Raw genomic sequence first — 72,089 nt, forward strand, 5'->3', positions numbered from 1 at the left:
TGTGGCACTACAATATGGCAGCTATCCATGGGTAGATAGTTGTCCATGGAAACATATCTCATAACGTGGGGAAAAAAAAAAAAAAAAAAAAAAACAGTGCTTCAACTCCCACAGAAGGTTAAAGCCTTGGTAGAATGCAACACTATTACATCTTGGAGTCACATGCAACTTTCAGGGTCACAGCCAGAAACATATTGAAAGTGGAGTACAGAAAATACTAAGCAGAAACTTGTATAGAGTACTTAAAGCACAACACTTGTGTTGTACAGTTCAAGCCAGTAATTAATCATGATGGATTTCTAACATGAAATTACAGCAGGATCTTATTTTTTGTGTGAAAAATAAACACTTGTTTATGTATCTGGTGTTTGTGCTTTTCTATGAGTTCCTATCTAGCTGAGTTTCCAAAGTTTCGAGAAACACACCTATTAACTGCCTAGCCTAGATGTTCCCAAAAAAAAAAAAAAAAAAAAAAAAAAAAAAACCAAGAAGCATACTAAGTAATTGTAAAATTTGGTGTGCTCTGCATAGTTCTCTTGCTAAATTGGGGGGAGAGTTCATGCATGGTTCAGTGTCTGCTGTCTTACCCAGGATGTGGTCTTGACTCGGGGTCTCTTGTGTCTGAATAGTTACCGTTCTGGGGTTGCAGGGTGCGTGGTGGGGGGGAACAATAACTGAATAATACAACTTTAAAAGAATTCAGATTATCCAAAGAGGCTATGGAGGCTATGATTAAAGTTTTTACAAGATGATCTTGCCATCTTCACTGTGTTGCAGATATTTTTTTTTTCATAGTGAGATATAGCACTGATATCTGAAAGGAGATTTGGGTGAAAACCACTCTCCAACAGTATATTTTATTTATTATATCAAGAAACACAGTGCTTATTTATTTCATCAGAAGCAAAATTGAGTCTATGATATAAAACTGATTAGCAGAATTATAGAGAACTAAATAGTACCCCATACATATTTTAGGATTTGTACAGTTGTACTAATTCATTTACTCCCTGAAAGCATAATGCTTGACATTTATGTTCACAATAAGCAACACCACAAGAAAGAAAATTACTTTGTCTCTCTAAATATATTCCTTTCTTACCTTTATTTTTTTATGAAATGTACACTTGTACACTTGATGTCAACCCATATAACTTATCACTAAATATTACCTTTGATTTACTGTTATTCTGGATTTGCTGTTTTCTGTTCTTTAGGTATTTTTAATTTCTTGGCAAACCATAGAAAATCTCAGAATTGAGTGGCCTGTTTGGTATTCCAGAAGTGATTAATTAATATGATGGTGACATTCGTAGGTCAGGCAGTGAGCCCTATGCATGATCACATTAGGGAGCATTTACTCCCATAAGCAGCGCTATTGATTCCTACTCAGAACTATGACTGAGTGGGTAACAGTCTGACCTTGTATGATATTATTACATACAAAAAGTAGCTTTAACTTTTCAAGTGTTCTGAGTTCTCTGTGTGAGGATAAATGCAAAATATTATTGATCATTAGAATATTGGTAAAAATACTACCTCTGGGTATTCATATATTAGGTGATAAGAAAATTCCAATATTCTATTATTAGAAGCTGCATATTTTGGAATCCTAGGGTGAACAATTTAGAATGTTGTAAAATAATTCACTCATAATGCTATTTTTGGTTATAGCATTTTGAATCCCAGCTCTGCATATATGAATTTTATTCTTTGCTACTTAACAGAGTAGCTCTGAAATTAGATACTGAAAAGTTGGAATCAGCTTGGGAGAAATTCTGTGGTTAACTCTTCCTTGTGAAAATCTGAAGAACACGACTGAAGAAATACAGTTTTAAGCAGGAAAAGTTGTATATGTTAATGGTCGCCTAGCAATGCCATGTAGTGTCATTGTAAGAGTTAACAGCACCTGGATGTGAGAGCAGCAGCATAATTATATTATTGCATAGATACTCACAGATGGAGAATTCGTTTAAAAAAAAAAAAAAAAAAAGGGATCTTGACATAGGGTCATTATTTCACCAAGAATTAAATTTCTCAGAGTATGGTTGGCCACTGTCCACCTAGAGAAGGAAGTCACTGAAGTCACCATTGTGTGGGTCCTTAGAAGAGTGACTTCAGCTGGATCAGGTGAGATCTGCTCTCAGCTGTTGTTCTCTTGGTGTCTACCTGACTCATAAGCACAACAGCATGTGCACAAGCTGTTCCTTCTGATTATCTCCAAAGAGAAGAAGTCTGCAGAAAGATCATAGGACAAACTTGAACCCTTGCAACAGTCTGTCACTTTGGAGAGAATGGGAGAGAAATACTAGCTATTCCTGTCTGCAATTGTGGAAAAACATGTTTATCTTGAACATACTATGCATAAACTGTTGTGTTCTGTTATCACTGAGGCCTGGACACTGAGTAGTATTTGAGTGTTTGTCCATTTCTTCCTTTATGCACCCACAGTTCAAAGTGAGAGAAAAGTAATAGAGAAAAGCAGTTAACAGAATAGTTTCCATAAAAATTACTCTCAGAAGAGAGTTGCCTAAAATAAAAAATAGCAAGGTTAAAGCTAAATTTTAAATTCAGACTATTCAATATAAGTATAGAGCACACCTTTAAATTCATAGCTTTGACTTTCCTCTAAAGGTGGAACCTGAGTTTTTTATCAGAATTTGACTGATTTAAAGACTTATTTAAAGACTTTAAGACTTATTAAAAAAAAAAAAAAAAAAAAAGTAGTAGTAGCATGAGAAGCTGGTGGTTAGGTTTGGGAGATGGACATGAGATTTGGATTCAGTTTTGGTGCCTGCTGCTCTCTAAGTGATTACCAGTCTACACAGTGCTGAGCAATCTCTGTGTCTACACAGCAATATGCAGGGCTGCTAATTCCCTAATTCCCAGGAAAAATATTACTGTGCTGCCGCACAGTTTTATTCCTTATTTCTCAGTATTTCTCAGCTCAGAAAAGCATCATTATGCTTTTTATTTCAGAACTATCTCAATCAGGAAAAATCTAAACCACTTTTGATTCTAGATATAGCCTACTCAGAGCTAGCTACTGAATCTCTGCTTAGTGTACCTCTACATTATGTATACATCCTCATGCAAATCATTTGCAGACTATGTAATTGTTCTGCACTTCAGTTCTCTCCCTGTAAATCGGAGATAGCAGCACTCCTTTTGTCTTTCTCATTTAGACATAGGAATCAGGGACCCTTATTGTTCAGTGGGTAATTCAGTATTATAATTTTATTAAAGCAAATAATTGTTAAAAATGGATGGAAGTATTTAACTAGCTAAAGACAGACAGAGAATTTATGTCTACAATTGAAACTACAGGAAAGTTACAGGACATAACCTGTGAGATACAAATTTAGCCCCTGAGGATCATTTTTCTCCTTTATATTGCAATATGTGAAGAAGTCCAATTTTTCTTAGCAAATACTTCACTTTAGCCAGACTGTTAGTTAGGGAAAAATATGCCCCAAGTGTTTTGGTCTAGGGAGATGTACGACTAACTGATAAGGATTACGCTGACATCATGAGAGCTGCATCCTTCCAAAACCTCAGGCTATTGCTCCCATCGTGGCTCTTGACAACAGCAGCCAGCTTTCTAAATTTTTGTTAACAATTATCAGGGAAACAAATGCTAACTCCAACTAAAATGATACATTCTTCTGTATTCTGAAATATATCAACTTAAAGCATTTTCTTTTAAGAAGTTTGGTTTTAATAACAAAATGCAGATTTCTGTGCTGCCCTTGGTCATATTTTTAAAACAATATTTTCTTTATATTTTAACTCCCTTGCTTGTAAAAAAAAAAAAAAAAAAAAAAAAAAAAAAAGCAGGGTTTTATCAGTGTGCTGACCATGCATCGTCTGTGCTGTATTTTCAGCTCAAGGGGAAAAATATTCACTTGCAAAACTGGAACTTGATTTCACGCTTCTTGGAGAAATTCCACATACTACAATTTACAGCTAACACATATTAAAGTTTAAAGTGAGACAGATAGTGCTGTGGGTGTAATAAAGACTGAGAGGGATCCAAATGTCTTCCTGCCTTGAATACACGTTTTCTCTTTAGATCAGAAGAGATCATTTTATGACTTGCAGATTTTTGCAAAGGATAGTGTGGCAGTATGAAATATATACTAACCTGGGCTACTAAATGGTATTTATTCATTAGCAATACATGAATGTTTTGTAAAGATTATATAACTTCCATTAAAAATGTATTTTTCAGTTATTTGTTATAGTTTCTATGCTAGGAAAATATTATGACATATCAGAAACATTTTGAATCCTATTGAATAACCTTATTCTCCTTACATCTGCAGTATATTTGAAAAATATCCATATGTTCTGATGTTGTTATTTTGAATTGAAAAGTGAGGCTTTCAGGAGCTTGTGTAAATAGTTTTCATTTCTAATCAAACGAAGAAAAACAATAGTGGGCAACAATACTTAAGCATATAGAACAAAACTGATTTGAAACAAGCCCTTTTGCTATTTCTTTGCTTTTCTGTGATGCTGGAAGGAAGACAGGTTAGACACCTGCACTGGAAGATCAGTAGTTTAAAGGGATAGCTTAAAGAAATCCTCTCAAAAGTGCAATTAAAATATATCTTTTATAAAGAATAGAATACATTTATACTGAGACTTAATAAGCATGAAATAACATCAGCAAACAAGACCACTAAATGGAGTTCTATGCTCCATTTTGACCTGTTTTGTTCTGCTGTTTTCTTTAGGGGAAAGTGAGATAATTGTCTGAGATAATTTGGCTGGACACAGAGGGATGTTGGTTTAATTATAACTGAATTCAGTTGTATACTATAAATCATTCTCTTTTTTTCCCCCTTAGGCGGGAAAGAAGTTCCCAGATCGCAGCTTATGAAAAACTTAACTAGTAGAGCTAAGATCACCTTAATAGTATTTCTACATAGCTGACTGATGAAGCACAAAGATGAAGCACAAAGAGGAAAGGCATAGATGTGGATTTGCTGCTCTGTTATGTTTCTAGAACTGTAAATCTACATCATGTATCTATAGGCAATGAAATCAGAGCCATCTGGCTCATCCTAGATGTACCCGTAGATGTGTCTGTACGTGATACAAAGAAGTTCATCATATTAGCCCGGATTACTTTGCTGTCCCTTACAGCATTGCACGCATGCATAGGGAGAAAACTTATGGAGTGTCTTCTGGATGCACTGCAAGAAGACATGTTCAATGGCATCCCAGCAAGTTGCTTCAGCTTTCATTCCACCAGGAAAGATGTGTGTAGTAGACTGCAAGACTCCTACTATAAAAATGACTCAAATTCTGTCAAATTCACAATTTAAAAAAAAGGAAATAAACCACACTGAACTATTAATGTAGGCATTCATATAATCTTGATGAAGCTAACTGCTAGATTTTCCTTGATTATTGTATGGATAAGTCATGCCAAGGAAAATACTGAATAGAATGCATAGGAATAACAATACATCAAATGGAGGCTTTCTATTCCAGACTGATACAAACACCATAGCCATTACTACAGCATCTATTATCTTCTGTTAATGAGACACTGTTATAACTGCTTCAATACTTAATAAGTGTTCTTCCTTTAACTAATAGACTTCTGTTCCCAGATGAAAGCAATTTTACATCATACTCACTGTGATTAAACTATGTTATCATAGATACAATAGCAATGAGCACAATCAGAATAGAGGAAATGATTTGCTCCAATCAAGCTGCTAAGCATGTAAAGGGCTGAACAACTGACCACTGCATATAAAATTTATCTGGGCAGCTGACGTCCATAATTGTGTATCAATCTCTTGAACTTATACACTGAATTTATGCATTTTTATTAATTCTCCTATGACTTAATCATGATTACAGTCCCCTTTTCCTTTGGATATCAACACTAGCCAAGAAAAAAGATCTTAAGCCATGTAAATGAAGGCATCACACAAACATGTATACTAACTTGCACTAGGAAGATCATACCAAGCAAGTCAAAGAAAATGATTACTCCCCTCTACTTGGCAGCTTTGAAATTTAATATGGACTACGTATTTTGTCCAGTTCAAGAAAGACACTGACATAAACTTATCAGAGAGCCACCAACTTCATTACAAGGCTGAAGCACAAGACGTACAAGGAGAAACTGAGAGAACTGGGTTTATTCAGTAAAAAGAGAAGACCAAGGAGCGATCTTCAGCTTTTTCATGGAAGCTTATAAATAGGATAAAGATATAACTGCATACACTTCTCAGAGGGGCACAGTGACAGAATGATAAATAACGGACACAAATTGCAGCAGAGCAAATTCAGACTAGACTGAGAATAAGAAAGAACTCTTCAAGCTGAAGATGGTCAAATCCATAGAAGGTTGCTCAGTGAGGCTGTGGAATATTAGTCCCTACAGTTATTTCAAACTTGACTGGAAGAGGCTCTGAAAAAACAGAAGTAAAGTCAAAGATAGCACTGCCTTGAGCAGGAATTTGGGATAGATAACCTCCAAGGGTCACTAAAAAACGAAATGATTCAGTTTTTATGATAACATGAGAGCAGCTGCAGTACGAACAGGTTAACAGGAGAAATGTGTGGATTTAGGATTCAGGATGGTTTAGAACATCCATTAGCCTGATAAAATTTTAATAGCAGCCCAAAATTCAGGGAGAGAAGAGCTGGAAATTGTTATAGCTTTCACTGTATAACAATTGGTGTATATTTACCAAATACTGACTCCTCTGTAAATAATAACAATTTGAAAATTTGATGATAGACCATATACAATTAAAGTCCAGATTCTTTCCACCTAAACAAATTTTTATAAGAAACCTCAGAATTTAGGTTTTCCCAGATAGTGAATAGTATAGCCAAAGTAAAAGTCGGTGACATCCACAAATGTACCTATCATAATATTATTAGCTTTCCTTGAACTTGAATATAAGGACACTAAAACAGTATGGCTAACAATAGTGTAAAAGTATTTTATAACACCACGATAGCATAGCCAAACGCAGTTTTAGATAACTGGGTAAGCAATGTGATTGCCAAAGGGGCAAAGAAAAATTTGTGTAGCTGAATATAGGAGACACCCAAGTAATAAACATTGCCAGACAGAGGACAAGATAAGCACATGGGACTAAAAATTGGCAGAATATCCTATTGAATACTGTGAAAGAATTGCTTGATAAGGGGGAATTTAGAGAAACACTAGGGTCTAACAGAAGTTTTGGCATTTCAGAGGCTTGTTTACAATACACATACACAGTGTCCACTTCCTGGATGATTGGATACGCACGGACTCTGCTCCTCCATGGTTCCCTCAGCACTACAATCTGCCCTCTTTGCAGCTGCAGAGAGGAGTAATGGAGGGTGGGGCGGAGTGAAGACACCGCGGCCAAACTCTGTTGTACTTCCTGTGCTGGGCTGCTGAGAAGCTGCACAGGAGCTGCCCAATGGGAGATATATGATGAGATGTCCGGTGCTGAGCCAGCAAGGGTGGCAAATCACTCCTTCTGGATGAACTTTACTAGACCTTTGCTCATTATAAACGCATTATAATGCCAAAACACATCTCCATACCTGAAGTTACCTGCCTTCAAAGTAGGACCACTCCTCACTGAGCAAGCTTTCCTGATTGTTGATTGACTGTACCTTTAAATGAAAGCGAGAAATTATTTCACCAATCAATAACAAGTATGGCTACAGTCATTCAAGCTCCACCTAAATGTAAGTGAAAAGGATAAACGGTGGACTAAAGAGGAAAGACAGAGATGGATGATTTCATCGTACCTTCTGGGTCAGTCAATGGGCTGATCCGCCTTTCTTTTCCTTGGGTTGGAATGCTGCCTGAGGAAACTCAGAAGTTGGAGGAGACTCCATTGTAACTTCCAGGATCAGTTGACTGGCTGAACCCCCTTTCCTTCCCTCAGGTCGAGATGTTGTATGAGGAGACTCCTCGAGATTGAGAGCCCTCTTCCTTCTTGTGGGATGAGTGATGATTGCACATTTGTACATCAATCAGCCAGCTAAAAATCCCAGACTGTAGTAGAGTATTTCCTGTACTGACACCCAAAACGTGCTTTGTAAATATTGTATTTGAATAAATCTTGCTATTTGTGAACTCAACTGTTTGTTTGGAAGGCAATCAGGCCTGCAGTTGATAGACTGTTTGTGAATCTGATACTGCCAGAGTCATGTGTATAGCCAGCACAGTATTTGGTATTTCCTCCCCACCCCCTATAGCTTTCAAACTGCAACAAATACACAAGAAGAAGACTGATAGGATAAATAAGCTAAAAATACAGAAAACAGGAGTAGTACCATAAAATTATTAGGCAAGAAAAATCAGAGAAGAGAGAACTCCAGCCCTCTTTGGTTCCCATTTCCCTGGTCAGGAGCTCTCAGTCAGATCACTTGAACCTCAGCGGCTAAGGACCAACAGGTGCCCTTAAACGTAAGCACCCCAGCATCAACTCCATGGTATTGTTTTAATGACTAACGTTTTTAATATGTCATGATGATACTTAATATTGTATAAGAAATGATCATCAGCAAAAAATGTGGCATAAACAAATAACTTTAGTGAAGTTTAATTTTAAATTTAAAACTTGACTTCTGAAGGTTCCATCACAGTGATCTGTAGTTGCTCAAATGATGTACCTGTATATGTATAAATGTGAATGTGTATTCAGTTGCAACAATAGACAGGCAAAAGAAATTTTGATTGTGACATATACCAAGGTATTATTTTTTCCCTCTGCCAGGCATGCTGTTTAAGATTTTTTTTTTTTTTTTTTTTTGTATCATATGTACAAACTGTATCTTGTCAAACTGAATTTTTCAAGATCTCTTCCTCCTACTGCAGACTGTGTAAAACAGTCTGAGGTCAACATCAACACTTCAGAATACGTATTCTCACTGGTGCATGCATATGAAAAGGAGAATAGATTATCGATGATTATGACATTGACAACTTAACCAAAACACTTTGCAAAAGGAACTAGGTGAGTAACATCTTCCTAGGATAGCTCATTTACCCCTGAAAGGCAGCTATTTCCCTCTTGGAAAGTAACAGCTTTGTTAAAAGTACAGTGGATACAAGACAGAATGTACAGTGGATACAAGAAAATAAAAGATCCATTCAATTCAGATTGTATTGTCCCTTTGTGAGGCAAACAAATGAAAACAACCAAGAAAAAATGTGCAGTGTCTCTTCCGTCCTAGATCTTCTGGAATTAAGCTGAACTTGCAAGAAGATGTACAAGAGGGAAGTCACATCATTAAAATCAGAGGGCTATCAGGTGTTGGTAGATGCTAGACTCTCCCTGAGATTATCTAAAGTATCATATTCAAAACATACAATATAACACTAGAAAAAAAAACTAATACAAAAGATTTATAAAAGATTTCTGAAATTCTGAAAAAGTATAAAAGATAGGAAACAATTTGTATATAGCTACCATGACTTAAAATATATATATATATATATATATATATACACACATTATTCCTTTGGGGGATATATATATATATACACACACACATATATATATACACACATATATATTTATATCCCCCAAAGGAATAATGTCATTTTTTCTACTGGAAGTCTTGAGTTGAAGGTCAAAGCTAATTTTTCCATTATTGTGCTTTCGTGTTCATTTTTTTTTTCTGCATTGTCCATGGAATTAGAAAGTCGACAATGTGTCTGTTTAATTAGGTGGTAGAATACTATCTGCAGAGCTGTTTAACATCCATGGGAGTTAGGCCTTCCTGATGTAGCAATGGCATAAGTTCATTTCCCTCATGATTTTTGAAACAAAGATTGCTTATGACTTCAAAAGCTCTTTAAAACATTTTTTTTTCTTATAATAAGACTATAAAGTGTTCTAAACACTTGTACAAGTCATATCACATGGGAATCTAAATAAAATGTACTTTGCAATGCAGAACAGCTTCTGATTCAGCCAGATGGAGTGCAAAACTGGTACCAGATAGCTTTAGCAGCAGCCTATATGGAATTCATACACTAACATAATAAATCTTACAAGATAAACCAACAAACCACATATTTTCTTGATCCTTGAAATATATTTTAATTTTACAAGCTTATACTTAAATGAGATATAGAGTGCCAGAATTATCTAATGAATCCTAATAGGATTGATTACATTTAGCAAAGAGTGAACACAGTATATACCTCTAAAATATCCATATGCATTTAAATGTGTTAAAATATGCACAAGGTAAGTGTATTTGTTTTTAAGAAAGGTCACAAGAAAAAATGGTTTCTTAGTATATATAATTGAATAAAGTTTTGAGAATAATTGCACATAATACAACTTAGAGAAATAATGAAGCAAGATGGATGTTTTACTTGAAATTAAATTTTACATCTCATGTTTTTATTTTAAGTCTCTGCTGCTAGTCTGTGGCCTGGTTAGTTGTCTACTATTTCACTAACAAATTTATTTTCCTGTGGGATAAGGACCAATATGTGGGATAAACAAAGATGATGAACACTAAAAAAAGTCACTTTCAGAGTGCAAAAAAAAAGAGCTTAGCTGTAAAAACACATGATTAAAATAATATGTCAGTAAGCATTGCATCTGAAGAAATCCAGGAAATTACTTTATTGAACATTAATAAGAAGAGGTTAAATCTGTAAGCAGACACTCAAATTTGAGTTTTTAAATCCTTTGTGAAATGGAAATCTGTAACAGAAATGATAACAGACAATAGTCTTTAAACAGTTGTGATGAAAGCACTGAATTATCAAAGAGATGCAGTCAAAACTCATTTAAGAAAGGGCAGATATGAGGGCTTGGAGATGATAAACAAGATAGGACTGTTAAAATCATCTACTCTGATCTCTTGAACTAAATATAATCTAAAATTTTTGTTAACTGTAATAATACATTGTAAGCTTGGATTTCAAATTTGATTAGCTTGCTTAAGGACAAGGCGATCAGAGACCCCTAACTTCTGTTTATTTAAATGGTTTATTTGTTTAAAAGGTTAAAGCTTACAATTTTAAATAGTATTTTGACATGCTTTTACAACTTTTTCTTCATTGTTTGTTAAATCCCATCACATCTAATTTTAGCATGTAAGTGCTTTTTACATGTGATTAATATCATTGTGGTGAGTTATTTATAGGTGTAGGGTCTGCAGTGCCAGCCCATGTCCCATGTTATTAGAATCCGAGTCCTGTGCTCATCTGCGCTGCATCCTCGTCCCATTTCTCAATGGCCCTGCTGTCATAAGCAAGTCTGTGTTTCTCTGTGCTGCATAATCATGTTAGAGCTGCAAATGTCCCATTCTGCACAGACTACTTTGATATGGAAGCATGACTTTCCCATACAAAGATAAGCAAAATTCAGACAAATTAACCATAGCCACCTGATGACTGCACAATTTACTATCACAGCTCAGCTAAGCTCCAGGTAGGTCAAGGAAGGCTGTCAAGCAGTTGTCCTGCGGCTTTGCAATCTCTGTACAAAGGATGTGGCCTTTACAAGGAATGACAATATTATATTACTGGGCTACAGAGTTATATTGTATATAGACAAATAAACATATTTTGATATAGATGTTAGGTAGACTTGTCTTACATAAATTTAAATTCAAGAGGAATTCCTTCTCTATTGCATTTAATTGTGTATATGCTTTCAAAACTTTCCACTGATATGCTTGACCAAAGGGATGAAGCTGAACTAGGAGAAAATCAGGGAACAGGAGAAAATCAAATCAAGAGCTATCAACATTTCATCACACAAAGAAGCCAATATTATTAGTCCTCTTTGTTAGGGCCCCTGTGTGGCACTCACTAACAAGCAGCTGAGGTTTATCCAGTTAAGTAAATTTTAAATTTTAGATGAAGTTTAAATATGCAGTTAAACAACTGGTAAAGCCCAGAGGTCTTAGCACTCTGCAAGATGGATCTTTAAAATATTTGTAAGAGTTTTTCTAAACACTAAAGTCCTCAAACAGCTTCATGAAGTTCAATCAAGTATTAATAGCTGGCAAAATTTCTACTGCACTTAGTCCATTCTGTCTCCTAATGTTACCATCAAACACTTGACACAGGTGATAAGATGAGGATAGCACATAGCATGAGGAAGCCTCAACCTGACTCAGCAGATACTGAAAAAAAAAAAAAGTTGATTGTAAACTGACATTCACTATAAAATTTTAATAGTAAACATGTAACAATTGTAGAAGAATTGAAGAATATTGAAGAATTAACCTCATTGTCAGATGCCTCTCCAAAAAAGGGCTATCACTGCTTCTCACTCAAGTAAAATTATACATTATCACAACAGCCATTACCTTTGGCATGTAGGAATCATGGTGGCAAAAACAAAAAAAAAATACCCCACACACAGAAAAACAAAACAAACAACAACAACAACAAAAAAACCCCAGCATCTTAAAGATGTGCTAAGGAATCCTTTTTCTATTCTTTTTGGTTTTTTTTTTTTTTTTTTTTTTTTTTGGTTTTTTTTGTTTTGTTTTGTTTTGTTTTGTTTTGTTTTTCTAAGAATATCTCCTAGGAAAAAGAAGTCCATTCAAGCATACAAGTAATAGTTAGGAAAAAAAGAAAACCTCAGTAAAAAGTATAGTTCTAAAAGTCAGGCTACTTATCCTGTTCTAATAAGAAAAATCCATCTAATGAACTATTTAATTGAGTTTAACAAGACTGTTTATAGTTAATCCTAAATGCACTAATAGGAAACCTAAGGCCTATATTCAATGTTAGTTTTACTCCCTTTGGATGTTGCTCATAATTACAGTTTGCTCTTTAATTATTCTTCTTCATGTATTCAATTTATGATTAAGACCAACAGCTTGCCCTGGAGGCTGAAAGTGCTGAGGTGGACACTGGTGAATCAGCAGAGAGTAACTTCTTCAGCAATGTGCATCCGCTCAGAAGCAGCCAAAAAGCAGCTTTTCACTCCAATCATGAAATTCAGAGCTGGAGACATGGGAATACTATTCCAGCAAGAGAAACAACCTCTGATAACTCTCTAGGGGGAGGAGATTAAAGAACAAAATCTCAGACAGACATGAATGTATTTTTATTGAAACAAATAGTGTGGTGTTGGTAATTAGAAGTATAGTTTTTGACTTTTATCACATTAACTGAATATTCACGTGATCCTCTACTTTCGCAGCTTCCAATTGCTATTTGCTATTTTGCTTTATGCTTATTTTCCAATAGCACATACTTGGATAACCTTTCTCTATAGCTTTTATTTAATTCAAGAAGAAATTTTGATGAAAATGTGCTAAAGACAACAACAACAAAAAATTAAAAATTAAGCTGATTTTATTAACTCTTTCCATCACTTGTGATACAAAATATAAAAAGGCTATATATGTGAAATTCTGCAGCCTATTTTCACTGCATAAAATATAGGAATGTTTTTTATACTAACATGATTTTTACCCTTAGCTATATTGCTAAGATTGAAAAGGGAAAGATTAAAAATATATAATACAGGAGGAATTAAAAGCTTAATTTTATCTAATAAATAATATACTTGCTTAACCCTTCAATATTTCAAAGTCAGATTTTGTTGTACAAAACTCATTTACATTAATGATAATCACTACAGCACCACATTATTAATTATCTAATCAATTATCTAATTATCGGATTTGATTATCTAATAGTTTGAGGGTTTTAAACAGATGACTATTACCACAGCTAAGATCACACACTAAGTCAATACTGTGGTCTGTTATAAAGCAATGATCTTAATAAAACTAAACCAATCTAAGATAACACAAAATAATTCCACCACATGGAATATCAAGATCCAGATCTAGTTTCTAGACTGTCCGGCAAAGCAAAGCTTAAGTTAAACATATAGGTTTTAGCCTACTTTACTTATTGGCCTTCTCACAGTAAACGATCTTCCAATATAGAATCAAAATGATCTTATAAATATGGTTTTCCTTACTGGCATAAATGTGAGCCTGAAAAACAAAAATGAAACTATTGAAAGTGCATGTTAAATGACAAAGAGAATCTTAAAATGTGCTGTGTTTTACTTTCCATGATCCTCCATCCTTTAAATTTACTTATGATTTATGTGAAAAATATCAAACTCTTCAGCAGAGTTAAAGCCTCTACATTGCAAAGGATTCAGCATGAATGATACCTTTCCCCCAGTATGAAAACTAGGTGGGATAATTCTTCTATTCCTAGGCAGAATTGCTTTTTTGTTTTGAAAAACCATCACACTAGCTTTCTGGATTTTGTGCAAACAATTCTTAATTACTTTTTTGGTAGAGCGTATGGACTAGGAGCACTAAAGCTAGAAAAGAGCTAGTAAGCTCACACAAACTATCGAGTAGTATATAAAGATGATCAGAAGATGGGCAGTGAAAAACTAGCTGGGCCTTAAAAGTGATGTAGCTTAGAGAAAAAGTTATATACAATTCCTTCTTCCCCTTAACTAATTAAATTATGAAATGTGATGGTGTCTTCTGGCTCAAACAGGTTTATATTTTGCTTAAGGATGAAAATTTAAAGGATTTCAAATATTTTTGTATTTTATTCCATGGTTGTTGTTACAAGAAACATTTTAAAATAGTTGCTAATATTTTTTTTTTCCAGCTAAGATTTCATGCATTGAATGGTATTCACACCTGCTACAAGCATTGAGCTATACTCCAGTGCAAAGAAATAAACTGCTACTTAAGTAATATTCCCAGTAAGGTTCTTTTTTTTTTTTCTTTTAAGTGACTACATAGCGCGTCTTACTCTCTGATTTTATCATCAAGTTTGATAAACCAAGATGGACAAGTGGGTTGTGCCTCAGTTCTCTGTATATAAAAATAAATATTATCATAGTCTTCTCATTCCATTCCCCCTGCTATTTACACATTAAGTTTTAATTCAGATCAAACATGTGAGCCAAAATGAGTTGAAAACAGGTAGATAAGATAGATAGACAGACAGACAGACAAACTGATAGACAGAAGTATCCCTCTATAGAAATTCCACACAGCATTCTGCAGCACAACTACTTGCACTTGACACAGACTTCTGAATACTGATTTTTCTGTACACTGAAGAACAGCTCTCGCATTATGAAATTCTTTGTGTCACGTTCCCAGGACATAAGGAAGCTGGGTGCTTAAATGACTGCATGCCATGAAGCTGGCTAAGCCTCCTGTTATGATGAGATCAGGTGTAAGTCATCTCTTCACACACTGCAATCCTCTCTGTCGCTGAAGAGGTAAGCACTAGGAGCCATCCTTCTGGCAAAGCAGGATAAGAAACAGCATGCAAAAATACAAAATAATCATGCTTTTAAACTAGTTACCTATTGCATATATATAAATGGAATTCAAATCAAAATCTTTTTTTTTCTTTTTTCCATCATCGTATAAAATTTCTCCCATCTTTAGGATTTGCGTGTGAATTCAGTAGCTTATTACCTCCTTAAGCATTCCTTCCAACTGAAATGTCTGTCACTGCTGTAACTGAACACTCAAACAAAGTGCTGACATTAAACCACAGGAGCCAATTTTCATAGAGAGCTGCTTAAGTATTCCAGAAGAGCAGTTTTGCATCAGCCAGGCCTTAGAGGCTATTTGAGATTTGTACAGTTTTAACTGGAAGGGTGAAAAAGAAAAAAAAATATCATGGCTGATAGCATGGATGAATGCATAAAGCAGTCCAAAAACATTTCCAGAATAAACCTATTACACAGCTTCTATTGGTTTGTTTCTCACCATTAACACCAGACCTATGTTGCCTAGCCCTTGCTGTTCTTTAAAGGGAGAATTGTGCTGTTTTCAGTCTGCCTTAGGCTTATAGTTAAAGGGAAACATAGGAAATTGCTCTCAAGGTAAGGATACTTTTCAGGTGCAATAGCTATGAAATGCAGCTTTTCATAAAGTGCCATGAAATTTTAGCTCCATTGTGGTTCCCTTTTGTCCTATATTTGTCGATATCAGATACCAACAGTAAATCAATTGCTTTTCTCTACTAATGAGCTGCTCTATTTTTACAGTATTCAGTAGCTTTTTATCTTTTTTTTTTTTTTTCTTTGCATTATTGGCTTGGAAGGAAGGAGAATTTGAAAATCTTTTAGTCTCACTCTGAATATTTCTGAGGACACTGAAAGCATGCCATGAAACCTTTACTTCACACAACACATTAAGTAAAGGCAGGGAAAATGCTGTCTCTAGCCGCACAGCTCAACCCTGATTTTGAAGGCCTGATTCTGTAGTCATCTGTCCTTTTATCCAGTTAAGGGAAGAATAATCTGCATGAATTCTTACAGAGGCTGGCGAGCAGAGCAAAGGTGTGAGGCAGATAATTATATTGACTATGACACCAAAAGTGATTCCCTATTTTGTGTGTGAGATCCAAAACCTAGCTTTAAGGTACACATATTGGATCATATACATCTATAAATACTCGTCTCTTAGTATGTCATTTTAGGTTGGAAAAGAGGTAGAAATCTAAAGTGTGTACAATGAAATATTTCATGAACATAGTAAAATAGATATATAGTAAAAAAAAAAAGGAAATAAGAAAAGGTCACAAAAGTAAGGAATTCTTTCTACACTTGCATCTTGATTATAGATTTCTGCTAATGTTATTATTTTCAAAAAGCATAAACTATTTTTTAATATTAAGGAAATATTGTCTTTCAAAAACAGACACTTTAAAATCTCAAATAATACATGAGACCTTATGCTAACTGATAAGAATGAGGAAAAAGTATGGAATTTAAAATAAAAATTTTAGTATAGACATAATTTTTAAAAAATATCAATATTACTATTATTTTACTTTTAATAGCTGGAGAAAAGAAATGAAGTGAAATAAAAACCCGTAAGGTAAATAAAAGTTCAAGATAAGAGGCCTTACTGCTTGGAATATTCTATCCTGTCCAAGGAAAATATGAAAAACAAGAGAATTTATCACTCCTCTCTGTTGCCTATCTGTCCAAGTGCTGGAGTAATGGAATTTTATTTAATTGAGTGTTTCTCATTCATCTTTTCTATATGGAAAAAAAAAAATGTAGGTCCTTGAAGAGAAAAGAAGCATAGCTTTGGCTCTGAAGGGGATGCAGGCATCTTTCTTTTCAGCCCGAATGAAATCATTGTGTGTGATCATCTGTTCTCAAACACAACAGAAGACTAGAAATGTCCCCCGAATATTATTGTTATTATCATTACTTCAGCTTTTTCCATTATTGCTACTTCAATTGCCAAAAATTCCTATTCATTGTTAATTTATTTTAAATAGGATTTTTTACATAGTGAAGTTTGCGATATAGTAACATAGTTAAGGTCAATTTTGTCATTCTTTTTTTTTTTTTTTTTTTTTTTTTTTTTCCCCATGGTGACTTTTTTTTTTTTTTTTTTTTTTTTTATATATCAGTAAAAAAAGTTCAAATACTGGAATTAACCTACATGTTAAACAGATAAGGCAGGATGACAAGAGAAAAATGTATATTTAAATCTTTTTTTTCTTTGCAACCTAATCAATTAAGAGTTCATTTAAATTCTAAAGAAGTCAGTAATAGAAAAGATATCTGCTCTTTTTTTTTTTAATAAACCTGAAAACATTTGAAAAAGTACAGTGTGAATAGAAAATAAAAATGGAAAATTGAAGGCAAAGTTCACACATCAGAAAAACCTAATAAAAAAATGCAGAGGATAATAGGATCTCAGCAGGCTTTGGTTGACAGTATGGAGAACTGGATGTGCTGTAATAGTGTTCCAGTAATTGGTATCATCAAGAACACAGAAGTTTTAACATGGAGGATTCCTTTCTGTAAACTGAACCTTTTTTCCAGTACAAGAGGCTTCTGAAATTCAGTGGTTACTGGCAGTGCTTGTTGTATAAGAAATATATTTAGATTAGACATGATTCCTAAATAAGTACATATAGAGATTTTAAGGATTTGATTTCTAATTTTCATTGATATTGCAGCTTTTGGAAAGATTTATATAGTGATGAAGTACATACATAATATATATGTGCATGTGTCTGTATATATCTATCTATATTTTTTTTTTCTGTGAAGAATCACTTAAATGCTTGTTCTGTTTTTTTTTGTTTGTTTGTTTGTTTGTTTGTTTGTTTTTTTCCAAATCCAACATATGTTTTTGTGGCTGCAGTTGCACTGGCACTATATGAGTTAGTCATTCAAATGATGTACTACATATCTGGAAACCAGCTGCTTCTCTGTGGGTGCAGGAAGGTAAATTTTATACTTGCACTTCACTTTTTTTTTTTTTTTTTTTCTGATCTTTCTGTTTAGCAATTGAATGAAAACAAAAACTAGGAAGGTCTTTGTTCTTTTTTAATAATTTTTAGAAGATATTTTATTTATTTGCTGTCAAAATTTTCAAATAAACAACAACAAAAAAGTCTCAATATTTCCATACTATCTTAATCATAATTACTTCAGTAATTAAAAATGATAGGTTTTTATTAGATTTTTATTCCTCCATTTAATTAAATTTAGTTTTTTTTTTTTCCAATGACTATGAATAAACAGGTATGCTTTATTTTCATTTTGCCATAACCCACAGTAAAATTTTTAGAAACCGATGAAAATTAGGATCTCATTGAAAGAAAGTTAAGAGAGTGATATAAATTATATCTTCTTGATGTACTAGGACTGGATAATTTTTTTAGAAAAAAATTGTAAAATATATTAAAATCATCCTCCATCTCAGCAACAAAGTGAATAAAGCAAGTATCTTAAAGTTTCTTTTGGAGAAAGAAGTTTCTGTTTAACAAAAATCAATTCATGTTTTAGTATCTTAAGTTTCCTACTGAAAAAGAAAAGCTTAATAAAGAGAAACGAAAAGTTGAGAATTTAAGTGGTCTTACCACTTACTCAGAAGTAATGATTTTTCTCAAAAAAGGAAGAGGCAAAATTTTTGAAGACTGTATACAATGGAATAATTTTATAGAAAGAATTAAATGATTCTTTGAATCAAATGATTCAGTTCCATTTGAAAAGGTGTTCTATTTCTACTTGGAGGAATTATGAAAGTGTATCATGGATTTTGAATTTTGAATTATATGAAATTCTGAGATATACATCAGATAGAAGAAAAATGGGCTATATTCATTATGTGGAAATATTATCTCAAAACATTGAAGGTACAAGAGTGAGGATTTTTAGGTCTGAGGATATGCAAAGAGATTATCATTATAATTATTTTTTACATATTTTGAATTAAAAAAAAAAAAACCTTGCCTAAATAAGATTTTTTTTTTTTTTTTGGAAAATAAAATAAGATGTTTTTGGAAAATCATTGCAGTTTAAGGGGGAGTTACAGACATTTTAAAACATAGCAGTACATTAGAAATAGACATAGAAACACATAGAAGTAGAATACATTCCGATAATAGAGCAAGTTAAAGAGGAACAGCTAGAAACCATCAGCCATATGAATTTATGTATAGTCACAGGAATTAAATAAGGTTCCCTCTTCCAAATGATGCAAATCTCTGCAATTTTGCAGTGAAACTAAAAACTGTGAAAACTGTTTTCAGTTCAGGTTGAATGTTGTGCACACTCATTTGCTTTGGCAGGAGCCCCAGGCATCCTGTCGGTCCCATGGGAGCGGGAAGGACAACCAGAGGCACAAGGCAGATGCCCCTGCTTGGCCACTCCAGGGAGCCACTATGCAACCAGGCACAAGGCAGCATTGAAGGGCAGTTAATACTAGTTAATTAGCTACCTGGCTATGCTAATTACACCTAGTGCAAATGTTTAAGAATATGTTCTTTAACAAAAAATTCTTATGGAGATGGTAGTAACGATAAGAGTCCATAAACTAATCTGTAAAAGAGAAAACAAAGCTGTATTTGGCTTCTGAGTACTTGTGTTTGTTCTGTAAGACGAAATCTGCTTCATCTGACCGTGAACTCCAAAACTACAGACAGGCTGGTTTGTATTTGATGTAAAACCCAAAGCAAGCTTTACAGGTTGGTAAAGAATGTAGAAGTGGAGAAAAATGTATATTTGAGAAAAAGTTTAATGATCTCTGGAATTATAAAATGATGCTAAATTTGGCAAGATGAGGAGATGGTGGACAATGAATTCAGCTACAACAGTCCTCAAAAGATAACATATGAGTGAAATATAAGATTTTGATAGGGTTACAAAAGATTTTTTTTTTTATCAGAAGTTTAAGGATCTCATCAATTATATAAAATTTGCCAAGATAGATCAAACCAATTTCTTTTTCCTAGGGAATCAGAAAAGATCAGAAAAGAAAGAAAAAAAATCTTATCGTGCCATATATCTTTTTTGATTACAGTTACAACTGAATGTCATAAAATAAGAAAAAGTATTGTGAAGCTTTAACTAAATACTAAGCGTTCTGGTAATACAGCAAATCACATAATGATACTTTTCAGTTTCTTACATTATTGCCTTGACTCTTTCCAGAGATTCATAAGTGAAAACTAATTTTAGGGTTTACTGACATGGTAAGATAAGTATATTGAATAGGAATACACTCACTGCTTTGTAATAACTATTTGAATATATTCTTTTATTTAAGAGTAATAGAATTATTGTCAAAGCAGTCTTTTTTCTTTTGAGAAAATGCAATCCACAAATGTACTGTAGCCCGTGATTATCAATATGGCTAAATAATAATCAGTTTAGTAAGTGGTGCCATCTAAACTCTCATATTTATATTTAACTGAAAAATTAACAATGTAGTTGAGCTGCACAGAAAATATTCATTATGAATCATGCATTTTAGAACAGTAAGAAAAAACGGGGAATGTTTTTCTTTTTATCTCCTTCCTTCTTCTTATTAACCTGCATATACAAGCACTGTACTATCAGGACCAGTTTGCATTGATTTATTTTAATTAGAATATTAGAAATATTAATTTCCAGTTTTGGCAACTGACAGGTGATTTGAGAATGTTGCCATTCCACAAAGAGAGGAAATCAAACCCTTACAAGTTTGTTGTTTTTGTTGACTGTTACTTATCTGAAAGCATAAAGACAAGTTTTTGTTGTTTTTGTTGATGTTTCAAAAACCATTGTCCTGACAAGGGGACATTTTTTTTAATAAAATCTGGTTATTTTTCTCTTCTTTGAATAGATAGGGACAATTAACTGTAGTATAAATAATATGGAAAAAGGAGTGAAATTCATCATTCAAAATCAATAACAGTAGAGTCGATGGAGGAAAAAAAAAAAAAAAAGAACCATTCGAGGTAACTGGAGGAAATTAGACACCAAAAAAAGAAAACTATTTCATTCTTTTGAGGAAATTATTGAATTTTTCTTTCTGCGAAGACCTCAGAATAGGTATGCTTCCATATGCAAAATCTCAAGAATAGCAAGTTTAGCTATAGAGCACTACAAACTGGTTTACTTTTCTCATGTGAATCAGTACTGACCTGTACTGATTTCAGTAGAACAATTCCTAGAGACAAAGAGCAAATTCAATCCTTAGCAGCTTTTAATCAACATTTAATTCTGTTTTCCTCATTCGCATAGAAAAGTCTGATATAATAGTCTGAAGCTTTGCTGTATGTTGGCAGGCATACAACTACGAATCCTTGCCATTGAGACTTAGGGAACTTGTTTATTAGAGATTTAAATTTTTGAAGTTTTAGAGTAATTTACTTTTAATGCATGAACTGACAGAAATAGCCAATTTACTCTCCAAAATTTACACAAAGAGATTGAACAATGGTAAATTTAAAACTCACAAAATAAAATGGCTTTCTCCATTAGGTGTTCAAAGGAACTTACTGTCGTAAGATATGGGTCACCAATATCTTGGTAGAAGATCAGTAATCTTATACTATGCTAGTCTTAGCCCTAAAATGCTTCATTTATGAAGCTAATATTTCAGGATGAGCTTGAAGAAAATTTTCAGCCCAGCTATGGGCTCCCTCATCCTTAGCATAATTCCTAAAAGCTAGTTAAAACACTAAACACTGAATATATGAACTACTGAACTATTATAACTTGAATATTCTTTTTTTTTTCAATGTTCACTACTCAAAGCTCAATGGTTGAAATTGAAAGGTGGCAAGGAGGAGTCATTCAATACCAGGTTCCCACCAACATTCAGATATACAGACATTTTAAAATCCCATCTTTCAGTATAGGGTTATTTACATAGGGTTATTGACAACAAGTTAACCATGAGTCAACAGTGTGCCCTTGTGGCCAAGAAGGCCACGGGGATCCTGGCTGCATCAGGAGGAGCCTTGCCAGCAGGTGGAGGGAGGGGATCCTGCCCCTCTACTCAGCTCTGGTGAGGTTGCACCTGGAGTATTGTGTACAGTACTGGGCTCCCCAGCATAAGAGGGATGTGGAGCTTCTAGGGAGTGTCCAGCAGAGAACAATGAAAATGATTAAGGGATTGGACCATCTCTCGTATGAGGAGAGATTGAGTGAGTTGGGCCTGTTTAGCTTGGAGAAGGTTGAGAGAGGATCTGATTCACATGTGTAGGTACATGAAGGGGCAATGTAGGGAAGAAGGGGCCAAGCTCTTCTCAGTTGTGGCCAGTGACAGGACAAGGGGTAATGGATATCAGCTGCAACACAGGAAGTTCCATCTCCATGTGAGGAAGAACTTTCTTACTGTGAGGGTGAGGACTGGAACAGCCTGCCCAGGAAGGCTGTGGAGCCTCATTCTCTGGAGGTATTCAAAACCTGCCTGGATGCCACCCTGTGCCATGTGTTCTAGGCATCCCTGGTGGAGCAGGAAGGTTGGACTAGAAGTCCCTTCCAACCTTAACCTTAACAGCAAATTAATAATGCTGTGATGTTGCAGCATTATTAATTTGCTTCTAGCATATTGAAAAATGGAGTATTTTTTCCTATTCCTATTTGTCCTATTCCTATTATTCCTATTTGTCTTTGGAAGAAAAAAATCTTAATATTTTTGGTGATACAATTTAAATTTCTCAATACAGGTTGAGGAAGTAGCATTTTATTTTCCCTCCTGAAATTGCCAAGGAGCTGTGCACAATCAATCTAGCTGATATAACAGGTTTGCTTCAAAACAATAGATATTCTTTCCTAATTGTGTGGGTTTTTTGCCTTTTTTTTTTTTTTGTTTGCTTTCCTTTTGTGGTGCTTGTAAACATAGGACTGAAACTTTCGGGTTTTACTTTCATGAAGTTTTTTTTTTGCATTTGTGGCTATTTCTGTAATTATCTTTTCCACTATTCTGTTAATAGAAATATCTCCTGCAAAAGTTTTTCCCTACTAAGATAATGCATGGGTGACAGAGAATTTTTTTTGTGAGCTTTAGTGTCCTCTTTTCCACCTTTGGTCTTAATATAATCACAATTACATTTGAACAACAACAACAACAAAAAAAACCCCTCTCCTTTGGAAGAGAATATCTTTGGAAATTATTTTCCCCCCAATATAGCTAAATCTAAGATTAAATAGATAGATGAAATTAAATGGATAAATATATGAGATTAAATAGATACATTAGATACAATAGATGAGGTACGTGAGATTAAATAGATAAACACATGAAGTGATTTTTTTTCTATCATCTACTTTCTTCTGTTTGTATTCATAAAAGCGATGAATACTATGAAGTTAAATTTCCTTTCTTATGAATTCTAACTGCTTGCCTCTTGTCTAACTTGATTTCACTCCACTTTTCTCACTATTTATATTAGGTGATTCTTGACCCTGCTAACAATCAAATCAGAGGGGATTTATGTGTCAAGAGAACTGACTGTGTGTGTGAATACATTGTAAATCAATCCTATTACTTGTTTAGAAGCAGAAAAAAATAGCCCTTTCTGTGTCATTATTTTCTCCTGGAGATTTCCTTTCTCATTTGCAAAGGTCCAGTGGCAACTCAAGCCTACTTTTAATTTTAAGCAGAAGACACCTGCTCCATGAGATCATTACTTTTCTCCCATGTACAATTGCAAGCTGCCACTGTGTGAAGTTAGCCTGTAATGCCTATGGTGGGTTCTGTAGGAATTTATAACCCTGATAATAAATTCAGGTTCCTTAAACAGCATTACCAGATATTGAGGTCACCTTGGCTTGACAGTTTCAAGGGAAAACAAACAACCCTAAATTACCATCCTTGCTTCTCATTCACATCTGAAAACTTTTAGCAATGCTTTTACCATAGGAACAGGAAAACAACAGTTCTCAATGACAGCATTTGCTCCACTCATAATTTAGTTAATGACACTGAAGTTGTCCTCCATCTGCTGCTCTGCTGTCTCTTCCAGTCCTCTACCAAATGCCAGGTTTCTAGTGAATTGATTCCTTGCTGTCAGTGATGTCATCAATCTGGTATCATAAGCATGCATTTTTGCTGATGCATCCACTAGCAATGTCAAAACTGAGCACTTTCCATTTAGTGCTTATTTATATTTCCTCTCAAATAAAGAGAGTATCAGATGGAAGAACTTGTTTTCTCTGTGATGTGCATTCTTAAATCCCATAGTAGCAAAAATTACTCTAGTCATAAGAAAAAATGCTCTTGGCTATCATCTTGCAGACTTATGCAAGTGCTCCATTTTATTACTATGAAGAAACTGTAAGACCATCTCTCTACTTACACAACTGAGGTCTTCAGTGGCTGTTCTGGGATTCTTTTTACTGGAGATGAGAAGAGGTAAAAGACAATGAGACTCATTTGCTTTTTCTGAAGTTTTTGGGTTTCAAGAAATCCATTTGTGGTTTCTGCCACTGGCAATCTAAAAGAAAGAGTGAAAAAGAAAGGACAACTATTTAATAGAATCAGTCATTATGCTAGATGGAAAATTATAGTTTTATTCAAAATTATAGAGGTAACAAGATATTGACAAGGATAAATCTTTGAATGTGATATATTCTTCTGAAGGGAACAATTATCAATATACCCCTGGAAAAAAAAAAAAAAAAATACATGTGTGTTAAACATGAGCAGTCTGAAAGTTCATAAACAGAAAAGTAACCCTGCAAAAGGCAAGTTGTAAAATCTTTAGAAGTGAGGAATGAATTGCTATTAAAATATTCAGTCTAAATCCTCATCCTAAAGTGCCATAAAAATGCTCACTGATTTTTGAATACTAGAAAAAAAAAGTAAGATATAGTACTCATATATACTAATTTCCTAAGCAGACTGTAAGAATATATTTGAATTCCAACCACCTTATGCTTCCTTTAAACTGTACTAGTCTTTAGGAGTTAGGGGCAACTGTGGGCTTCAAACATGATTCATGACAGATTTGTCATGACTGTAAATTTTAATGATTTCCTGTAGTCCAGAAACAGAAGTAAACTAAGTGGTCAAAATGATAAAGTTGATATAAATGGGTACATTTTGAGATTTTAATCAAAACAAGTCTTTGTGATATATATTTTCCTGCTCACCTATCTCTCCTAAATAGCTCTTTGGTGGAATCTAGGTTTCTACAAATGCAGCTGGAAAAGGCCATGAGCTAAAATGAAGGTGAACATGTCTTGAGCTATACAGAGTCAGAAGAAATGTAGACAAAATGAGCTCATTATGCAATAGGCAGAATCCCACAGTGCAAGAATTTGAAATATAGCAAAATATTTGGGGTTTTGGTCCCAGTTATACTGTTTAAATTGTCTTATCTGATAAATGCAGTATTCTTTAATGATCAAATTTCAGAAAGTGAGGATAATCATATTGAATTTCTGTTTCCATGTGTACTTAACAGCAACAAAAAAAATCATACTGCTTAATCTCTGTCACTGCAGTTTAGTAAACTCTCTTCCTGCTTTCTCTCCCCCTTACTCTTTCCAGAAAAACTCCGTATAATAACAATAAACAGTATAGAGAAGCATCAATCAGGGAAGACTTAGGCAGAGCTTTTCTAAATAGGAGGGAATTGACAATTCTCTTCCAACTCTGTATTTTGTATATTGTATATTAAGTACATTTTGTAATTCAAAACTATGATTTTCAATATTGTGCAAGACGGTTTAGTGTCTTAAGAAGTGTAACATAGTGTCATAATAGTGTACAAGAGTAGAGATAATATAAGGAAGAAAAACATTAAAATATAGTACAGTAAAACCTCTAATAAATCATTGCTTCAAACCATTTTTTGAGGGAAAAAAAAGTTTTCATTCTCCTCTGCACTTTAGAAAAAAAGTGCAAATAGTGTTTCTGATAAAAATATCTTACTCTTTCAAACAAATTTAATCCAAAACTTCTTAAAAACAAGAATAGGAAATGATGTGGAATCCTTGTCACATCCTATAATCTTTTCAATAATCTATAGAAACATCTTGGATTTGTAAATAAATACTTTTCAATGACAATAACAGCCCATCCACACCTTCTATGAGATTATTTTTTATAAACTTATTGTGAAAGATACATTATGTGTTATTCTATATAACTCTGAACATTATTATAGTTTCCTGGATCATTGTCCAAGCCAAAAATCTAAAAAAGAACTTTTGCTGAGGTCAGAAGAACTTACTTCCAGTTTTTAATTTGGGCTCTACTAGAAAAATGAAAAATAGACTTTTTTTTTTTTTTTCAATTGAATCTGGAAAGAAACATCTTACCCCTATTTTTGTGTTCTCAGTCTTCATACAAGGATTAACTAGTGCAGATAATTCCTTAGTTATCATGTCTGTGTCCCCAATGCCCAGACTTGTTCTTTTTAGAAGTAGTTCTGCTATATCCAAGTATTATTCTAGTCTTTTCAGGAACAGGAATATTGTATGCTTAAGGAAAATGAATTTACTAACATGATTTTAAAAATGACTTCTCAGACAACGTAAGGAAAAATTCAACACTTTTAAAAAATGTGGCTATTTCTAAAACCACATTCTCTTGAGATAGTGGAGTGGCACTAAGAGCACTTCAAAAACCTGAGTCACCAGCTGCTCGAGAAAATCAAGAGTACTTCTAAATAAAACAAAACATGTCTGTGACAATCTATTGTTCTTACACCTGCAGAACAAATCAGAAGAATGCACATTGCTAAAGGAAGAGCTATTGTGGAATCAGCAGAAGTTCAAGAACCTGCAGGCTCTGTTTTGTCTGCTAGGAGCAGCAGGAGCTATAGTAACAGACTAACCTTTGAAATCTTGAAATATAGTATAAACTTAGAAGCAAAACAAATGCTATTTAGAAATCATCCGAGTTCAGATAAAATACTTGCTTTTTCCTTTCAACATGAAAAAGAGATATTCTGAAACGTATGTCCTAGGTATTGAACCCTAAACCTTATCAGCATTGAAATATATCATTCTTCATAACCAAATGATCCTTTCTCTGTAATTAAGCAATTCTAATAATAGTAATAAGAAAGCAAATTAAAAAAAAAAATCATATTACCATTATCCACGGGCACTCCTGTCATGGGACATAAACAAGAGTAATCCCATCAAGGATTTGCTGATTAAATGATGTATCTTTAGTTAGTTTAGATGGAAACTTTCCTTTCTGAACACCATATTATACATGAAAATATTTGTTGTATTGAAAACACAATCTATAGAGGGGCATAGAGAGGGACATTTTTGGAGAAAGTAATGAGAGAAGGTAGTGACATTCATTTTTCCTAAAATAATTGATTTAGGCCATGAGCTTGAACCCAGATTCCCAAAAGGCATTATTCTTAAATGAGGCACTATAAGATTATTTTGAATGTGATGGTGAACCTTATTTTTTGTCAATTATTTAAAATCTTGAACTCATGTCAGTGCAGAACAGGAATTCCTGACCTTTCTTCAAGATGAGATAACTGTGTCTTACCCAATTCTAAGTTAGAGAATGTGAATTGTGAGCCAAATCATATTTATGGAACTTTCCTAGACAAAAACGTTTTTTCTTTCCACTCTTGACCACAATTTAGCTTGCTTCATTCTCTATTATGTGTTATGGTTGTTATACACACTGGTTATGTGTTATGTGTTGTGAATAATTTTTGAATGTTAGCCCTATATGGAATGCAGTTTGGGCAAATATAGTGATTGACAAACTTTTAAGTATGCTAGGAAAATGAGAATACTTGCAAAAAAAAACCCAAAAAAACCCCACACCTTTTTAACTATACACATTAAAAATGTAGATGTTTTATTAAGTTCAATTGTAAACTAAATTAAGATAATCCATCAGAAAATAAATCTTTGTCTCTCAGTCTGTTGCTTAACCTAGGCTGTACACCCACCTCTACATATGTCTATTAGTTCCTCCTTCTTACTAGTTTATTCAGCTTAGGAATAAAATTCAAACAGTAAAAGAGTTGGCAAATAGTCGAGAAAACATTTTTGTTCTCTCTGATAGTCTGTAAAACTAATGAAACAAGTAAAATCATGCTTATTGATATGTATTTGTCTCTAATCATTGAAAACATGAAGATTTTGACTATTTAGTTCTGTCTGTTTTCCCAATCAAATCTGACTGATATAAATGTCAAGTTTTCTGTTGGCGAATGTAAAAAACATCGATGTAACACTTCATGTAATCTTGTTTCAATTTCCATTTTTTTTTTTTTTTTTTTTTTTTTTTTTGGATACCAGTATTGATTGTTTTTGCATTCCTTGTGTTGTTTATATGAAAAAAAAAAAAATCTTGGAAATAGCCAAATTATTTAGAAGTGTTTGCTCAAGATATGTCACTTTGTCAGTATTTTGAAATGTCAGCTGCCATGCAAACAAGCCTGCAGCAGTATTCCAGCACTTATTTATTAGATGAGCATTAAAAGAGAAGCATTAGCTATTGAAAACTAAACACTGCAGTGTGCCTACAGACATGGTAGAATTATATAATTCAGCATGCCGTACATGACTGAGATAACTTGCCCTGCGTGCCTCCTCAACATCCAATGTTTTTATATTTATTTATTTCAGGTTTGAACTTTTGGACATAAACTTAATGAATGGAGACTTCATTGACAATTAACGTCAGTAAGAGAAATTAAATCTAAAAGGCAAATATATGTCAGATATGTTTATTTTCTAGAAATGAACAAACTAATTATGAACAGGAAAAATATATTTTAGGCTTATATTTAGCATGCAGCACTCCAAATAAACTCTGTATTTTACATCAAACACACCTATCAGGGCCCTACTGAAAAATCAACGGTAGAATAGTAACCTTTTCGAAAGGTTTCTCATTACATGTGATATCACTAGTAGCCAGGTACTGCTAAATATTCTCTCCTTTGCAGGCACTCTGAGTATGAGTTAGGAAGAGGAAAACTTAAGAATAACTATCCTTCTATCCACACCACCATTTCCATATAACTTCTAAAGACCTGTCATAAGCAAGCAATATACTTCTGAGGCTAGACAAGGAAATGGGATCTTTGGACTCATTGGAAGGAGGGTACAGAGCAGTATGAAGGAGTATGAAGGGTATGAACCTGTTGCTGTATGTTATATCACTCTATAGCCACACTTAGTGAGGATCTTTCTTGTCTTAAATACAATGATGTAACAATTCAAATGTTCAATCAAAGGGCAAATTCCGTTTTCAACTTAGATATGCATTCCTCTAACAATAAAGATAATTAAAGACCAAAGTCTTTAAACTAAATTGTAGACTTATATTTACTCAAAGTACTAAAAATGAGATTAGGTTTCTTCTGCTAATATTAATTCACCCTCTGAAGGAAAAAAGTAAACACAATGATTATGTGCAGAAATTATATTCAATTAATCTATGATTCTACATAATATCATCTTTTAAGATATTTGGTGCTGCTAGATCCTAATAAAAGGTGAATTTCTCTAAGACCTAACAATCAATGTATAAGATAAGAAGAAGAAGATAGGTACATATATAAAGCTTGAAATTTAGCAAAAGATGAGGCAATATTGGCCAGCAATCTGTGCAGTGAAAGCAGCTTATCTGCACCTTTTCATTAAGACTCATAGTAGTAAATAGCTTAAAGAGAAGATTTGAAGCAATAAAATTAACTAGTATTTAGATTCTTACAATGATTTTTTTCCAGGCCTGAGGGATAGCCATGGAAAAAACATATGTTCTATGTTGTAGATCAGTAGAAAGTGATTTTTGAGATAAGATAAACTCAAAGCTATTTTAGTTATCTACATATGCCTTCCCCAGATTGGATTCTCAAGTAATCTGCTGCATAGCACTTTGTAGCAGTAATACTAGTTAAATATCAATAGTTACACAAAGAAACTCTACTTGAATAATTGATGCTAAACAAACTGAATGAAAAAATAAAAAATCCCATATTGGCCTTTCAGTTTTTCATCCAAGCTGCTGGTACACACAGAATTGTGCATAATTTGTAATTAACAGTACAACCAGTCCTTCTAATAATCAAAACTTGTTTCAAAACAGCAAAAAAAAGAACTGGAAAACAGTATTTATGTCATAAATATAGCTTTGAGATTATCACTGAAAATAGCTATTTCTATGTTTGTACTGCATTACTGAAGTAATTGCTTATACTACTATAAATAATAAAAATGTGTGGAAAATAAAGTGCCACAGTTAAATGTATTAGTAAAACGCTTCACAGTCATATATGATACTAGGTATACGCTGTTGTAGATAATGCTAATCTCCTTAGGTACTTCTGTTTTCCTGTATTCTGTCAATAAGTGCAATCTTGTTCACAAATTAACAATAGCAAAATCTTTGTCTTAAAAAAGTCACTTTTTGTACTTACCCTTTAATCTAACGTAAGTATTCATGACTAACTTAACTGATATTTAATTACATTGAGATTTGAGGATTTTTTCAGTGTCTTTTGGTATATCAATGAGAAATTGCCACCTATATTTAAAAAAAAAAAATGAAGTCTTCCTTTTTTGAAAACTGCTAGCACTAGTATAGGATAATAAAAAGATCTAAGTAACTTTGTCAGACACCTTACATTTGTTACTTAGGTAATATTTTCTGGCCTTGTTTATATAAGTCTAGGTTATGCCAGATCCTAAATCCTTCTGGTTTAAATAATTACTAACATTACTCATTTTCTATATTGAGAATGAGATTCCATGCACAATTCAAAGGGTAATATAATAATTGAAAAAGCAATAGCCAAATCTGTCATCTCAACAGAAAAGATTTTCTGTTTCTGTCAGTGAGACCTGCATAGAGTTAGTCAGAAATAGATTCATTGAACTTACTTCCTGCTATAGTCACTGTGGGCTTACAAGCCAGAAATTTAAAAATATGTACTTCTTACATCAATTGTACATTTATAGTCTCTGAAAATCAGACAAGTCAGCTTGGTCTAGTTTTATTTAGAGACTTTATTTAGAGATATTAATTATATATAGCAAGTAGTACACAAATACACAAACTACTGAATGTATCCTGATGTATGTAGTTACTTATGCTTATATCTTTTAATCAGAAAATTCTAGAGTCATAAGAATTAAATCTTATGTTTATGATAGTTTAAGGTGTGTTTAAACTGGAATCTTTCATTTAGGATTTCAGATATGTTGTTTGGATATGTTTAAACAAATAAACAAACAAAGGTAGTAGACTGGACATTAAGCACTGCAGAAGTCCTTGTTACTAGCATTTTATAGTTAAGGCAAGCTGAAATCCTAACTTTCACACTGTTTAAAAAGATGATTATGACTACAGATCAAAGCTGTGCTCTCCTTTTGTTTAAAGCTCTCTATAATCAATAAGTATAAATATACAAAAAGCTTAGATCATCCTCCTCCTTTGACAATAAACTTTGACTGTTATTCAAACATTGGAACAGCACACAATGCCTTGAACAAAGTAGAAAATGTTCTTAACGCAAGAACTATGGGGTATGATGCCACATTTTTCACACTTTGCTCTCTTACTGACTATGTAACGGGGAGAACTCAATGGCAACCTAGTGACATGAAGAATATCTTTGGCTCAGGTTGTTTCATACTCATACACTCTTGAGGAAACCTACATTCCCAGAACTCAAGTCTCAGGACTCCCAGACTCTGTTGGACTCTATATCTACATTGCAAGTGGTCATAACAAAAGATGTATACATTTTCATAAAGTGAAACAGCTACTGCTGTGAACCTGAGAGAATTTACTTTGGACTAGTTCTAGTTGGTCTCTTGAATAGGGTCCCCACAAGAGCTGCAGTAACTTCACTGTGCTCCTGGAGAGCATTTCTGTGTTTAGTTTCATTCAAAAGAAACTCAGTTAGAGTGAGCTGAAAGCAGTCCATGATGTTAATCAAAGTGCTGTAAGTAAAAATGATCAGGGGAGGTACTACTTCAGAAGCACAGTTCTCAACAAAACTAAAACACTAGCGTGCACCCTTCAGTTCCCCCAGGAGACACTTGCTTCAAAGCAGGAAACCTTTAAAGACACTTCATTGTTCCTTATGTAACATCACAGGCTGCTTCATAAGTTCTCAGCTGTGTCAGGGATGCTCCACAAGTTTGACTGTGAGCAGACGCAAACCTACTGAGCTCTGAGACAGAGAAACACAGAACATCTTTGAACAGATGCCATATAGGTGTTACATTTCTGTTGCACTGACCCTGATTTATATCATGCCCAGGCTGGAGCGTCAGCAAAGAGAGTTCTCATCATGCCAAGACTAATCACATAGATTTTGTTTCAGCAGTACTATACATGCTTTCTGCCGGTTCTTAATATTATTCTGAGATGAGGACAATGATAACGATGCAAAACTATGTAACACTTCACCAATATAAGTTTTATATGCCCTTATGCCACAGGATACAAAATAACATACTTTTGCAATATATCACTGTAAAAAACAGCCATAGAAGCATTCAACAAAGAGAAACTATCCAAAACCAACAACACTTCCTCCATAGGAAAAGCTTCCATCTGTTACTTGAAAGATTTGATCAGAATTTATCAATTCCAAGATCATTAAGGTCACTTTTTAATGCAGATTTTGTTGGACATTTGAAAAAAATCATCTATCTCTAGTAAACATGAAAGCCGAGGAGAAATGGCCAATAAAGGCAGACTCAGGTAGTATATAGTTCGTAGTGCTTCTTACATGTACAGCAACAGTATTGTAATTAAATGAAACACTCTCTTTACAAATGATGGTGGGTTGGACCCTGTGTGCCTCCTCCTGCCGCTCTGGGGCTGGGGCTGCCTGGGCTCATGGCCAAGTCAGTGCAGCTGGCGGCCTTGGCAAGAGGCTGCCATGCAGCTCTGCACTGGCCCCAGCTCCAGCCCACCTAGAGCTACTCTTCCTCCCTGGGATGCTTTGGATTGTGACTCCCCAGACCCGAGCTATAGTTGCAGCAGCACCATGACCTGCAGGAAGGATTACTGTATAATCTACCCTATAAATCTCTGAGGTAGGACAACTTTCCTCTAATCAAGATCTCCTTGAAGACATTACCAGACAGCAAGTGAATTAAGTGTATCTGGCTTTTACTGACAGGAAAAAAAAAAAAAAAAAAAAAAAGATTAAAAGGTGATTTTTCAGCTTAGATCTGACACCTGTTCTATCTTTTAAAACTTATCTTAACTCACTTGCTTTTCATATCCCCTCACATTTTAAATTTGATCCCTGCTGCTGAAAATTCACAAATTGCTACTAAGCTTTAACTGATATTAGCAAACTCTGCTGGTTACCTACCTAATCACTTCACTCCCAATGACCCATCATGGAAGACATGGTGCTCCATCTATCTCAGTGGCTGTGGCATGACACTGTTGTCAGAAACCACATATGTTCTGGCGGCAGCAGCAATAAGGGTATATAAAATTGCAATACTCAGCTTTATTTATTTATTTTTAAGGACTCTGAGGAATCATGCAAAAAAAAACCACAGAAATAAAATCTTTTTTTTTTTTCCTCTAAAAGAAGCACTGCCATTACAATACAATAATTGAGTAGATACAAAGATTTAGGAAAGATAAACCTTTATTATCAAAATATATGCATGCCCTATCAGGAAAGTATAGATTTAAAATAGTATAGAAATTCATTAAAAGTCATATCAAGTTATTATTCAATATGTAGTGTAAGTGGTATTAAAATGTATTTGCTAATTCTTAGTGAGAGTTTATCTGTTTGTGATAGGTATCTTTTTTCTATAGCCTTGCTTTTTTTTTTTTTTTTAATTTTTACCATACAAATCTGTTTGTGATAGGTATCTTTTATCTATAGCCTTGCTTATTCTTTAATTTTTACCGCACAATCAGAAGGTAACTGTTACTTTATATCTCATTATATTAAAGTAAGTTCAGCTCTGTGGCAAAAGCAAGTCACTAAGTATTCCACAATTCCCATTGAATCCTTGTGTCAAGAGCCTTGAAATTTAAGCAAATGAATCCACTTGTACGCTGTTCTCCTTATTATGTGTTCTTTGCAATCTGTTTTAGTTCATGTTCATGAATAAGACAAAAATGCTTCTCTTGACTAGTAATGAGAAAGAGAAAGAGATTTTAACCTGTAGAATGTATCTTTAACATGTTAAAGTGACTCAGCAGCCTCATTTGGAGAATTCTCTTTTCTTTGCTCCATTGGCTCCAATCTAGAAATAGGTGGGGATCTGATGGAGTGAAAAATAAAAGGGAAGTAAAACTGAGTATGCTCTGATAATTTACCCCATACCCCTACCTCCCTTACCTAACCCTCATATGTGGTTTATTTTGCTTTTGACATTTTGTACTACTGCGGCTGCTCCTCTCTTCGTGGTATGAATACTGTGTGCCTGAAAGTCTATAGGCCATAGCAAACAGCACAAAAGTATAACCAGCAGGGCTATTTCATTTAATATATCATTCACAGCTTGCTGCTGAGATTCTAAAACTGTCTATAAATTCCTCATAATGTTAGAAGGAAAAGAAGTTTTAATTCTTTTCTAATCTTAGGGATTTTCTAATTTTAGGAAAGTTCTTCAGGCTTTTGACACCCTTCACCACCCCACCACCCCTAGAAGGATTTTCTAGTTTGATATTCTCATAAGATAAGGAATTGAGATACAAGGCTGTATTTGGGATGTATTAAAATTCAAATTTTACCAGTTTTCAGTTCCAAGTTATTGCTGGGAGTATGCCCTTACTTAGTACTACAGTGGTGAACTAGGTTTAAGAATCAGATTTCAAAGAGTAAGCCTGAAAATACACATAAGTGCCAATATAATCAATTCATGGCTTTCTTGAAAGAACAATCAAAATAAAATCTTTCACCCTCAGAATATTATGAATTTCAATCTGGAAGTTATTTTTTTTTCCTAGGTATTATAAAAGGCTTTTATATTTATGTTGTTCTTTTGTTACTAATGGATCCTAGTCCAGTCCAAGTTTTATTGAACTGGACTTTCCAGAAAATAGATGAAGCAAAGATTTCAAAAAGTCTTTTCTTTTTATTTATTACTTTGTAGTGATAAATTCTGCCTAGCTTGTTAAAAGGATGTACATCAAGAACTCATAAGACAATGTCTGTTTGCCAAAGAAAGCCAACATTTCTAAAATTGGACTTCTGTGCCTTTACACTTAAGAAGATTACAAAAATTAGACATCCATTCCTCAAAATCACAATTAATGAATTACTTAATTCCTCTTTCAGTGACTACTGCATACACCATTTCTTGTTCCAAAGATATAATCATATGCTAGAATTTAAAGTCAGTACAAGGAAAAAGAGTGCATGAACTTCTGTGGTAAATACACATGCCCATGCTTTGCCCTAGAATTGAGAAAGATAAGCAAATGCTGCTCACATTCATTTAAAAAGAGATGAGTAGAAAATACTGTTAATCTCAAAATTTTTGCACTGATTGAAAAAAAAAGATTTTTCTTTCTTTTTGCTGTATTGAAAAACAGAACTAATTTCAGTTTTCACTCACTAGTATTTTCTAGTAAACATAAAAAAAAAGTTTAGCAGATTTAGCAGTTTCTTTCATATTTTTATGCAAATATAGGCATATATATATATGTGAGTGTATGCACTTACAGATATGCATCATTTGTATGTAGAATTTTAAATTATATCACTAAATGGGCCATACAGAAATTTAACTCTTTAAGTATTTTAACTAATATATTTAATAGTTTTCAATTAGTTCTAATTTGCTAATTCTGCATTTTACAAGGATAGCTTGAGTAGGACTGCATTTCACTATAAAACAATATCTTTTTAAACCTACCTAGTCATTTCTTGCCAGGTTGTATGGAAAGTTTTGCAGCAACGCACATGTGTAGACAGCTGGAGAGCATCTTCTTCCAGGATACATTTCTGATACGGATAGAAAAACAAGAACATGAACATTATTTTATGTGTGTGAACTTGAAATGGAGAATTTGCAAAAAAATATTGCCTAATTCATTTATCTTTAGGGACATGCACTCGATCCAATTGAGCCAAAATATCTCGTACAACCAAGACAACAGCAGGAGAAAGCACAGCTCTGAAGAGCCATAAAATAGGTAAAGCAGGCAGTGCACCTTCCTGTCACTACTGAAGCCCCTAGGATATTTAAAAGCTTGTCACCTGGCAAGATGCCCTTTTGCTAAACACAAATGTGGCCTTGCTGATAGCACATTATCTCTTTATTTTCTGTGTTGCAAATAGCATCATTTAGCCTTTGCTTGATCTAGGTAGGAAGAAACATTGCGTTCAGATGAACTTCCAAGTAGAAATTCCATATAAATGATAAAAATAGATACAGAAAGCTCTAAGGTTTTGTGAGAAAACAGTCTTTATTATCTGCATTTTGCTATAATATTTGCTAGAAATTTTTGCTAGAAAATATTTGCTAGTTAACGTTGCTAAGATAGCAACATGTTTATAATATTTTTTGTTAGATGTGTATGTTAAAGTACTGAGGCAGATCACTAGACTCTCACTTTAGCTAACTGAACAGACTGTGAGAAACGTCAGCACATGACATGAGAAATTGCTGAACACAACAAATAACACGGTGAGAAGCTGGCAAAAATTACAGGTAGCACCATGAGGGATTTCACAGGTGATTAAGCAGAAGTTGAGTGAGAGACAGCTGAGCTTCACAGGAGGTGAAGGCAGGGACCTTTTGGGAGACATAGTCTTGCAAGGCCAGCAGCACCTAGGTCTACCAGTAACACACTGAGATGTCCTTGATCACAGGATCAGCAGAAGCAAATTTGAGGAGAGATTTAGTCAGTAGAGGTGTGCAGGTGTATAGCTCTTGAAGGTGTCAATCTGAAGCTCATCGGTCACTGATAATGTGCTGGTTAGAAGTGGGTATTTCAGTCCTCACACAGTTCTAATTGATATACAGTATGCATTATAAAAATCTAATGTTTTTACACTTATACTTTATGACCTGATCTTCTGCAATTCTATGTATAAAATGATTTGGATAATTTGGCAGAATTTGTTGTGAAATACCAAAATACATATAAAAACTGGTCAGTAGCATGCCAGAAGTGGATAACAGTATGTCTTTTACGATCACAAAAGTATTTTTTCTTTTTTTTTTTGACAAGAACAAATTACACTTTCTAAGCATTTATGTGTTTGTTCTTAAGACAAACATATAAATTGTTCTTAGATTGTTTAGATTGCTCTTAGAACAATCTAAAAATAGGGAATTAAGATAGTAAATGTGTGTCAATTCCACAAAGAAATGAAATGAATATAAAAAGTTTGTAATAGCAAGCTTTCTATGGTCCTATTGTTTTTGAGATCTTGTAGCATCAAAAGTGACAGTAACAAATAAAGGAAAGATTTTTCCTAAAACTGTTATAGTTATATGTCTTGTAATTTATTTACGTGGACATATAGAGAGACATGCACTATATATATATATATATATTATTAACTGCTTGTTTGTTTCCGATTTTAGCATTTTTCTTTATTTCAGAAGTGAATTGTTACTTTTCTAAGATTGAAAAGTTACTGGTCATCCACAGGTTTGATGTTGGAATATGTCTTTTAGGATCTTCCAACTAAGGACAATTTTTGTACTCTGTAATCACAGCTGTGAGATAGCCATGGGAAAAGTATCCTCTAACTCTCTAGAAAAGTAATTTGTTGGTATTCAAAAATGTCTGGTTTCTGGCAGTAGAAAATTCATCAGCAGTAATTTTTATCAGGGAACATAATAGCAATGCATGGTTAATGATTCAAGGAAATAAAACAAACACATACGAACACTCAATTTTATTGTGTTACTTTATATAATACAGTTTCATTTATGGGACCATTTATCATTAAACAATGTACCATAATCCATAATAATTTGTAAATGGTTTTGACATCGAATGGTCATCTGGCATCTGTGTAAAAAGTAGTGATTTCAAAAAATCCAGGGATATTGGCAAAATCTACCTAAAGCCCCCAGAATAAGGACCTGCTACTCCATGGGATTCAGCCCTAAGTTATATTGTAATTAATCTGGATATATTCTAGAATAATTGACAGCTATAATTGGCTCTCTTCAGCCTCCTGGATTCTGAAAATTTCATGTCATGGTTTAAAGGAAACAGCTAACTTAACAATCACAAGAATTGCACTTTGTCTCTGAAAAGAAATAAAACTCTCCCAAATTCTCACAAGAAACTCATTATCTTTATGATTCACAACAATTTACTATTAAATAGTAATTCAAGAAGTACAATGTTAAAAATGACTTCTGTTTGTGCTTGGATTCTGTATCTCTTTCAGAAAGATATACTCAGTTTAGCAGTGGTTTTAGCAGTGAAGATGATTCAGCTTTTGAGTCTTGTACTATGGGTCTCATCAGCACTGTTCAGAGAGATCCCCCTTCTGCTTTGTCTTCTTTAATTTTTGAAAGCCTGCATTCTGAATCCGGCTTTGAGAAAGGAGATTAGGTCTTTTCTTCTACTAGCAAAAGGCATCAAGAGAACAGAGCTTCAATTTGGCAAGTGTTCAAAAGTTTCAAGCTTTAAAAATGCTTGGATTAATAGGCCAACAATCAAACAAGTTTTACAGTCCAATGAGAAAACAAGTGCAGAAATGGATAATCAGCATGGGGTAGAAGCAAAGATCTGTTGCTGATTTGAAGCATATGTAATAATTGCTCAGAGAGAAGATTAGAATAAATTCTGCATTCTTGGAGACTCTCAGATGAGATTTGGTAAATATTTTATGTATCAATTCCTTTTTTACAGCTGCATATGCAAACTCACACTGGTATGATTACTGCCATGATTCAAACCCAATATTGTCTGAGACATCTTATACTTACCTGAATCTGGTCAAAAGGATAGATTAAAAGCTCATGTGTAAAGGCTATCTCTTTTCTAACACAATAAATTTGAACCAGGATAGATAAAGATACATACATATAGAACTAAAAATATTCTTCCTAGAACCATAAAGAAAAATTTTGCGGCTACAAAATCCTCTGTAGATTAATAGACAAAGGGAGTTTGGGGGATATAAAAGATTGGAAATATGATTTCTAGAAACTCTTTAGTATGATTTCTAGAAACCAATATTTACTGTAGACAACTTTTCGCTAGAAAATCCTAAGAAACAGAATTTCATTGGACTTGTAGTGCAAGGAAGAAGGAGTGTGAACAGAGATAGCTTGGAAGCACAGTATATCTTTGAAATTGTCCTTATGTTCCAAAAATTAACTAATATTGTTAAATCTGGAGGTAAACTCAATTTCTCTTTGATGAAAGAAGCACTTATGTTGGTAACAAGATGAATATTTCAAGTGAATTCATATTTTCCTTTGAATAAACCACTTCACCTCTATCACTAGGATCTTATTCATATTAATTAATTATTTGGAAAATACTTAAAAGGTATAAAATAAGGTTCATCATGTTATTACTAATTTTCATTATCTTGTAATTTTTTAGGTAGTGCAGACATTTGCTCTAATTAAATTTTTATTATTATTATTTATTTAAGAAAGTACTGTGAAATAAAATAATTTTATTAGGGTTAAATACGCACACAAACCTGTTCTAGGCCATCATAGATTAGTAATACTATGAATTACGTTAACCCTATGAAGTGAGACTATTTTTGCTCCAACTACCAGTTAGAGAGTAATATGTATACAGTTAGAAACGCTGCCCAGGGCATTTCCTGGGGATTAATGAACTAATCGCCATTTGGGAGAGTTACTTGCTTGAGGCAAAGCTGCTCATTAATCCAGGGCTGTGGGTGTTACACGATTTGGGGATTTTTAATTCAGCCACAGAGTAAACTCTTACAATTTTCCCTAGAAGCATTTTCATTTTTCCACTGTGCCTGAAGCATATTAAATTTGAATGGGTGGTACTCCTATATTGGATATTCATACAATATTTATAGGTAGTACGGTAGAACGAGGTTTTCATTTTAATTCTTAATATTCTACAAGGAATTGTATGGCTAATATATTATATTCAAACTATTTCCCTGCCAAAACTTTTCTAGCACATTAAATAATACCAAGATAGAAGCATTATACTTAATCCTGTGAGCAATGTAGCAAGCCTAAATAGACTGAATTCCAGGGCAGAAATGCAGAGCTTATCTGAGGAGATGCCAAAGGATTAACAATTCCATTGGTTTGTCTAACAAAACTGGAGTCCAGTTGCTTACAAGCCTCAAATATATGTGACAGCACATTTCCAGTACAGGAGAATGTATTGCTTAGCTATTCAGAAACTTAGGTAACACAGGATATAATACTCAGCAGGAGCTAGCCAAAAATATTTCATAATTTAAAACTGCATCTCTAACCTGCCAAATTCTTCTGTTTCAGGAAAGCTAAAAGAAAGCACATTGAATGAGATCAGATTTATTTGTCTTCCAAATGAAAACTATGGAATAAATAGAAAGCAAAAATAGTTCTATTATTTGTTATATAAAATAAAAGTTCTATATCTACACTGGTAGATGTGTTTATCTTATAAGTGCAATAGCAATCAAATAATATATATCAAAATTAGCTAGATTAATTAATAACATATTCTTAAAATTTTGCAGTTTTCATCAGTGAGTTTTAAGTGGTTGCTCTGCAGCATTACAATAGTAAGAAAAATTCAGTCTCTGTAAATCTTGACTTTCAGTGGAGTATGTTTTTATGTCCCACTGCTTGTTCAATATATCTAAAAAGTTTGGAGATTCATAAAGTCTTACAGTAATATCATATGCAATTCCAGTGAAGCTCTAGTGGTTAATTTCCTTTGGACACATGTGAGTATAAGAAATTCTAGAAGAAAATAAAAGAGAAATTTCTTTCATGGAAAATCTAGCTGATAAATTTCTACAGTAGATAAATTAACACCCAGCTACTTCATTATCATGTTCAGTTTCACAGTTCTAACTAGAAAGTTGTTTTGAACAAAATGTAAACCTAAACAATCAATCAAACAAAAAACTTTATCAGGTTCTTTGAAAATGTTTACCTTTAAAAAAAACCTCAAACCCCTTCATAACTCTTTAAGTGTAATCATTGAACTGTTACAGAAACATATGTCAACTTCTTTACAGATGTTTTGCCAATTTCTTATCCTGGATACTTCGAATCATGAAGCAAATCTTGGATCTTTCAAAGCAGTCTTGAAAGTGAACAAAAATATCTTGTTTATGATAGAGTGTTGCTAAAGAGAACCTCCGCAGACTAACAGCCTACTGCATGGTTTGAAGATCAGACCATCTGTCTCTGACTAGGTGGTGAACAACTAGTTATGCAAAAAACACCTGCCAAGGGAGGTAGATAGCAAACATTCTCTGCTGGGGGTAGCTTTTAATTATGTTTGATTTGGGTACAATGTAGGTGCTGAAATCATGTTTCTTAATTCTTGCCTCTAGCCTTTTCTCTTGTTTCAATGGTCTACTCAGAGAACAAACACACCCAGACATCTTCTTAAGCAAGAGCAGGAAATAATATGCAAGTGACAAACTTTCTTAATTTTGTAACAGGAAATAGAAATCTAAATTCAGATTACATCTCCAAAAGGCATAGTTTTGCAGAATGATAATCTGTTTAGGACAAGGAGACTGTCATTAGCAAATGTTTCATACATTATCTGTAGTATTTTTATAAAACACTTCAGATAATAAGCCTTTGGACACTTTAATTCAAAACTCTATCAAAAAGACCCAGTGATGTTTCAGAAAATTTGAACACAAAACTGTTTGCCTTATACTGGAAAAGTTTTATAGAGTTTAAAATGGATGAAATCAATAGGAAACTGAGAAACTGCCATAGAGGTTATAAAGATTTCTATTAAAACATATAAACCTTACAGTACATTTCACTGATTCATCCTGTAAAATTACATGTAAAGATAGTGGTTGTCCAGAAAGCTTGTATAAGTAATTCATAGCTATATAAAGATATAAACACACTAGGATCAACCACTAGCTGAGTTGGTGGTGTGTGGTCAAAACCCATTATTATTAGTGTGGAATTAGTTAAATGCTGAGAGATGAGAATGGAAGATGGACACTTCTCCTTCAGATTAAATTAAATGAAATCCTGTGTTCCCTATTCATTTGCCTGATGAACAGCTGTTACCCTATTTTTTTTCTAAAAAAAAAAAAAAAAAAAAAAAAATCAGAAGATGTTTGCTTGCTTTGTCATGATGTTAGTCATCACGTTCATTTGACTTTGGATTGATGTTACTTAGCATATGGTTGACTTAATTAGAGCCTGCCTACCCCCTCCAAAAATGGATAAACCAATATCCCATAAGCATATCTCATAAGTTGATTCTGGGTGATCAACTCAGCACAAAAATATTATTTTTGTTTAACGTCAGGCTCCTTTACCTGTTCAGTTTTGGAATAAGAGTGTTTACTCAGGGTGTTAAAAAAAAACCAAACAGGTTATATTGTAAGAAAAAAGAAATAGATCCCGAGCAGATGTGACTTTATGAGGAAAGTATGTGCATGATAATTTCACTCCCATAAGTCACATGAAGAAATGTCAATAAACTATGGAGTCCATGTCAGGCCTACATATCAGGAGTAATTAGACTTCAGTTGAAAACACTGGAATAATAATACTTCTTACTTCACTGGGCTTTAGTCCAAGTCCCTGGGTATTAGTGGGAATGAGGAGAATAGGGAATGTATATGGTAATTTTTTAAAATAACAGTAGTAAGAGACTTGCAGCAACTCTTGTATAGCCCTAAGTCAGACATCCAGTTAGACACACTTTTATCAGTAAAAGCACAAAAATCACTAAAAGTATAGCAGAAGGAAAAAGAATTGCCCTTAATATACCTCATGTTTAGTGATAGAAAAGGGAACAGAACAAGAAGAAGTGTTATGAGATAGAAATTAATAGCTGAAACATGGACAATCATATTAGTTTTCAACTACATAATTAGCACTGCTAATAGCTCTACTATTAGTCATAGTATTCTTAAATTCCATGCTTTTAATTTAATTTTATTATTGTTAATTTTATTATTCTGACTTATGATGACAATTATGATTTTATTATTGATGGCATTTTAGAATTTCTGAAACTTCTCTGGAGCATCTTCATCGTGACTAATCTCATGATTGTGTAATTGGCTTTAGTTGAGTTAAGGTTAGCTGGAGCGCTCCACTGGAGTTTTAGCTGTCTTTGGAGATCTCTGTTTGCAAATACTGTAGGGCAGATTTTCAGCACCACTCAGAACAACAGGTTATGCAGTATTGGTACCTGCTGAGTGCTGAGTGCCTTTGAAATTTTATTCCTAGCTCTAGGCTTTGACAATCTAGCTCTGAGCATTTTCTTTTCTTTTTTTTTTTTTCTTTTTTTTTTCCCCTTCTCCTCCTTATCTGGACCATGCAACAAAGATATCGCAATAACTATCATGGGTCTGCTGTAAAACACACTTCATAGTTTGCGTAAAGGTCAGAGAAGAGGCATTTCCTGTGCTTCAGCAAGGTGCTTCAGAATCTGAGAAATGTTTACCAGAAAGTTTCTTCTGCTTCCCTTTTATTTGCAACCTTCCCCTTCACTGTTTCTCAGGCTGTGGACATAGGATTATCTTTTGAGGACTCAAACTTCCTAATTTACTTTGACGAATATGGTTCACTTTGCTGTTGTTTAATTTAAGCTTTGTAAAGGACCTGAATGTGCTGTTCTCATTTGCTTTTCAACAACAAAAATGTTCAGAAGAAAATGATGAGTTTCTGTTGTGCTTTAACATTTTTCGTGAAAACAATTTTTTTCAGGTATTTGAAATTGCCTCACCTTCTGGTAACTTAGAGTCTTTTGTTTTACTTGATAAAGATTAAGGTATTTATGAGAATTACACATACATATGAGAAAGTAATAAATATATGGGATCTTGAAAGAAAACAACTAGGCAGAAATGAAACTCTCCATTGAAAATAGCTTTTGGACTAAATACAACTTGCTTGTGCTCTCCACTATTCTGATGTGTACAGTTACACATCAGGGAAATGTGGGAAATTATGCACAAAATTACATTCCCAAATTTCACATTTTTATGATTACCTACGATAAGTTAATTTAATACAATATGCATAAAGAAAGTAGCAAATGAATTCTACAGCTTAAACGTAATGGGGTAACCATTACATTAAAAGACGAAAAGAAAGTAGCATAAAGGGAATAGATACAATACAAGCTAATCTTCAAAGTAGCTTTCCCAGCCTATACCCCCCTAGGCTCATGGCACAGCACCAGTCGAATATCAGTAAAATGTGACAATAGGTCATGGACTTGACTATAAAAGGTAGACATAGTAAGTACATATGCACTTGTTTGCATCAAATATAAATAAAGATGAGTACTTTAATTTTTCTGAGCACACTTTGGGGATTAAGATGGCTTACATTTATTTCTCCTTTCTGTACAAAAATATAATAGTGTTCATACAATTTTATATATTTCTACAGGCCATTAGCTTTTAGAATTGTGAACACTTAAGTATCTCTTGCACCTGACAGATCTGTCATTACAAGCTAGGCCTGGATTTGAGGGATTTGGAAGGGGAAATAAACATTCTCTTGGTCAAAATATTATTACTTTTTCAGGCTATTTGGTGTCAAAAAAGAAAACATTCACACATCAATATTTACAGAATGAAAGTCATTACGGAAAGATTATTTTTCAGGGTCTAAACATCCAAATCCACTTCCCACAGAAATGAATTAATTGATTAGATTCAATCTCTTTCTCACAGATCTCTTTCCTGCACCATAACTCTTGTCCTGCTGGTTATACAACACCTGAATTTAGGTGGATGTCTCTAAATTCAAGTTGCAATAAAAATCTAGTCTGGAGAACAAGTTGCTCAGAGCAGATAATAACAACTATGAATGCTGGAAACTGTACATCTAAGAGGGCTGTCTAATGCTTTTGGAACTAGATCTCAAATGAGTTTCAAATGCCTGCAATCCAGTTAGGTAAATAACATCCGATCTAAATTTTATAATACCCCCCAAGTATTTAATAGAAGGCATATACAACTGCCTAATTAAAAACAGAAACAAAAAATTTGCATCAATGTCCTTTTTGCAAACAGTCTTCTCCCCAATCTTTGAGAGTTTTAAAGTCTTCCAGGATCATTTCAAAAGGTTGATCCAATATATTTTTTCCGTTCAGTTCCATCTTTGTTAGTTCTGACTGAAGTTAGCCTGGCTGAGGTATAGTTCAAGTCAGTAACAGTTCTAGTAGTGGTTTGATAATCCTGCACTGGTTCTTCCCCACCGAAACATGAGGGACACCAGTGCTGCAGTACGGACTCTCACCACCATTCAGAGCAACATTTCAACCTCTCTCCAGTTTCCTAAACCCATTATACAGGATTCAGGACTTTAAAAGAATTATTGGTGGCTGTAGCATAAGAATCAACAAAATGACAGCAGTGTAGAGGAGAGATGGGAAATCTCTTCTGATGCTGCATAGGAATATGGCAACACACTTGTAGAGCAGTGCTCACCACTGTGAGAGCTGGGACAAACTAGGGCAGACTGGCAAGGACTGCAGCGAAGCTGCCCACCATAGCAGAGTAAGAACTAACAATTTTCTCAGGGGCAAAATCAAGATCATATCAGGCTGCAGTAAAGAAAGAGAAGGTTCATGCTGCACATGATGGTGAATCTGACAACGAGATAGAATGGTTGCATAAAAAGGCAGGCGTAGCATGAGGTGGCTCTGCAGGCTTTCACAAATGCTGAGACATCATGCTGATTCAGATCCTGCCAGGAGATGTCAGTTTTTAGTTGAATCAGTATCTGGACATGTGTGTGTGTATGTTGATTTTTGATTTTCATCCAGAAAAGCCTTCAGAATAGCTGTTTGAGAAAAAATAATTATTCAAGCACTTTTACAGTTCATGCACATATTATTTCAGATCAATATTACTTCTATAAGCAGTGCTTCTAACCTCAGAGGTTAGAAACAGAGGGTTAATGGGGAGAGGTTGTAAGAAAACAAAAAAAAAAAATAAAGATTGGTGTGTGATTACTGCCAAAACTACTTAACTGTTGCGTAAAATTGCTTTCATTCTTTAGCTACTTTATTTAATGTCTCACTCCTTTGCCTTTCTTTTGGCAATAGTGTATTTTTTCTATGTAGGAAAGGCTGATACTTCATTCAAATACACACCCTTTCAGAACAATGAAAAGATGTGCACAAGTAATTTCAGAGCATTCAAGGAAAAATATATAGTTTCTCATAACTGAAATGATCGATATTTCTTTTTTTTTTTTTTTAATTATACTAAAGCCTGCTCTGTTCTATCATATACTATATATGATGAAAATATCAGAGCATTCTTTTAAAAGAAAACTCAAAGAATGTATCACTTTGGCCTTCCAGGCATGCGGCAAACATCTTATGTTTGTTCATAACAATGAATTTACTGCAGCAAGTTTCTTCAGCTACTAGGCACAGTGACTACAGCATTAATTACCATCTCATATTATAAAACTGCATTGTATTCATTATGGCAATCTAATATATGAACATTCACTGCTTTTGTAGCATAGATTGTTGAATTTTTTATGATGTGTTTTGTATATTAAATTGACTTGCTTTCATTATTGTGGGGTTGCTGTTCACTAGAATTTCATCATTAAAAACAAAAAGCATGATTCTGACTTATAATAGTGCATATTTTAATATTCTAGTTTTTTCTTTATAATGCTAGTAGTTCTACTTTAATCAAAAGAATTAAATAAGCAGCAGTAAATGCTGGCTAGATTTCAATTTAAAGATTGTTTCTTTCATAAACCTTAAAACAGTCTCAAAAAAGTTATGACCTAAACAGACAAAAGAACTACACTGTTCATGGAAGCATAAAGAAGGATGCTTTCAAGTGCATAAATTGTAGATAGATTTTAAAAATTACCGAGTATATAATTTCCCCCTGTTTCTTTCAAAATCTCTTCCGAAAGTGGCTGTTTCCTGTTGTTTTCTCTTTAGGTACAATGTCTTGGATATTGTAACAGTTGACATGCCAAAGAAATGAGCAAGTGTAGCATCACCAATGAAAAGACTCTGTTATCCAAAAATAGAAATGAAGAGATATATTTCCAAATTTTATATGAGATTTACAGGAAATGGTTAAATTGCTGTTTACTGATTATGAGGATGATCTGTGTAGCTAATAAGTATAACTAATAAGTGTAACTAATAAATAAAAAACATAAACCTCCTACAATATATGTGGATAATTAATAGCTAAGCAAAGAAAGATAATCATACCTAGGCATCCAAGACAAATCTAAAATAAAGGTTTGAGATGACTCTATGATATTACAGATGTTTTCTTTCTGAAGAGGTTTGATATTACTTTTTTTTCATTGTCAGCAATTGTACCTTTGTTTAGGTTAGAAACACTGTAAATTAACATTTTAGAAATTCCCAGTCAATAGAGTGCCATTATTGCTTTGTTTAAATGTTTCCCATCCTTTACATAGAAAATCCCAACCTTCACAATTTTTTAATCCAAAATCATAATAGTTATCTGGTCTAACTTCACTTTGAAACAAGACACCTTCCAATAATCTCTATGTCACTCTCCTAAGTGTACTAATATCTTTTTCAGAAAAACAAAATAGATTGATTTTTTGAGCTGTCCATTAAGGTTTACTGTGAATATCAGTAACTTGGAGAAGTGTTCACCAGTATACACTCACACACACACAGACTCCAAATAATAATCACAGAATCACAGAATATTCAAGGTTGGAAGGGACCTCTAGAGATCATCTAGTCCAAGCTTCCTGCTCAAGCAGGCACACCTAGAGCATGTGGCACAGGGCGGCATCCAGGCGGGTTTTGAAGACCTCCAGAGAAGGAGACTCCTCAACCTCCTAATAATAATAAAAAAAAAAATTACCTAAAAGATATGTGTGACTACAAATTAAAAAACACTATTTGCAATGAGTTTTTGATCTTACTTATGCACTTAAATGCTGGGGTTTTTTTGAAGGGAGGTTGGACAGGGAAATCTGTGACACGGTAATATTTCTTTCTAGTCACAAATATTCTACTGAGAAACTAGAGTATCATTTGATCAGCACACATGCACCATAATGATGCATGTCAAGATAGAATCAGTCTAAGAAACGCAAGGAACAAACCTCAAGTTTGGGTGCTTCAGATACTGGTACTATTGGAAAAGCTAAGTAAGGGAAAAACCTATCAAGTGAGCTTAAAAGTCACATATCATTGTGTGTCAATTGTGACTGAAGACATGAATTAATATCTAAAACAAATCAATCTAGGTCAGTTTCTGTCTTTAATGTTATTTTTAGCAACTGAGGAAGTAAGAATGAATAATTTATAAGTATTATTACAGATCCTATACTTCACACTATTTCCTTCTCATCCTTTAAATTTTCTTTTAAAGTTTAATAATTTCTTCAAGTTCTACAGAGAGAAGACTGGCTCTGTAATTCATTCCATTCTGTTACTCTTCCTACTATGTCAAAAAAAATTGTGTTTGGACAAACACTGATGTGCTGATGAGAAAACCTCAGTGGTTAGAATTTGCAGTTCCAAAGGAAGGTAGTAGCAGGTTAATAATAAAATCATATATATACATTGATAGTATTATATTGTCCAGCCAGCTAAAAAACTATATAATTTAAATGACAAATCTCATGTGGAAAGGAAAGACATTTCAGTAGTAAGAGAATCAAAATTGCATCCTAATAAAATATAATAATTAGCAAAGGGATTGAAAAAGCTTTCAAATGCACATTCAGTTTTTAATCCAAGATCTCATACTGAAAAAAATATGATCTCTTCCACAGTATTATCTTCAGCATGACTACAACAGATTGCAAATGACTTAGAACATATCAAAATACAAAAGACTGGTGTAATAGTAGCGGCCACATTGGCATCATCTCTGGGAGAGAGAGAACAACAGAAAAAAATAAAGCAGCATTCCTGTATTGACTACAAATTAAAATATATTAAATATATATACGAGTTGTAGGGTAGATGGCGAAAGATAAGTACTACAAACTTCCATCAAGAAACAGAACACACAAATTGGTGATCCTAATAATCTTAACTTTTGAAATAATGTGAAGAAAGTAATACAATTACAATTTACATGTTACTAGAAGCACTGAAAAATTGTTTTCCACCAGTTCAACAGATGCTTTACCCTGCTCACATTTGCTTACAGTAAAGCTGTAATAGTAGCAGCAATAACAACTACTTATATTTTTTTTCTGTCCCAAGAAGAGCATTCATATGAACAACGATGATAAATCTCATTAACTCAGTTTTTTTACCAAAACCTGTCTTGTTTACTTTATCTACTTGCATAGCCATGGCAGGTTTATTTGGTAGTCTTATAAAGATGACAGTCATCATGGAAAGTTTTCTTTTTCCCTTGAGCTGCCTATATATGCGCAACAGCTTTTTCAGGCTCATAAGGCACATGCAGCCTCTCTGTGTTCCATAAAATTTCTCCTTTCTTACTCAAAATGTCACTTTTCATTACTTCCATAGCAAGCATTCCGACTAGAAAGAACCACAATCATGAAACAAGGCCTTGGTCTTCAGGTATAAGAATAAACGCATTTGTATGGAACTAGTGAAACACTTGAAATATGACTATTTTACTTTATTAGATTTCTTTGTGTGTGTGTGTGTGTGTTTTGCTGTTTGTTTTTTATTTATTTGTTTGTTTCCAAGCAGTGAAGCAATAATAGGAGATGCCAAATATTTGGGTTTAGTTTTAGGTTCTGAATCAAGCTGCTTAAATCCTATGCTAGAGACCGTCATGAAGATCTTCAAAAGCTCTATTTAAAATCACAAAAATATTTGTAAACTATTTTTCCTTACAAAACCTCACCTTTTCTAAAGCCAGTGTTCAGTATAACAGAGTCCAGTCAGTGACAATTTAAATAGATTACATTTTCTGTAGATAGGCTTACTTTAACTTGATTTAAATTAATACCTTAAATATGCTGGATCCAAATCATGAAAATAGCTTGATATATAAGGGCTGATTTAGAAGGCAATGGTTATTCAAAACACAGACACCGGGTATTTCTTTCAAAATTCAAAGTATAAAGTAGATAATAGGATGGTCTAAAAAAAAAACAACAGTAAAGGAAATGGTAACATAATTAAAACGTACAATAGTTTAATAAGAATTCTGTTTAAAAAAACAAATCCCACAGGCAGTCCTAGAAAATATATTACTTGTATATAACTGATATGAGCTAGTTGTTTATTTTTCATCTGTGAAACTATGCCCATTTACATCACTATTTGGCTGAGCCTCTTTCTATAATTTCTTCAGGCATTTTATTTAACTAATCTTTCAGGGGTTAAGAAGGGAGAATCTAATTAAATGATAGAAGAGATCATTAACTAATATAAAAAAGTAGAGGTGTTTTGATGAACACTATTATGCTGATCTCCACCAAACTAGTGCTCACCTATAGTTTCCCAAGTAACATGAATAGTGAGCGCAGGGTATATATCAGAATGATGTACAGAAACTGGAAAGCATTCAGAGAACCCCAAAGTTGTTTAAGAAGATAAAGGTAATAATTCATGAAGAAAAATCAGATTGCAAAATTACATGTATCCACAATAAATGAAGTATGATAACTATATACATGTATTTAAATGTAACTAAAAAAGAAAATAAGTGTTTATGATTGCACTAATTTACATTTAAGGCAAATTGAGAATAGAAACAGGACTGCTACTCTGTTTGAGCAGTGTCTGACATTTACAAGGACCTATTGTTACAAGGTCTTCAGGCTTCACTCTTAAAGAAATAGCAGTAACATGTAGAGCACTAAAGGATACTCAGGGAAGTGGGAAATGTGCTGAGAACATTAATACTTAGTACCAGAAATAAAGTCTATACAAATCCAATAAAGATTAAATATAATTTCAAGTAATAACAGAATTGTTAGTAAAACATGATATCTATTTGTTTGGCTTTATTTTTGTAATTGTAGAAATCACAGAGTCACAAAAAAGTCTAGGCTGGACAACATCTGGTCTAGCCATCTGTTGAAAGAAAGTCCCTAGAGAGTTCTTTTCAGGGCCCTGTCAAAGTGAGTTTTGCATTTTTCCAACACATCCTTGGGCACTTGTTTCCAATGATTGACTGTTCTCACAGTAAAGATTTTTTTTTGTCATACCTAGGCAGAATTCACCTGAGGTAATTTGTGCCTTTTTCCTACTGTCCTTCCCCTTGCAGCAAGACTTGTTCCATCTTTTCTGTAACACTCTTTTAGTCCCAGGAGTCTGTGCTTTAGGTGGAACCAATTCTTTTCACTCTTCCCCATATGTTACGTTCTTCACCCTTCTCATTACCTTGCGGACCTCTGAAAACTCTCAAATTTTCAAAGTTTTCAATGTCTTGTTTTAAGTGTGAGGACCAAAAAAGGACATAATAGTCTGGGTGTAGCTAGTTAGATGGGACAATTGAACACCCTTGATCTGCTGGCTACATTCTTGCTCTTGCAGGCCAGGACCTGGTTTGCCATTACTGCTTCAAGGGCATTCCATCGTCTTCAGTATAGCTGGCCAAAGTAATTTTCAGCATAGCTACACTCCAGCCAGTCAGACCGCTTTACTGATGCTTGGGGTTATTCCACTGAAGGTGCACAGCTTCCTATTTGTCTTTGCTAAGCCCCTTGCAATTCTTCCTGACCCAGCATTTCAGCTTGCTGGTGCCTTTCTGCACGGTGGCTATTCATTCAGACATAGTCCTCCGGATTTGGTGTCATCCGCAAATCTGGTGAAATAACATTTGATCTTGTAATTCCATAATTTTGTAAAGATATTCAACAGTGTCAAACCCTGTACTGACCACTGAAGAGCTCCACTTTGACAGGTTGCTAGTTTTACTTTGAGCCATTAACTATTAACCTTTGAGTCAAGGCAACACTGCCACTGCTTAGTATCTAAAAGACAGCAAACGAGCTGTTCTTTCAAGGAAAAGAGCAGAAACTTCTAGGGAATACTCTATTTCCATAGCCAATTAAATACTAAGAAAAATTCTGATCGTACTACTTCAGCCACCTTCATTACATGTTTTTAGCAGCCATGGCTTTGTATGAATGCTGTGCAGACACAAGACATGCTATCATACAAATTATGCATATCCTACAGCTACATTAAGCAACTGATGAAAAATAGTTAAATTATGTTAGACAGAAAAAAAACAAACTCTTGAAATATTCTGAAAGCTTTTCCTTCAAGCCATAAATATATTTACAGGAAAGACCCCTAGATATTTGCCATTTAAAAGATGCAAAATTGTGTACCTATGAATTATCTGACATTAAATTCACTGGATTATTAAAAGGTTCATGCTTTTCCTCTTCTGTAAGCTATATGAGTTTTATGTGAGACTACATGTACTGCAGTTTTTCACTCAGTTTTACCACCTTTTCAGGATGCAAAGCAGTTGATGAATGAATTTAATTAGCAACTATACTGTTGAAGGTTACATATTAGGAAAAAAAAACAAACACACACAAAAACAAAAGAACTATTGCATATTTAAAAGCAAAATCAATTGTCTCTCTATTGAAACATTTAGCTAGTTAGTTAGTTAGTTAGTTAGTTGCAACCAGTGGCTATTTTGTCAGGTCAGGGTTCTTCCACATCCATTAAATAGAGATATTTTTCTACATGATGGTAGCATTTGAGAATGAAAGGTTAACCAACGAAAATAAAGATTGCATTTATCTCTTCTGTACTCTCTTCTTCTATTTTCATTTTTTCAAATGGTCTAGAAATATACTGTTATGATTAGTATTTGTGCCTTTAAAATAATAAATGGCTTTGGAAAAGAAGGATCTTAATCAAAGAATGTCAGAATGTCTTCACAGTAATTCCACTTTGACTAAATCTTACTAGTTCAGAGAATTTAAGTTAAAGGCTTCATGCTTTGTTTTTTCTTGCATGATATGTCACAATTTCTATATTTGAAAAGCAAATTGAGTTCAAACTCACATAAGGATTTCATTTTATATTCCATGCATAGGGACAAGGGTTTTCTTGATTACAAAAACATAAAATAAAATGAAGAGAGAGAAAGAGAGGAATTCCTTTTCCTTCCTCCCACTATGTTGACTATAAATTTGAGGGAGAAAATTCTTTAGTTTTGCCTATGCAAAGTTGGCTTGATCCATGATCTAATTTATTTTAAGTAGTGAGAACCATTTCTGAAAGGAAGCTTTGAATATGGCTCACAGTAGCTCTGGTGTAATATAAGCTATATTTTACTCCTAGAAGAAAATATCTCCTTTTAACAAGGCAGAGGTAAATATGGCAGAAGTTTTAATGAGACTCTATAATTAGAATCAGGTAAAAATGCTCATTCCAACGTTATTTAGGAAAACAAAAAAAAACAAACAAACACAGAACAAAATAGTATTGCCAAACACACAAAAACGTGTGACTTTGTATCAGTTTTCATGGAAGTTCCACTTTGAGATATAGGTGGAATTTCCTTCTTTCTGGAAGTCATTTGCATCTCATTTCAACATTTTGTTGCAGAGTGTCTGTTAGCTTTATATATAAATGCATACATATATATACAATATGTTCTCCCTTTAACATTTAATACACTATTTCATGTCAAACTGCTTCTGCTATTATACCAGTTAATGGTATGCTATATCATGAAAAATGTATATATTTCTATTTTGATTTAAGTTCTGACAGATATTTCCTATGGATCAGTGCATCTACTCTTCCTTAATAACATAAGGGTTTCTCACCTGGATACATTTAAAACAATGTTTATAGATTTCATAAACATATTATTTGCTTACTCCAGCTGGGTACATGTTAGAGATAGATTAGAGAAAACTTTTCATTAAATGAGGCCATGTGAATTATTTGGCATCAAAGGAATGGTTGCTTCAGAAAAAAATAGTAATTGGTACAGGGTATCACAACTGTGCCTTGGCTAAGAGTTGAGTAGAGTGCAGTCGGGTGATTGCTGTGATGAGCAGTGGCATAGGACAATACACACAAAAAACAAGTGCATCACTCCTCAGTGCAAGCAAAGGTTCAACAGCCAGCAATCCAGCAATACTTGAAAATGCTACAAGGTGCATCTGTCCAGCAGCAGTATACATGGATAGCTAGCTGTGGTGTGAGCATGGCATGAGGCATGGAAGCTTTTCCCACTTATCTGGGAAACAGCCTAGGGAAATTTTCTCTAAGCCCACTTAGGGAAACAGCCTACCCCTCAGTTGGCCCACTGAAAATATTGACCTTAGGGGTGTCACACACATGGATGTTCCTTTCCTCCTGACAGAGATAAATAGGACTCTGGATTCAAGATTCTGACAAAGGTTCAGAAATATGTTTTGGTGGGTTTTTTTCCTGCAAAATATATAAAATAACTGTAATAAATACTGAACAAATAAACGCTTACTAAAACATTAGTGTCAGTTGATACAGAACTCCAGACGGAGAGAAGATACATACATAGAATGATGACAAGAACTGTTAAATAAGGAAAATAAAATATTTGTCATGTAAATAAGATAGTAATGGCACATCACTTCATTAACCTGGTCACCAAACATAGATGGTTAAACTATGCTTAAATTCAGATAAGATATATGAGTGAGTATATGAGTATAAGTATATGAGTAAGATATACTTTGACATAGTAAAGCTTTGTTAACATTGCCTTATGAATTTAAATACTCTGTTCCAAAAGATTAGCTATTCTAAGACTTTGGCTTACAGAGTTTATTTGGCTAACAAAGCAGAGAACTATACAATAATTAAAATGATAATGCCTAAAAGGTTTTGTGGAGAGAAGGAAAACACAAGGATGTTCATAGGGAAAAAGAACATTGCTGAGAACAACCAGGAAACAAACTTAGCATGCTATGATCTATTGAAAACTAAGTTGCTTAACTTTAACAGACATAAATATATCAGCAATAAGGCTTTTTTGATTCTATCACAACCAAACTGTTCTAGATTCTTTGAAGATATGTCTGCATCTCTCATTTTGACCATGTGCACTGCCACATTAGACAAAGATGAGAAAAAATTGTTACTTGAAATGATTGTAAGTATACATAATATACTTCAAATAAATGCATTTGATTACTTATCATTAGAATATAAGTGGATTTCTTTTAAACTTTCTAAAATTTAAAACCTAGTGAATTTGTTTTAACTAAATGTGAATTTGTGTTCTCTACTTAATAGTGGATAATGATGAAAAATAATTTTAATATTATTGCTATTGAAAAATTTTAAATGCATGTTTATTCACTCAAATGTTTTTCAGTAGGCAAAAATTGTTGAGTATTACCTACAGACTGAGTCTGGTTCCTTAAACCAGTTTCAGGATTAGTAGTGAAAAAAATACTTTTAATTTTTTTTTTTACACAACCTATGAAAACAGTAAAACTAGAGAATACTGTGAAATATGTTGCTTTTTTGATGGTCATAGAACCCTTCAGTATGTAATGTGAAAGAAGAGTTAATAAAATTAAGAAATAACTTATGAGATAAGTAGAAAAATCAATTTTCTAAATTGTCCAAAAAAAAAAAAAAAAAAAAGAAAATGTGTTAGACTCAGTATGCATCTCTACAGACTGTACTGTACCCTGCAGAGGGCCTGTTTTTTTGGAACACAACAGAAAATGAATTTGTACTTGGATTTAGTTCAGAGAGAGTCAGGAGAGTAATTTACTTCTGACGCAGTTCCAGTAAAAAGCTATTATGTTGATTGCTATAAAGTTCATGAGTTTAAATATGTAACTTTAATTCCTGACTCATGATTTAGTTAACTCATTCACTGTGACAAAAATGTCCCAGATAGAGGCAAGAATGGTTTAAGGACCTGCCTTCTAGCTTTCCACTCATATGTGCCAAGTAAAGGAGGTATAATAAAGCTCATATAATCCAGAATTCCTTATAATGAGACTGGGCTGGTGCTCCGGCACTCGCAAACAGACAAGCCCTATCTCATTTCATGGATACAACTGATGTTATTTCAGTCCCTTTCACAGAGTTATCTCCACTCCATCTCCTTAAATCTTTCCCTGAAATGGATCCCTATTATTCATACATTTAGGGATTGATGTGCCACTGTTCTCAGTCTGGAGCCAACTTGCTCATTACCCAAGCCACGATCTTCAGAGAAAATCAGGAATTGTGTGCTTCAACTCCAAAGCCACATGGGATGGAGAAGGTACTATAAACCACTGCTCTCATGTAGCTGAAAGCAGACTAAAAAGTGGCACAAGAATCTTTAAGAAAATCTTTGTGATGTTTCTAAATTTTTACGATTGGACACCGAGGGCAATCCAAGGTATCAGATCACAAGCAATCAGGCAATTTTGCACTGGACAGAGGCAAGATGCAGCAAGTTACCAGCTAAAGACACACAGCTCAGAGGGCTTCCTCTGGATAGCAGTCCATCCAGAAGGAGATGGAGTAGCCAATGCCATCGGGGGAACAATTTGAGTGTTCAAAATCATTTTGGTAGAGTGTTTTTAGCAGGTTGGTTCCCTACAGAGCAAGCGCACCAGACATGGAACCCGGCTATGCAGAGCCTTATATTAGAAAATGTTTCATCATAACCAGTTGGAATAAAGTGATTACGGAGTGGTTTAGGTTCTAAAAGTATTCAAATGTCAGCAGTGCTGAAGGCAGGCTCTTAAAATGCAGAAACAAAAAGATGAGTAAAAAGAAAAACAACAAAAAGTCCCTAATGTTGTCATTGTTTTATGAACAGAAATGAGATAATGTTTACCTTGAGAAACACAGAACTGAAAGGTTTTCACTTTACAGCTGAACTGATAATAAAGATATTACTCCATTCTGACTGCATAATTCCTAATCCTGTAAAATACTTGATTGGGGAATTTCTAAGCATCTACATAGTCCAAAGGATGAAATCAAGAGATTCTGCATATTCATAGATATGTGTATAGCTGAATGCTGTGCTGGGACTGACACATTCTTAGGAATGTTCACCACATCCCCCAAACAGGCTAAAAGGACCAGGGTGGTCCCTGCCCTACACCCAGGCTGGGAGGCCACATTGGGATCCAGCACTGTCTGGGAGCTGCTGCCCATCAAGGTGCTGGCCCAGCTGGACCCCAGCCTGGTTCCCACTGAACTTGGCCCATGGCAATGCCCAGAACTAGGCCGGGTCTGTCCCTGCCCTGCAGCAGACCTGCTACTGGCATAATATGATGGAGAAAAGGTAAATTTTGTCTCTATCATCTGACTATAAATTTTAGAGGAGTATTGAGAAGAAAATGTTCTCTCTGAGTGTCCCAGAAGGAAAGGGGTGTCCCAGGAGGGCTGCTGTTTCTGGGCAGCCCTCCCCAGGAGCTGCTGGGATCCACCAGACAATCAGGTAGATGTAGCTCATCTTCCTCACCTAAAAGCTGGTGAACCTTCTGAGGAGGCCTCTCAGCAGGCCTGCTTTCTCCACTGTGGTTAATATAGCTTTGCTTTATGTCCTCATATCGCTCATCTTCCCCCCAACTCTGCCAATGAAGAGCTGTTATACTAGTAAATGTATCTGGTAGGTTAGTATTAATCACAGAAAACACTTCACTGAATACATGCTGCTGTGGTTACAAATTACAAAAGATGTTGAGTAATTTGGCTATCTTCTTTTCAGAGTAGACAGAGCATCATCAGACACCAACAACAGTAACAACAGGTCATGACTGTTGGTAGCATGAAGGGAGTCTATCAACACATTTATTGTTAGATAATGAATTCCAAAGGATGGCAGGGAAAGAAAGTATTTTGAGCGCTACCATCCATCTATTAGACATATCTGAGACAGTGGAAATTCTCAGGTACAATCATGAATAATAGTATTCTTTAAATATAATTAATAATAACAGCATAAAACCAATGAATGACTCACTTTTATGACTGTGTATCTTTTTCTGCAATTACTATGCCACTGTTGATTTTACTGTGTACAGTAAAATATAAAAGATACATAAAAGCAAAAGGAAAATTATGCTGTGTTCGTAGCAGTGTGGATACATGGTTTTAGAATTTTTAATTTTACTTGGCTCTTTTTGTGGTCATCTTATCATCTATCACATAAACTGTTTCTTTTCATTCTGTTTAGTTTTAATTTAGTTACAGTTTTATAGAGATTAGCAAATAAATGCCAATCATATGGCAATAACAGGCATGCCTAGCTTCATTAGGCTAAGGTTTTCCAAGGCTTACTGCAGGATATTATCTACAATAGATGATTTTTGCTTTAATATAGGTATAAAGACTATTTTATATTGTATGAAATAATAACTTAGATACCAGTAATGCATGTAATTGCATTGCCAAATGCTGTAGTTATTAAATGCTCAGCAATACCACACATATTTCCTGAAGCATTACTTTCTGTGTTATTCAGAAAAAAAATGACTATTACTAGGACACCTAACTTTCCCATTTCAAAAGTGCCTTGGAAGTTAAAAATCTCTCTACTAGTGACTGATAGTTCAGTGTCTTTCAGTTGAACTGTAATGTCAGCCCTGGAACTGTGCCCAGATCTCAGTATATGTTCTCTAAAATTCAGCATAAATTGCATACTAGTATAAGGTACTTCTATTATGCTCAAAATTAGCTGCTAAGTTGTTTTGGTAACGGGAAAAAGAGCGTCAGAATGCAAACCAAGACCGAGGGGCAAATTCTGCATCATTTTGATACTCTGTAATTTTATTCATGTCACTGAGTTGAATAGATATAAGCTAGGACAATATTTGTCAGTGTGCCCTTAAGTGTGCAGAGAACACCTGGCATTTCAAACAACTACAGAACTCATTTTAGAAATTATTTCAACCGTCATCATGTTTCTTTTCTCATTTAACCTTTCTAGCTAACAAAAGAGTCCCATCCCCCCTTGGTATCTTTAAAATTACTTCAGAAGTCTCTGCCAAAGTCAAAACCAATAGATTGAAAAAAATATATTAAAAAGAGAACTTCACACTTCAAAGGACACTATTATATTAGGCTCCATTGTTTTCACAAATACTTTTGACACACTACTGGCAAGGACCTCCTAAAATGTCCACGGTTTCAAAAAGTATTATTTCTTCCATTTGGGGAAGTGGCATTGAAATGTCAGTAACACCCTGATTTTTTGAGTGTCTTATATATATGTGATGTGAATTTATTGGAAAGGAATATAAAAAGAGCTATTACTTGGTGACACAGTATAACAGTTTCCTCAAGAAATTATTTTATACATAGAAATTGACAATAAAAGCTAATTTGTTATCGCCATCACCTTTCCTTTCATGGAGAAATCTAGTAGAACATCATAAAAGCCTCTGCAAATAAAAGCAATAATTGACTGGAGTCAAAATGCTCTTATTCCTCATTTCTTCAGTGAAATTCAGTAGGATAAACGTATAAAGAAAGAAGCATAAAAGTTTGAAAAAATATAATATCCTGTGAATATATTTTCTCATCTCTTCTGTGATGGATGTTAAGTTTTAATAATGATTTATTGACACTTGATCTGGTTATTAAGGAGTTTTGCAGTATAATGGCTGGAAGCAGTTAGAATGGCAGAAAGAGAAGATGTTATCTGGCATGATCCCAGGAAAATACCTCAAAACTTGTACAGGGCTACTTTATAACTAGTGATTTTGAAGAAATAAGGCATTTTTCCTTCAGCTTCTGAAATGGATTGGTCAAATAGGATGAAAGAATAGTATCTGATTTCTGGATGGGTGGTCAAGTTTCTTATGAGAAAAGATTATAGGTATTAAGGAGCTAATGCAGGTGTAATGATCTAAAGAGTTCAAGCCTGCCTACATTTTCATTTGTAGATGATCTGTAAACTCTGTACAATTCTTCCTCAGAGTACAAAAGTTACCTGGTAATCTGCATTCTCAAGAATCAGAAAGAATAAAAAAATCCCTTCTCCCTCTGTAATAATTACAACCCAAATCCATTCAGATGTTTTTAACACTTACCCTGTGAACATCTTTCATTCCATTTCTCTCTCTCTCATCCAGACCAAAGTAACTTGTACTATACTAACATTGCCTGAGATAAATCTTGATAATCCGGTAAATCAGGGGGTTCTTGCCATACAATACATGACAAAGGATTTTAAATTTCCAGCTGCTGCTCTATCCTATAACTGCTATTATGCTGTATATGGTGAAATAGACCTCTTACAGACTGCTTTGTGTGAATGCATACAGCCCTATTCACCTAATGCTATCCTGCAATACCACTCTCCATGCTTCATTGTTATAGTAGAAATGCTTAGAATTTAGTTAGATCTAGGATTTATTATATTACACCTTCAGGTTTAAATTGTACTGATAGTACTTACAATTTCTAATTTTTTTTTTTTTTAATTATTATTTAGCAATGTGTGGAGCAATGAAGGGGAAGTATGGAACAAGCTCCTGTACTGCATACTTGTTTTCCACTGCTATTTGTGAATCAGACACACTCTTAACTAACAATTGAAGAAATGAGGTAGTCAACGTGATGTATTATTACTGATGTATAACAAAGCATAGTCTGAATACCTAATTTTTAAATGAGTTAGATCTATAATTTTCACATTTATTCATCTCTACTTCTGGTGATTTGTAAAATCATTTACTTAACATGGAAATTAGTTATGCTGCAACACTTAAAAGATTGATATAGGTGGGAATCTATATAGGCAATTCATACTTAAGTTTTACCCAAAATATCAAAAGAATAACCAAAATAAAATAAAAAATCTTATATTCTGATGTAATTTTATTTCTTTCAAAATTTTTAAACATAACCTAGCATTTGCTTTTAAGAAAAAAAAAATCAATTTTAAAATATCCACAATCCAGATTTTACAATACTGATAAAAATGACCATAAATTAAAATTAAACTACCTTGAAATATTAGAATTTTAAATGTTGTTGTTGACATTCAGAAGTTTCTTTGCAAGATGCATAACCTATCACTCAAAAATATTCCAGATGCTCTAAAACTCTTCTATAATTATAACTAACCTGGATCTGTTCACAATTTAGTAATGCCATGTGCACCAAACAAACACAACATGAACAGTCATGACAGAGACATGAAATCAAGGCCTTACCATGGAGTAGTATGCAATATTGGGCCATTGTTTTTGAACAAAGCATTTTGCATTATTGTATAATCTTTGATATATATTTTATCACTGTCTGCCATAGAAAAAAATTAATTTGCTTGTAGAAAGTCACTGAGAAGACACTTAATAGCTGTCACCTATTCATAATTACAAACATAGTATAGGATACTAATTACTACTTACTGTTGTTGTGGAAGGAGTATATGAAAAAAAAAAAAAAAAAAAAAGAATAGAACAGGAATATCCCTAAGAAAATTATTAACATATTCATTTTATTTCTCAAGTTTTCCATTTACAAATGTTCTCTACTTAAGCTCTTCTTTGCCTTATCCACCCACCCACACTTTTTTTTCCCCAATCTTTGGAACCTGAACACTGTTTACTTTCCATTGTATTCAAAACTTCTGTCATGTATAAGATTTTATTTTATACTCAGTTTTAGGGCATATAAAAGGCTTCTCTATAACATTTGAGAAGGACATTGTTTCTTAGCAGGTACTTAAGCTAACCACCAGATTCCCTTGAAAGTCCAACATATAAGAGGAATTTGAGACTAGTTGAAAGGATATGTTTGATTATTTGTAGCTACAAGACTTAAGATATGCTTGGGAATCGTGGAGATAAAGTAGAAAAGTGGGCCATGAAAAAAGTGTTATGTTCTGTATCAAGCTTTGAAACAGAAAAAAAATAGGGAAAAATGCAAAACACTAATTTTGTGCTTCTCTTCTAAAATAAGCATTGTCATTAGAATTATTCAGATAAAAGTATGCAAAAGAATTAAAGAACGAGCTCATAAAGGTTAAAATTCTGAAATAAGTTAACGTGTTTGGAATATATAAAAGTTAGTTTCAACCTCACCTTCATCTCAAACTATAAAAACAATTATATTTAGTTGCTTAATGTGGTGAATTATTTTTAATTTGTATTGATTATAATGATTCATGGTTCTGTGGAATAAGACTGAATCATTCAGTGTGAAAAACAACAGTGCTATTCATTGTCAGTTTTCTAGGAGACCAAAATATCTTGTATTTTACTATTCCAATTGATCATAATAATAATTCTTCTGATGCTTGACCTTCAGCAGTAGCAAGGATGTAAGAACTTCCAAAATATCAATTCTTCCTATTCAAATTAAATCATTTGAAGGATTCAAAGCACTAGTAAAGATTTTGGAGCTCCTCATTAAAGCCAGTCTATGTATGAACACATATTATTTACAAAATCTCCCATAACATATTGAATTTCAATTGTTTAATATCTTCACTTCCTTTAAAATCTGCTTTTGTCCTCTGCTAATCTATAGTCAGGAAAAATGGATGGTAAAAATGAGTTATGGAAAACAGCTTAAGGAAAAATAGCTTTTTAGTTTAAGACATAGAGAATGTTTTTTTTTTTTTTTTTTTTTTTTTTTTCACTCTGTTATTTTGAATATCCTAACTAACATTAACTCTCATTTGCAGCACAGGTTTATCCAGGACAAAATAGGTCTATTAACTTCGCTGCAGATTGGGTAGTAAATTAGGAGTACTACCAGCTAATGAAAATGATTACATCCTCTTTTCCATCACTGAAATGCCTGAATGAGGCATTAGATCACAAGTAACTGTTAATATGCCAGCAGGATTATGAATCAATTAGAGAGCTCACGAGGAAAGTTTAGGAATGATTACTTTTTTTGAATTTCAATAATATCTGCCACTTCATAACCGGCCAATGCCCTCAGAGTGAATATTTTGCATCTAGCTGTCTGCTGCCTCCTTCCTCAATGTATTATCAAAGCTTAATTAAAACCTAAAAGTGACACTGAGTAATGGGCAAATCTTCAGTGAGTGCTATAGCCTGTCCTTTAAAGGAAAAGATAGATTCAGATTTGGTGACCAACAGGTATGCACTGGGGATCGTGCAAGCTCATTGGAGACAAGGACAAAACTGTAGAAGCGCTTAGCTATTTGCATGGCAGATAGCACTTACAAAAATGAAGGTGAGAACATATGCAAAACAATTACTACATTGAAAGGTATCTGGATGCATAAAGAAAATTTTTTGGTGCTACATGAAATCAAGCATGAAACTCTTATAATCTGATATTTAAATCTATGGTATAATGGTTATTGAGAAGGTAGGATCCATATATTGTGATAAAAGATTTGGAAGGGAAGGAAAAAATAGGGTTTTGGGAGGTAGAGGTTACTAATTGACAGCAAAAAGAAACTAAAAATAAAGACTTGAATTCTCACAGTGATCAAAACTGTATATATCTAAATATATGCATATGTAAATAATTAAAATAGATGTAAAAAAACACATGCAGCATTTTCCAGATAAAATTATACAAAGCCAAATACTGTCATAGTTACTTGTCTATATCTATTTTTTTTTTTCCAAGGCAAATTTGTGTCAGCCTTTCCTCTAGTAACACAGGAAGACATAGCAGGTGCTGGCAGTGTTGGGCCCACAGGACAAAGCCAATTTAACCTTGTTTCAAAGATGATGCAACTCACCGTTGAGTGGTGGTAGATGTGAGCAAGGAAAAGGGTCATCAGAGTTAAACTGGATTTGGGTTGCAGCTTTCAGAAAGTTCTTTGGATATTAAAAGTGTAGTCATTGAGATAAATTGGAGTTAATACAGGAGAACATCCAGAAGTCTACCTTCTGAGATATAGATACATTCATATACATTCATATATCCAGCAGAAAACTATTCAGAATCTTGCAAAAGGTTTCATTTTATTGTCAAGAGACAGAAAATTTTAAATTAGATCCAAAATATGTCCTCAGAACTATAATCTATTTTAGTAGATGTTATAGATGTCAGCATTAACAATGCAAGGAGGTGAATGTGAAAATTACTAATTATCCACCTTATTATTAATTGTCATGAGTTATGAGTTTTTCCACTTAGGCAAGTGGGAACATTTAATATTTTTGCCAGGGCAATAGATAACTTTCTGTTATCTGGAGATGCCAGAGAACTGGCAAGTTATTTGACCTAGTAGGTAATACTTTCTGGTAGCAAAACCTTTGGGAAGTTTTTTTTCCTATGAGAGAGACAGCAAGCCTGAGTACCACTCAGAACTGAATTGTGATTGAAAACATGACTTAGAGAAGCTGAAAAATAGGGAAGGAGCTTGTAGTTTTAACATTAAGGAGAACACAACCTCTCTTCCCTCTCCCAGGTGGACTAAGTGATAGACTACCAGTAACGGAAGGAATTTGGTAGAAAAGAACGGGAAAAAGGAAGGTTGTACAGCCTCTCCACATTGGCTGCACAACTGAGGCAGCCAATATTGACTTTTTATATTAGCTTTGGTAGGTAATTCTCAGATGATTAAGTAAACGAACCTGAAACCTAATGAAACCACATCCTTTCTGTCAGGTCTTGTCATTCTTTCCACATCTCTGGGATATCATGCCTTATTACTTTTTTGTCAGTTCTTTCATTTCATTCTACTACGCTTACACTGCATAATGGTTTCTTATATTTTGATATTCTATGGTTCTTTATTATCATATTTTAAATATTGATGGGTATCTTATAGAGCTGTCATTCCAGAACTGAAAATGATGGCAGTTTACTACTGAACATTTTCAACAATCAGACCCTGATTTATTTTCCATAGCTTCCTAAAAAAAATCCAGAATCTTAGAAAGTTGTTCTTGTAGCTCAATACCTTTTGAAATTAGAAATTCATTCTTGAAGAAAGGGTCCTAAATGGTTTCTTCTAGAAAAAAAGTAGAAACAATATATAAGAACTATACACTTAATGTGTCCTATTCAATGCATGTATTTAGTGTAATTTAATACTATTTTATTTATATTATTTAATCTCAATTCCCTTTTAAAACTTGCCTTTTTTCATTTCTCAAAATATAGAAGATAAATTTAAGTTTAGTTTGTTTCTAGTCATTTTTTTTCTAAATATACTATATGATGATGATATGATCGGAAATGAATTATGAAAATTCGTGAAATATTCCCCAAAGAATCATTAACAATCTGGAATCATCAAGCATTTGTTTTCATATCTATCTACCACATTCCTTATATAAATGAATCTCTGTCACACTCATTTTGCAATCATCATCATCAAAATCATCATCATTTTGCAAACATTTCATTGTCCACAAAGAATGACTTGAATAATTCTGGATATTTTGTCCCTGCATCCAAAGTCAAAAAAAAAAAAGAAAAAAAAAAAAAAAAAGGACAAATTTGGTTAAGTAGAGTGTATGTAGGATAATAACTCCATTTCTCAAGATCCCTATACAAGGAAACTCTCTTTCCTTTCACTTGTCTGGATGTTCTTTTATTCAACCAGTCTTTATTTCTTTTATTTTTTTTTTCACTTCTCTCTTACCATTTGTTTATCAGTGTTTCTTCTAATCATTTTTCTTTTCTTTTTTCTTCTCTTCAGCTTCATCTCCAGAATATTGATTGTAGAATAAGTAATATGCTGTTGTGATTTCATTACTAAGTTATGTAGAATTCACAAGGTGATGAAGATAATGGATTCAGAAGGAAGAAATGATTCACTCTTCAGAACTTGTTCCTTTTGAATTACTCTGGTTCCTGTCTCCAGTAGCATTGAGTTTTTAATGACTAATATCGGTGTTTGTGTGCTTTTTGGTAAAAGCTTGATTTTTGTATCTTAAAATTATGTTTTAACAGGTTTCAGAAAAAGTAAGTCACAAGCAAATAATCTGTCAGACAATTTAAATGACCTGTGGCAAAAGCTCTAGGAAGTAAAAGGTGTCTGTTGCATTTTGAAGGGGGAGAGATAATTTAGTAACAGATGAATCCCCTTGCATTCCAGACAGTCCTGGGAGGTTACAGCAACTGGGGGCAGTTGGAATCATCTCTTAATAGGAATTATCTGGAATCCCAGATGATTCCTTAATAGGAACCAGACGATTCTTAATCCAGACAATTCCTCAACAGGAATTGTCTGGAATCTCCTGGCAGACTGGAATTGTTTCTTAATAGGAATGGCAAATACTGTGGTAGCTATAAGCCTGACACTGGCAGGACTGCATTCATGAACAGTCTGTCAACTGTAGGTCAAATTTCCTTCAAAACAGGTAGTCAAGTTTATGAATACCATGGTTTTTCCAAATGTAGCTTATCCTAGAGAACATCTCTAAGCATGTCAAGGAAAATAAGGTGATCAAGAGGAGTCAATATGGTTCACCAATGGGAGGTCATGTTTGATGAACCTAGCAGGCTTCTATGATGGGATGACTGACTGGCTGGGCTATGGGAAAGCCATGTCTATCTTGACTTCTGCAAGGCTTTTGACACAATCTCCATAACATCCTCAAAGGAAAGTGTAGGTTAGATGAGTGGACAGTGAGGTGGATTGAGAACTGGCTGGATGGCAGAACTCAGAGGAGGATGATAAATGGGGCTGGGTCCAGTTGGAGGTCTGTGTTCAGTCGTGTCCCCTAGGGATCAGTGCTGTGCCCAGTGCTGTTCAACTTGTTCATCGAAGACTTGGACGAGGGGACAGAGTGCACCCTGAGCAAATTTGCAGACAATGCTTAACTGAGCGTAGTAGACGACACTCCCGAGGGCTGTGCTACCATTCAGAGGGACCCAGGGAGGTTGCAGAGCTGGACAGAGAGGAACCTCATGAGGTTCAACAAGGACAAGTGCAGGGTCCTGCACCTGGGGAGGAATAACCCAAGGCACCAGTACAGAATAGGGCTTGACCTGCTGGAAAGCAACACCACAGAGAGGGATCTAGGAGTCCTCGTTGACAAGTTACCAATGAGCCAGCAGCGTGCCCTTGTGGCCAAGAAGGGCAATGGGGCCCTGGCCTGTATCAGGAGGTGTGTTGCCAGCAGGTAGAGGGAGCGGGTCCTGCCCCTCTACTCAGCTCTGGTGAGGCCACACCTGGAGTATTGTGGGCAGTTCTGGGCTCTTCAGTTTAAGAAGGATGTGGAACTTCTAGGGAGGATCCAGCAGAGAGCGGCAGAGATGATTAAGGGACTGGAGCATGTATCTTATGAGAAAACACTGAGTTGGGCCTGTTCACCCTGAAGAAGAGAAGGTTGAGAGGGGATCTGCTTAATATGTATAAAAACCTGAAGGGTGAATGTGGGGAGGAAGGGGCCAAATTCTTTTCAGTGGTGGCCAGTGATAGGACAAGTGGCAATGGGTATAAGTTGAAACACAGAAGTTCCATCTCCATATAAGGATGAACTTCTTTCCTGTGATGATGATAAGAGCCCTGGAACAAGCTGCCCAGAGAGAGTAGATGGCCTGTGGAGTCTCCTTCTCTAGAGATCTTCAAAACCTTGCCATTCTGTGTGTGCCACTGCTTGAGCAGGAGTGTTGGACTGGATGATGTATGTAGTCCCTTTCAACCTTAACCATTCTGTGTGATTCTGTGTGATTCTGTACAAGATTTAGAAAACAGGTTTTGATATTAGTACAGGAAATTCTCTACTACAGTGTGGAGTTCTTAACAAGCTCAAATGTACAAAAGCACAATAATCACTCAAGCATATGGGAGAGGTTCTCAACCTTGAGAATTCTGCTCAGGCAGCATCTCAACCCAAGGGGAAGAAAGGAGAACAACCATGTCAAGCAATACCAGAAGTCCTCCAACTTCTTCCCTCCTTAGTTCACCCTGTGTGTATATACACACACACACACACACATTTAGGTGGGGCTTGAGTGACTACTTTTGTTATGGATTAGTGAAAAAGCCTCTCACTTTCATTTAAGGTCAATTGAAAATGTACAGAGCCTGCTCAGTGAGGAGTTTGGGCTTTATAATTAGCTTATAAGGGCCAAAGTTCATGCAAAAGGAGTGATTTGCCACCCTTGCTGGCTCAGCCCTGTACATCTCATCATATATCTCCCATTGGGCAGCTCCTGTGCAGCTTATCTGCAGCTCAGCACAGGCAGTACAACAGAGTTTTGCCACGGTGTCTTCACTTTACTCCACCCTCTGTTACTCCTCTGCAGCTGCAAGGAGGGCAGGTTGTGGTGCTGAGGTGCTGTGATGGAGCAGAGCCCGTGCTTACCAGCCATCCAGGAAGTGGCCACGGTGTATCACCTCAAGCCCTCAGGCAAGCTTCTGTAATGCCAAAACTAGTTTTTCCTCTAAGTTCCCCCCCACCTTTCACAGTGTCATACATCAAAATCACAAGCAGACTTCTTATGAACAGGTCCACCTCTTTAGTCTTTGTTGAAATGGCAGTTCAAATTAGGCAAAAGCCTTTTTATTTTGAGAATTGGAACGTTTCTCTTCTGAAGAGAATGAATATATCTCTTGGATATGCTTAATATAATTATAAATCTGCTGCCAAAAGATATTGCAATGGTTCGTTATCCCTTATTTAGAAGGAATAGACTATGGTGAACCTCCTCTGCATTATTTAGTGGCAGTATGTCACAACCACTTTCCTGAAAAATACAGATGATTCAAGAGAAGAACATCACTGCATTTAGCTAAACACAAGTGTGAATGACCATTGTTCCATCAAAATAACTAGCCGCAAGCTTATCTCTCTCTCAGAGCTTCAAAACTGCATTGTAGAAAAGTAAATCACCTTTCAAGTTTGGGAATTTGTTTTGCTAGGAAGTAAATGAACAGGTATGATTAAGATTATGTCTGAACTAGCATCCATTTGTAAATATACACTCTTCTGAGCAGCACTAGGCTTAGAAATAGCACTTGAGTAAATTACTAGTTTGTGCAGTGCAGGAGGTTACTTACCTTTCAGAAAAAAAAAAAATGTGTTATTACTAAGATGAAAGGAACAAAGCATTTATACACTAAAGCATCTTGAACAGTTGTCCTCCAAAGACTATGCCAGATGGAAAATGATAAGAGACACCACTGAAACCTGTAGGGTAGCGATGCAAGAAACAGGAGGCAGGTATTTTATGGAAGGCAATGAAAGGAGGAGAATAATTATGGAATAATGTATCTGGGAATAGACTTTGGATTCAGGTCTGTGTTTTGATGGCTTTTCCCCCGATCCTTTTATGACATCCATTTTGCCTAGAGTGTAACAATGAGAGGTTCAAGAACGTTTCAGACTACAGTTGTACTACAGGCAGAACACAAAATCATGTACCCTATTCAAAAAAGAAGCAGTACATTCATTGTTCCAAAATTTAAATAGTGGCTACTGTGACTCTCCAAAAGTAGTACCCAGCACATCTTCAATTCCAGTTTCAGTTTACCATATTTTTTCACATTTACCCTCACACTGAATATTTTGTTATATTCCATATTTTGCTTGGCATTCTACTTTCTTCAGGTGAATGTGAAAAATCAGCATGTCAATTCTTTTATTTATTTTTTTCTGTCCTATGCAAAATGTTATTCTTCACAAGGAAAGTATCAAGAACAGTTTGGACACAACAGAGTAAAATTCAACATTCATTCTTTGCGTGATATACATTACTGTAGCCCTACTACCCTGTCTTGATAGATTAATAATGAAATCTTATTTAACAATCACTGCAGCTCCGTCATGTTTTACCTCTTCCCTGGAGGACCAATTGCTTATCTCATCAAAAGGATGATAATTCTTTCTGTCTGTCAGTTGATATGATCTTTATCTGGACACAAACTATAACAGCCAACTGGGTTGAGCTTCCAGCCTTGCTGGTGGTAGGAGCTTCAAAATTCATGTTTATCATATGCAGAAGATAGATGCACTAGCTAGCTTCAGGCACTGCATTAGCACGAAAGTCCATTAATTCTAATTATGTTTTGCATATAGAGAATATTAAAATATTTAAATTAATAAAGGAGAAAGGCCAACCCCTTGGCACAACTGCTGTATATTAATGTAGTTTGCTATGCAGGAGGTGATCTGTACATCTGAGGAGCATTCCTCAGGCCACTGGCACTGAAGCATATAAAGCTGCTTAGGAGACATGTACCAACTGCAGCCATCTCATAGCATCTCTGTTCGTTACTCCATGAAGTTTTATTTTTATCAGCTTTGGATGAGACTGAGATCATTAGCTTCTTGATTAAAGGTAGAATGTGGGTGACCTGCTCAACTGTGCATGTCATGCATAGATATGTGTAAGAGGGCGCAAAACAAATAAATATCTTTACTTACTGTCTTCTGTATAGCAGTATTAGTTGTTTCACTGATAGTGGAACTCTCACGGAAACAGGGATGGGCCGGGACAACTGGAGCAAGTCTTTTATAGTGAATGAACATTTCTTCTTTAAGTTTAGAGTTGTTTAAGACCTTCCCTGAACTTTCCCTTGGTTACCTTCAGTTAATTTTTGATTTAATGATAACAAATGTACTTTTCTTTCTACCAGTGCAACCACCTCATACCATTTTTCCTTTTGTTGCTTGTTGATAAGTATATGTTTAAGCCTGTCAGCAAATCTCAGCAAAAGATAAATTCTCTACTTTTAGTTTTTGTATCCATTAATTAATTATGTAACTGTTCAGATCCTATTTAATATTAATGAAACCAAAAAGACACTTCCATGATATTTCCTGGCAACAATATCAAGGAAGAACTAAGAACAATCCAATTAACTATCACTGAAGAATATAATTCAGCTTTCATAACCTTTAAAAACCTTTTGTACTTGTGTAGAAAATAAACAAAAACTCTTAAATATATTATAAAATGTTAAGAAGATAAGAAAGAATGAAACTAATATTAACCATAATCAACAAAGGTGGAGACAGTATTAAAGCTGTATCAGAAGCTCTCAAAGTTCCTAGCAAATTTTTAAGTACTGTTTTGTTAATAAGCATTTAATATACAGCTCCATTTAAAGCTAATGAGTTAATACATTTGGATATATTGAATCAGGCTTGATTTTTGCAGTGGTCTATAATTGACAAAATTTAACAGTAGATCACTGTGATAAAAAAAAGTCTGTATGGCTCATTTCACTTGGAAATTGCAACCAGTACTCAGATCCCTTCAGAAATTGTAGGGATTTATCAACATTTTATGAAATCTGCTATGGGGATGTCCGCATGGTTTTCTGCAAGCAAATAAAACCTTTTTCTGCCTTGCTGGGAACTGGACTGGGAACAATATAGCTCTTCAGCATGTTATCGTATGTGACCTGATAATCCCTGATGAGAGTCAAGAACATTAGCTTCCACTCTCTATTGTGATAGTATTGCAGTTATTCTATTCTGCTGGGACCTTAGGTCAAGCTGGAGTGTGGACTGAGGGAACTAATAACTGCATACAAAAGACTTTTTAGACCTACTAAAATGTTTTCTTTGCTGTATAGTGCAGTGACAATTTAACCATCCATCTTAATATTCCTTTTTTTTTTTTTTTTTTAATATTGAACATTCATTTCAACATTTTCAGCTCTCTCATCTTTTAAGGCTCATGTGTTTAAATGTGATTTTGTTTCCCCATGGTATTATGAAGAATTCAGGTTATTAATTAGTTTACAAATCCTCCTCACATATTTGCCAGCCAGGACTGCTCAGAGGACATATGTCCCCACACAACCTTTTTCACCTAATCGCTGTTCATGAAGATAAATACTGTTCATATCCAGTGTTTCACTATGCAAGTGTTTCAGAAGTGTTTCAGTGTGGATTTTTTGTTTTGGTTTGGTTTAGGTTTTGCTTTTTTTTTTTTTTTTTTTTTTTTTT

At 34.3% G+C, this 72,089-nt stretch overlaps 1 long non-coding RNA gene across 1 annotated transcript; it reads right to left on the reverse strand.

Annotated features, from left to right (window-relative positions):
• Positions 1-14,642: 14,642 nt before the first annotated feature.
• LOC112945912 lies at positions 14,643-36,196 on the reverse strand. Its single transcript, XR_003249099.1, has 4 exons — positions 36,087-36,196; positions 34,386-34,487; positions 24,587-24,724; positions 14,643-15,267 (listed from the first exon to the last, which is right to left on the reverse strand). It is a non-coding gene; the product is annotated as an uncharacterized LOC112945912 (long non-coding RNA).
• Between the last annotated feature and the right edge of the window lie 35,893 nt (positions 36,197-72,089).

This window comes from Nothoprocta perdicaria, unplaced genomic scaffold (assembly GCF_003342845.1).
Source record: "Nothoprocta perdicaria isolate Ctin4 unplaced genomic scaffold, notPer1 scaffold_2, whole genome shotgun sequence".
Taxonomy (NCBI): domain Eukaryota; kingdom Metazoa; phylum Chordata; class Aves; order Tinamiformes; family Tinamidae; genus Nothoprocta; species Nothoprocta perdicaria.